Below are 57,033 nucleotides of genomic sequence, written 5' to 3' on the forward strand. Positions count from 1 at the left end.
ACTGTTTGCTGCAATTTTTAGTGCAAAACTGGTTGATTTGGCCATGCTGAAATCGGGGCTGAAATTCACTTTCCCCCCATGCCTCCCCCGAAAAGGGTTTCAGGCGCTAGCGCCCTAAAAGCAGCACATTTTGATGTATAGTACCATTTTTTCAAAATTTGTTATGCTTTATCAAATTTTTCCGCCCTTTTTTATTTACTAATTCTTTTTGCCGCCCCTAGTTTTTGCCGCCCCTGTTTTTGCCGCCCCTTCTTCTTCCGCCGCCCCTTCATTTTGGCCGTCCCCTGCTTTTACCCCGGGGGGCTGGCGCCCCCCCAAAAAAAAATACGCGCATGGATGAGGGAGAGGAGGCTGAGAATTTACAGGAATTTACCTTAGAAAAAATAATCCGAAATACCAGTCGCTCTTAAAACAACGACTGGTATTTGAGACTATTTTGTTATGCACGTTATACCGATTTTCCGATTTTCATTTTGTGATGGCTTTTGCGGAAGGAAGTTCTGCTATTGGGCAGCTCACCGGTAATTCTTCGGCCGTCGTTCTTGATGCATCAGACTTACTTTTGAGATACGCTAACAATGTTATCAAGTATGTATTTTAAACAATTTAATTTTGACCGGTTATGGTGTCATGTCAGTCCCCGCAGTCACATTTGATCAGTAAGCTTACGCACGGTCATGAATGCTGTCGAATTCGACTACCTTGTTATTTAGCCTAGGCCAGGGTCATGTTTTTTATACTGGGCACAACAAAGGGTGGATTTGTTGCATTCTTACTCATCAAGACGTGTTTACATGCATGTAGTGTGTTTATTTGATATTTATTATGAGCTTGTCTAGTTAAGGGGGTACTACTAGTACTACACCCCTGTCCAATTTTGTGCCTATTTAATATTTTTGCATTTTTCTCAAAAATCATAGTGCATTGCTGTGACAAGAAAGATATGTATATTATGGGCAAGGACTACAACTACTGCACTAGAAATTTTATTTCAGCACAGACAACAGTCTGGGAGTTACAGTCAAAAATGAGGGAAGACCAGTATTTGATCAATAAATCAATAACTACTTGCCTTGAGTTGCTGAATTTTCAGTGCAGTAGTTGTAGTCCTTGCCCTATAATATACTACATATCTTACTTGTCACCAATGCGCTATAATTTATGAGAAAAATGCAAAAATAGGCACAATTTGGCCAGGGGTGTAGTACCCCCTGAAGGAACTTAATGGCCATCTGATTATGTGGTCTGCACTTAACAGAAGGAAGGAGGAAGAAAGGAACTGGTGTTCCCAATAGGGTGGTGTTGTTTCGTTTTGAAGTAAAAAATGACTTATTTGTAAGAAGGAAACAACTTTAGTCTGTTTCAATACTATGAAATTTGCATTCATTTTTAAAGCCTGGAAAGTTCTCCTTCATTTGGTACCAAAATATTCTGTGATTTAAAATAAAGAAGTTGCAAGTAATTAAAGGCCCATTCAGTGATTTGTTCATCCGGACGATCGTAAAAATCATCAAAATTCAGATTTTGGGACCTGGATCTGGTTGTCATCGTCATAGATAGTGTGCTAACATAGCCTGTGAGTGGTTCAGCCGAAAGTGGTGTATTTAAGACAAAATACTTCATTTTACATAAATCTTATTTAGATACTGACAGTATCTAAATTAGCTACATGTATTTGAATGGGATTTCAACTTCGTCAGTATAGCCGTTTTCTTTGTTTTTTGCCAAATTTGTCATTTCAAAAATACCAAATGACAATTTGAATGACTTATCCTTCACTTTTAAGCAATTTATAAACAATTTTAATTTTTTTACACTTGCGCTGGGATCTCACTTCTTATTTTTTCGGTTTTGTAGTGTCCCTGGACCTAGACCTAAATGCTAGGATCATTCATGGTTGACCTAAAAAAAACAAAAACAAAAAAAAAAAACAAGATATTTTGTTATTTTTAATATGAAAATTGGTAATTTGTATTCATGTCATAGTCTATTAATGATTTCAAAATGCATTCAAATTCAATACATTTTGAAATCATTAATAGACTATGACATGAAAAATAATCTTAAATGGGACAAAAACATCATGGAAATTACTAAAAAGGCCAACCGCAGGCTGTACATGCTGCGCATGTTAAAAAAGTTCGGTTTTAACCATCAAGGAATTTTACATCTTATTCTGAAGCACTGCAGGATTGTGACCTGGACTCTCTCTGTGACAGGAGGGTGGATCATTGTCTAAGGTTTGCCGAAGGGCTCTCCAATAATCCTAGAACAAATGATTTACTACCCCTGTCAGGGCAGGGTCCATGGTATAACCACATAATGCTAACAAATTGTCCCAGCTTTTTACCAGAACCTCGCTTCCAGGGTAGTCCAGTTCCATATTTTATTAGTTTATTGAATAGTTAGTTTTTTTCACACTACCGCTCAGGGCTGTCCTGCTAACTTAATTCATTCAGCCCCTATATGCCACTATTGATTTTTTATGAAATTTTATCCCTTTTTAATTTTTATTTACATAACTTATTTGATACTGATGTGTGATAAATTGTGTATTGAAATGTGTCATGTGCAATATTGTAATTTTGATTGTTGTATATAATATCATATATTTTGATGTGTTTTAAAATTGTAAGTTTACATGTAATTCAGCCTTAGGGCTGCGATATGAAATAAAATAAACTTTACTACTACTACTATATTACATGAATACAAATTATCAATTTTCATATAAAAAATAACAAAATATCTTGAAATTTTTTTTTTTTTTTTAGGTCAACCATGAATGATCCTGGCATTTAGGTCTAGGTCCAGAGACACTACAAAACCGAAAAAATAAAAAACTTAACTTTTTTTTGCAATTTCGGGTACCCGGTTACCCGCCCGAAAATTGCGGCGGGTACCCGGGTACAAAATTATCCGAAAATGCCAGGCCTAGGGTACACGCTGTGATCTCCGTTCGATCTTCATGAGTGAGCAGCAAAATCACCACGGTGATACGCAATAACTGCAGCGTGGCAAGCTGCGCGTAGTGTCCGACGCATGAACACACAGATCATTTTGTACCCACAAGATGGCGAAAGGCTGATGGCCTCTATTGTGATACGGAATTGGGATACGGATTGCATGTAAAGTCTATGGGAGAAAATGTGCACCCAGTTCATCAAGGCTTATCTATATCAGAACAATGAATGAAACCTTTAAATAATATACGTGTAAAGCTAATCAGTTGTACTCGACTTTTATACCAAATTCAATTGTTTTGTGTTCTTGTTAATGAAGTACTGTAATTAATTAATTAATTAATTTTAATTACCCCATAGACCAACAGCTTTTAGTTCCTGGGACACGGATTGCGTACCATCTTACATTGAAACACTCATAATTTACAAACTATAGACCCTATCACAGCAAAATTATACATTTTCTTAGAGGAAAAAGTCTATTCTTTCCAAAAATGGTATCTATTTCCCTTTACAATCAGGGTACACAGATTGTCTCACTGGGGGTGAAAAATGAAGTGTCTAGTTTTTCCTCAATTTATTTGTTTTTGTGTTGTAGATGGGTCAAATAGGAAATCTGTAAAATTTTTAGGCGTCAAGTGTTCAGAGTTTCAAGTTATGCCAGAAACATGTTTTTGATACACATGTTTCTGTATACCTAATTTTTCGGAGAGGACACATTTTGACGGAAACCTGACGTCCAACTTTCAAACATGTGATACATGGAAACTAAGTGTAAGTGGACTAAGTGTTTATTATGAGTTTGTAGGATATCTATAAGTGTTTTTCAAGAAAATATAATTTTAGTCTTGGGTCAATTTTAACTATGGATTACGAGCTTGTATTCGGAGAGGACATTTTTTGACGGAATTTTCAACATAAATTTGAAGAAATGGAATTAATGAAACAGTCGCAATCTTATGTGGTTCTCAATTTTGAACAATCATGTTTCAAACATTACTTCTGAACTGTCAAAATATGTTTTTATGTTATTGCTGGCAGTGATATATCATTTGCAAAGTTCACAAAGGTCAAATGAGACGGCTATTTTGTCCCAAAATCATACAGAAATGTATATTTTCATCATTTGCTAAGCATTTCAAACAGTTTCTTTGTGGCTGTAGGTGGAACTAATAGGGGCCAATAATTAGGCATGTCAACTTTTAATCATAAGTTAATCTAATATTTGAAACAGGGCACAATATGGTGCTCAGCCCAATCATGATGAACCCATTTCGCTGAACTCAAAATTATACTGATGTTTGTTAAAATGAAGGTTATTAATTATTTTAAACTGTTGTGATTTGGTAGTTCACAGCATCTTACGAATGGTAGTGAGCTTTGGCAAAAACTGCATTGCTCAATTCATAGCAAGCGTAGAAGAATTAAAATATCACAGATATACTTTTATAGGTGCTGCGTTCTTGAGTTACGTTGTAAAGAGGGCTGAAACAACAACACTTTTGTAAAACGTACATAACTCATTAACAACAATAAATTAAGCAAGTTTGCAAAGTATATACGATTTGTAGAATTAACTTTTGCAAAACATCAAGGTGTTAATTTTCAATAATATATTGATCTAGATAATGCCAATCGATTTTTAGGTTGCTTCGACCAACAATATCTCGTCTACCCTTAAAGTATTCAATAGTAAAATGGTCATCAAGAATTAGTGACAATAAAAGTAACTGAATGCAACATTATCTTGCATAATTATAATGGCTTACTTTAATACTGAACAATTCTGATTTTGGAATATACCAGTTTATTGATAGCGAACCCCGAAAATCCGACTATGGACTTTGAATTTCAAGCAGAACTTTGCTCTCTAAAAACACACAGTCAAGCATACTTGTTTATCAGTCCATTAACCACAAGTACTAAGCATGGTATAGTACAAGACGCGCTAGATGTTTGATGAGAGATTAACTTTCGCGTCAACACAAAAGCACCGCAAATACCACAGATAGTTGTGTACGGTGTAGTTAATGGTAATGGCGCGGGCCCGGAAGATTTAAACAATAGCGAGATATGGGCGACCAATCACAAGGCAGATCCATTTAAAGATGCATTACATCATGGCCAATTTTAGTTAGGCCAGAAATTGGCCTAACTCTCTAGTCCCGTGTTAAAAATCAAGGCAAAGTCAGTAGTCCACTTGGGAAGCTAACAAACAGAGGGAGTGCGGTGACTGAAAAGATCAGATATCTATGTGAAAATCTATCAGTTGCATACAAATCAATATAAATCAGAGTTTTATGCTTTTAAAATGTAATGGCCAGAGTATGCAAAATGGGCAAGTGGACTACGGAAAAGTCTAGAGGCGATGCTACTTGTTAACATCATTTTCATGCATACAAGAATTTGCAAAGACTTGCCCCTACTGACATTTAAATGCCATTTTTGGAAAGACTGCACATTTTTCGGGTGGTAACCGGGTACCCGAAATTGCAACAACAACAAAAAAAAAAAAAAAATTTTAAAGTTATTTTTCCCGGTTTTGTAGTGTCCCCGGATCTAGACCTAAATGCTAGTCTGGATTGTTGAGCTTATTTTACATTCTAGTTACATGTACCTCAATCATGAAAATTTGCATCTCCAGTGACAAATAAGGGGTGTTTTGAAGAAATTTATATAGATTTTTGACCACCCTGTATCTACATAATTGGAAGTACTTGACCACCATAAATTCATATATATGACTGGGTGGGCAATTAAGTTAGCTATATTAAACATTTGTCAAATTTTTACATTATCAATGTACGTCGAGGGGTGACACCCCTAACTGAATTATTATTTTCATCCTTATTTTGCTTGTTACACCCTGTATATTTTATGGGTCACCCTGTATTAATGACTCCCATTGTATCGATTCTGAAATCATCTGAATATATGCTCTCAGAATATACATTTGTATACCATACTTTAATTGGGTTCTAATGTAAACTTTTGAAGTAAATAGTACCAAACCTGTAAAAGCATGTGATTCGCTTCCAAAATGCCATAATTCAACAACTCTTGAAATTGAATATTTTAGGAGAACTAGTGGACCTATTTTGAAATTTGACAACATGAAAGGTTAAAAATTTATAGTTTTTGTGTAAAATTGGTCAAACATGGCCGAAAATGCCCCAAAATGCCATCGTCATCCATTTTATTTCCCCAAAATATGACTAAGGTCAAATTTTGGTATAGATTGGACGGGTGGTTTCTGATTTCTGGCTAAGACTCTATGCGCGGGCCATATCTCCCAAAATATGCAGAAAAAAAGCTCAAACTCCATATGGCTTGCCATTCTGAAAACGGAAGTAAACATTGAGCATATCGCTCATTCTACAAAATCCGTGCCAATCCACTAAAAAAATAGAAAAAATAAAAGTTGTTCAAAAAGACCTGCTTTTTGTGTTTTTAAAAGTAAATGTATCACTACTTTCAGATGTAAAAAATTGCCAACACCACTTGCCTATTTTTCTTTCAAGAAGTCATGATGTTTTTAACACTAAAACTCAATGTAATGTGAGCTACGTTACCGACTATAAAATGGGCTGGTTTTACTCAATCCAAGGTCATAAAAAGCAAATTAAAGATCACTTGAGTGAAATGTAAAACAGATTTAACCATTTCATAGAAGTTTTGAAGATGCTTAAATGAGTGTGTAACGTAGCTCACAGTAATGTAGTTCACTGGTTTTTAATGTTTTTAATGTGATTTGCGAACGTTAGAACATTATGTCGGTTAATTCTAATATAAATGGGGTTCGACCACTGGTAGCTTTCACATATTATTAGGAAGTACATGTAATACAAGTGCATCATTGGCGTACGCAGGGGGGGTGTTACGTGTGTGAAACACCCCCCTTGGGTTTGTCCAAAAAATAAAAATGGGGGAGAAAAGGCAAAGAAAGAGAGAGGAAGAGAGGGAGAGAAAGAGAGAGAGAGAGAGGGAGAGAGAGAGAGAGAGAGAGAGAGAGAGGAGGGGAGGAGAGGAGAGGAGGAGATGAGCATGGCATAGGGGACATAATATCAAATTATCCTATAGATGTCTTAACTATACCCCACTCAAATTTTTCTCTCCCCTATACCCGGTATTGACTGACGGGCAACGTACGTAAATATGTCGATTAATTTTAACACCCCTCCCACACACCCCCACATCCCCATTTAATTGTTAATTGACATGGATATAGGGCCTACATGTTAACACCAACACCTCTCCATATCGTCACACCCCTACCCCGCCCACGTACGTACGTCAAGGTTTTAACTGTGCGAATAGAGGTCGTGCCCTCTTTTCTGTTCGAAGCAATGATTTAAATAGTGTAAAAATTATGCACCAAATGGCTTCAATCGGACCTTCATTTTGCAAAATTTTCCAACTTCTGCAGGAGGGAAAACTCTTGTTCACGAAAGGCTTCACGGGCCGTTATTTCACCAATTTTCGGCTTTTTCAATCTAAAATTTTACACACTACGGTGCCAAAATGGTCCGCCAAATCGCCTCAATTAGGTCTTCATTTTGCAAAGTTCCTTCATTCTGAAGGGGGGGCATTCTGTGTAGTGGATAAACAAGTAGCCATTTTGGCTTCTGCTTTCGACATTTACCAATTTGTAACACAATTTATATATAGGCCTACAACTTTAAGTAAGACTTGTTCACGAAAGGCTTCATGAACCGTCATTTCTCAAATTTTCGGCTTTTTCAAATTAAAATTTTACACACTAATAGTGCCAAAATTGTCCACCAAATCGCTTCAATTAGGTCTTCATTTTGCAAAAGTTTCTAAATTCTGAGGGGGGCACATCCACCCTCAGACACCCCCCTGCATCGCACAGGCGCGACGGGATGACGGCTACGCGGTCATCTCTTTATTTTGTTAGTTTTTTATCATCACACCCCCTTAAGAAATTCCTGCGTACGCGCATGAAGTGCATACTATAGAATCCTGGTAACGTAGCTCACCAATCTTAACATGGTCGGTCGAAATTTCAATGTTTACAACATTTCTATGCCAAAAATGCTACAGCATCACGATTTTTACTGTGATTTTAAAAACCTATGAGTGTTTCCTTTCAAAACCGCAAATTACATTGATACCTCTGTTTTACTTCTTTCCAATAACGTGTGTTAAAAAGGGTAACGTAGCTCACAGCGTTTTGGTGGAAAGTGCAATTTATTTTAGAATTACACAAAGACATTTTAATCACTAAAATATAATGTTGATCAAACAATATGATGGTGCGTTATCTAATTAAAAAACAACAAATATGTAAAGAAATCGCATTTATTCAAAGAAAATATTCAGGTTTAGATGTGACACTTGAGCTGTGGAAACGCATTTTTAGCGATTTTTGAGCCTTTGCAAGGGTTAATCAGGCTGAAGAAAGCATTTAAAGTATGGAAAACTATATATGTCCGTGTAGATCTCGTTGAGTTCTACCAGAAAAACAACATATTTGATGCCCTAAATGCTCGACAAAGTTTTTGTGGACCAAAGAATGGAAAAAAGGCTATTGGCACCGGATTTTGTAGAATGAGCGATATGAGTGAGAATCAATTTTCTGCAAAAGCGATCGAGTATCTGAGGTAATTTTGTGAAATTTGCAATTGGGATTCTCAGCAGAGGCTTTACATGAAACTGCCAATAATATGCAAGTTTACCTGAAGGATCGGTAATAATTACTAATTTGTTTTATTTTGTTAGTAGTGCAAGTTGAAGGTAGTGAGTTTGTGGTTTCGTAAATGATTATATGTACAAGTGTGTTTTCAGTAAGTTTTAATTGACAGCCTGGGGTTCATACGATGTATGAAGCACCAAGGCTTGTAATATGCACTAAAATCTTACCATAAGTTTACAACAGTGTTATTATACCATATTTTAAAGAACTGTCTAAAGTCAACATTTTCATATACATGTTTAGTTATCTTCAGCCCTTTTTGGGACTTTTCACTCACAAATGTATGCACTATTTCTCATTTTTCCATTAGTTTCAGGCTTTGTGAGTGGTACTACATTGTAACTACTAAGTGACATATTTCGTATGTATTTAACACCAAATTCATAATTGTTTTTGTTTTGATTTATTTTTAACAGAAATCCTTCAATTCAGAAGTTCCGATCTGTTCGTCTTGGGAACAAAGTGTTTGAGAAGAGAATACTACCTGTGACTGGAGCAATAGAATGCCTATTTGCTATGGGGTTTGTAGAGGTAAGAGAATACTACCTGTGACTGGTGCAATAGAATGCCTATTTGCTATGGGGTTTGTAGAGGTAAGAGAATACTACCTGTGACTGGTGCAATAGAATGCCTATTTGCTATGGGGTTTGTAGAGGTAAGAGAATACTACCTGTGACTGGTGCAATAGAATGCCTATTTGCTATGGGATTTGTAGAGGTAAGAGAATACTACCTGTGACTGGTGCAATAGAATGCCTATTTGCTATGGGGTTTGTAGAGGTAAGAGAATACTACCTGTGACTGGTGCAATAGAATGCCTATTTGCTATGGGGTTTGTAGAGGTAAGAGAATGTACTACCTGTGACTGGAGCAATAGAATGTCTATTTGCTATGGGGTTTGTAGAGGTAAGAGAATACTACCTGTGACTGGTGCAATAGAATGCCTATTTGCTATGGGGTTTGTAGAGGTAAGAGAATACTACCTGTGACTGGTGCAATAGAATGCCTATTTGCTATGGGATTTGTAGAGGTAAGAGAATACTACCTGTGACTGGTGCAATAGAATGCCTATTTGCTATGGGGTTTGTAGAGGTAAGAGAATACTACCTGTGACTGGTGCAATAGAATGCCTATTTGCTATGGGATTTGTAGAGGTAAGAGAATACTACCTGTGACTGGTGCAATAGAATGCCTATTTGCTATGGGATTTGTAGAGGTAAGAGAATACTACCTGTGACTGGTGCAATAGAATGCCTATTTGCTATGGGATTTGTAGAGGTAAGAGAATACTACCTGTGACTGGTGCAATAGAATGCCTATTTGCTATGGGGTTTGTAGAGGTAAGAGAATGTGCAATAGAATGCCTATTTGCTATGGGGTTTGTAGAGGTAAGAGAATACTACCTGTGACTGGTGCAATAGAATGCCTATTTGCTATGGGGTTTGTAGAGGTAAGCCAGAATTGTATTTCAAAATTTTGTGATTTTTGGCACATTTTCCAATAAACACCAAAAATGGAAAATGTTTGTGCTTTTCCTGACCTTTATAAAAGTCATCCCAAAACTTAGGGTAGGTTGGGTTATATATATACACACAAAAAAATCCCTAATGCAGTGACCCCCCATCCCAACCATGTTTTGCAGTTTTGCATATTAGGGATTTTATTTTGTGTGTGTGTTTTGCCAATTTTGAATTGTTTCACTTGTTTTTAAATTTGTGATTCAAACTTTCCTTGACTTACACACAAAAATTTGATCTGTATGCACATAAAGTTAGATCAGGTCTAACTTTGGACCTGATCTAACTATAGAAATTAGTCCTGCGGAGAAGGAACTTATTGGTACTTTCACACTTTATTCCATATTTTTATCCCCCTGGCTTTAGCCATGAGGGGGATATTGCGATAGTGTATTCCTTCTGTGTGTATGGGGGTGGGGTGTATGTGTGTTCCATTTTGGTTAGGTTTTGCCTTCCGCCTATTTTCTCGGAGACTAGGGGTCGCACATTTCTCAAACTTGGTGGGTGTGTGCATCTTGACCCGAGACAGAACCGGTTTGTATTGGTTAGTGGGTCAAGGTCACTGAGGTCATCCAGGGGTCATCTGAGGTCAAATTAGTAAAAACTGTTGTATGGGCATGAAACTTGGTGGGTACAGTCAACATTTAAAGCCAAATTTAAGGTCATTTCGAGGTCACCAGGGGTCATCTGAGGTCAAATTAGTAAAACTGTCGGATGGGCATGAAACTTGGTGGGTACAGTCGACATTTAAAGCCAAATTTTTTTGAAGGTCGTTTTGAGGTCACCAGGGGTCATCTGAGATACAAGTTTACTGACCGCCCAGCCAGGGGGATCGCGTGGTTCGAGAACCGCCTATTTTTGTAGATCCTGTTAAGGGCAAATACATGTAGCTTATTATTAAATGGCTTCAGTTTAATTTTGAATTTAGAAGTTAAGGAGGAAAAGAAAAGATTAAATGGATCCCCAAGTCTAACTTCCATACTTAGAACAGGTCTTAAGTTAAACCTAGTCTAACTTTTTTTTGCATTTTCGTGGTAGCAGCTTGGAACACAAACAACATGAAATTGAAAATAAATTAGTGTGAACATTCCTACTTTTTCGGCTTCTTTTGGCAAAAGTGGATTGATTGTGCTGAAAAAATGCAAGCAAAGCAAGTGAAAAAATGTGTGCACAAAAACAAAACAACACCTTAGTGACCTTATCAACCAACCGACCCTACTTGAAAGGTCTGTCTGTCTGTCTGTCTGCCCATAGAACAGGGTGAGTTTTTCTTTGTCGTCAAAAAGAGTAAGCCCTCCTCCACTTATGGCTGCTTATACTGGATGGAATGGTGCTTTTGATGTGGACCTGCTGGAGCTATGGCTTTCGGTATACCACATTAGTTACATAAAAATGTTTGAATGGATCAGGGCAATGGTCAAAAGAATCTTAGTATAATTGTTTTTGCTCAAACCATTGAATTGTTTCAATATTACAGTGTATTGGTACTAAGGCCAAAAAATTCTTTTAAATAGGTCTAAATTTCATTTCTAAGCTAAATTTGGCCAACAACATTTTTCTGAAGAAGAAAATCATTACTGTAAACTCATAACATTTACAACTGTCCATTCCTGCATCAATGTTTCCAATGAACTTTGTGTTGTATGCCAATTGAATTGCTAATTGAATCCATTTCTATGGTGTATCTTGCGTATTGAAGGTCTGAAGTGAAGTACGGTATCTATCTTTCCACATTACCAACGTTCATTGCCTACAGGCCTATACAGAAGTGAGTCAGGAAAAAAAATTCCAACCTACTCCAAAAATCTCGCTGGAGGGCAAGCAGGCATTTTTTTGGCGTAATGTATACATTTTATTTTTTTAAATATTCTATATCTCCATGGTACTTTTCCACTTACTTCCAATAACCTATCAGAAATATAAGAAATGGGAAAAATTAAAACCAAAATACAAACAAATAAGCATAAATATCTTCAGATCTATATTCCACTGTTTGCACTACCAACTGCTGATACATATCTAATGATCCTACCTACCCTCAGGATGGAGAACACCTCACACTGCCCTCAGGTGCTTCACTGCATGAACTCCGATGGATTCAAAAACAATTAGCTGGTGAAAGACTGAAAGCAATGTCACAAACCATCGGCCATAAACTATCAGTCACAAGTTTACAGGTAAGTTCATGTATGTTTGGTTTATAATTGGCAAAAAATGTGATTCATAACATTGTATATTCCTATAAAAATGGTATGCACACAGTAGTCGGGCGCAGGGCTTACGCTAGTTGTATGTTGTGTAAATGGTGCACTTATGTGAATGTTTACACCAGTGTAAGTTGGTACTTAATTGATGTGCGCAGTAACATAAAATGAATAATTTTTGCCAATTATAAGCCGAACAAACTTTATACCTTGCCATCGTTATACCATAGCTGAAAATGAAATGGCAGTTAAATAGAGGTATCCGTGTTCTATAAGCTGCATATCCTATCGATGACTACTAAACCTTGTTTAGGATTTTCAAAAGAAGTACCTACATGTGCAACCATGACTGTTTCAAAATAGCCCGCCAAAGTCATGCAAGTATTCCGATGTCGTGCATTGAATTGGTTTGAATGAGAAATTACTACGGGAACCAGCGCCTTTTGCTAGAAGTCACATATGAGTAACGTGGATAACCTCTATAGTGCTACATGGAGGTTCATTATTTATGAGAACATGCTGTTGATGAAATTCGTCATTTTAGACAAAAGTATTTTAAAGTTCATTTTTTATCCATCTGGCTTTAATCAAAAAACAAACTAAAATATGTTTGTTTTCAGTAGGCTGTGGACATTTGGGTTTTTTTGAGCAATTATATCGCATTTTTGTTGAAAAATCCAGTAAATTTTCATAAAAAATCAACCGACAGTGCTGCAGAAACTTATAATTTTCATATCAATCCTATTTTATAATTGACTTGACCATCTATATGTGCAATTTTAATATCTTGACCTAAAAATTAAAAAAAAATTAAAAAAATCAGGCTACCTACAAGAAAAAGCCAAATTTTTGTCACCATTTGTCAATTTTCAGTTATTTTAATGACACTTTACTTTTTGCTGTCCACATTTTATCCCTGATAAATCTCTGTAGGGGGCAATTTCCCACCTGGCTCCCCACTGGCCATAACAGGTTTGGCCACTGTATGCAAACATTTATGAAGTGCAGCCTATATTGAACAGACCCCTGATTCAACTGTAGCTACATACTTTCAATATGTGACATCATCTGGTCTATGGAGGTCAAAGGAGGCATTTTTGAAAATTGAGTTACTATAATTATTATCTTATACAATCATTAGGCTATCATATACTGAAAACACCAAAGGTCCAGCAGACTTGGTTCTATAGTTATGAAGTTTTGTGATGTCCATATATTTTATTCTTTTTTACTCCTTATTTTTGCCTTTTAATATCTCAATTAATTTCAAATTTGCAGCCTTTGTCACATATTTAGTGCATTTTAGGGAATTAAAAAATTCTGGTTACATTGTATATTGTATCTTGGATTGATCAATTTGATTAATTTGTTCCATAGGCTTCTGAGATAACATTCTATCAGAAATTGAAGTCATCAGCTGATCATGTCCTCATGTATGAAGACCGACTGCTTCAGCAGCAAGCAAGGGATGTAATACCATTTTTGGAGCTTAACCAGAAGGCTGAAGAGAAGTGTCTAAATCAAGCTCAAGATGATGGTAAGCCATGGTCTATGTAGACTAATGTTAGCAAAAATTGGTCAAATTGAGATTCAAAGGGCAGGTTGCTTATTATTTTGTCTTCAAGGAAGGGAATGCAACCCAAACTGACCCAGTGCCTGTTAGCGTTTCATGGATAATGTACATGTAGACTGCACGGGAGTCCACTATTACATTGTATAGACTAATATTGTGCATGGTATAATTTACAGATCATAATTGAAACTAGCCTCTTTTGCAGTTTACTCTTGCCTATCAATAACTAAGGCACACACAAAACAGGCAGATCCAGGATTTGAAAATGAATTACATAGGGGAGAGGGGGATCGGAATGAGAGGCTATAAATGTTGTGGAAATGGGCTGATATTGCTGCTTCTTTTTGCACTGTATTTACAGATTTGCCAGAGTCTTGCACTTCTTGTCCCTGGAATGAACCTAAATGAATAATATGCAAACTCACATGGTTATGTAGGACAGGGATCTCAATTATGTATGCACATGTGGGAAAATGAGGTCAATAATCTTCAGGACCTGGGAGGACTGGTCACTGAATTAGATGTATTTTTTCACATTATGATAATTTTTAAATTGTATTCTGATTATTTCAGGAGAAAGGCCTCTTGACAAGAGAGATTTTCTCTTGCTAGAACTTCTGAAGTGGTTCAAAACACGCTTCTTTACCTGGACCAACAGCCCCAAGTGTGATTCCTGCAATGGTCGCACAAGTAGTATGGGCATGCTGGAGCCTAGTATTGATGATTTGCGCTGGGGTGCTAGCAGGGTGGAAGGTTATAGATGTACTAACTGCAACAGAGCTATTAAATTTCCAAGGTATGTAAATGTTTTGCTACCAAGGGTACAAGACAACAAAAATCATTTTGTTCTGTGACTGTGAGTAAAAATAAAATATTTAAAGTAAAACAAAATTATGTCCTCATTCTGTCCACATGTAGAAGTGTGTGATTTGATTCATTTATCTTTTGTTGCTTAAAAATTCTATACAGATATAATCACCCAGGTAAATTGCTAGAAACAAGAACAGGACGGTGTGGTGAGTGGGCCAATTGTTTCACCCTCTGTTGCCGAGCTGTGGGATTTGAAGCCAGACATGTGGTAGATTGGACAGGTAAATGGATTTGTCTGCCATCATCAGTAAAAAGACTTTTTTTTCTTGAATACTATCTATAGTGGAATTTGACACTTTTCGTCTCCATTCTCTTCCTCTTAGAGGAAGATGTTTCAATTTCATCACATGCCATATTCAGTTTGGTCGAATCAGAGAAGATGAGAAAAGAGGAGATCGCTCGAACAAATAATCCGATTACCCATAGTTAACCTCCATTCACTTTTCTTTGTTTGGGGGACTTAAAACACCACTTGAAACTTCCTTTGTGGTAATCTGTTCATCTGCCACACGCTCGACAGATTCGGTAGTTCTCTTAGTGGAGAAAATATTCCACACACGGAAGTACATCGTTAAATTCCCAATTTCGCAGTCAAATCATGCTTTTTTTCTTTAAAGAAAAATAATACTAACTAGGGTGACCATGATTTTTAAACGAGTGAAAAAGCAACATATATGTCGCAACTCCCATTAAAAAATCAAAAGTTTTGTTAAGTTATGGAAAGTCAAGCATAATTAATTTTCCAGTAAAATTAATATAAGGTCAAAGGAAAAGAAATTTAAATGATAAGCATTTGAATATTTATGCAGTTTACGGAAACTTAAAACTAGTGTAATCAGTAATTCAAACTCGTGTCAGTTTCTCCATATACTCCCGTTTTGTGTCCCAACGTGTCCAAAAATGCTATTTGGATCCAAAATGAGGGTCTTTTTCACAGGGATCTCGGGTCAACCTTAGCAGTCGGTCATGCCAAACAATACAGAAATTATATTTCGCGAACAACTGACGTAACAAATTGATATCCGGGCATGCGCTGTTTAGAGCTAGACAGTCGTGACTCGCAAAGCCACTTATCGTATTAGTTGATCAATCGGATTAGATCATTATTTCCATCAATAGGCGGATGCACACATTATTTATTTGATGTGGGCAGCGAGCAACCTCCTCTTTTATCATCTTCTCTGGTCGAATGAATTAACTCCTACTCCCCACCTATTGAGTTGTGTGGCAACGTTCAGTTCCTTTTGAAAAATGTGCATTTGGAGGTCTCACAAACACATCACAAGAAATATTTTGTCATAACATTGTCAAATAAAACTTTGTACCAATAAAACTAACTTAGAAATAATTATATGACTGTTTACTAAGTGTTGTGTGAAAATGAAAGTTGTCCATAACTTCATGGCTGAATGAGCTCAAATTGAGGACAAAAACTGCCCTTTCCAAAAGTAACAAAGTAGGCCTATGCTTGTTAACTGCAAGGTGTATTGGGACAAGGAATGGGACGGACCATCTTACAACATACTGTGCTGAACTCTGCACCAAGGGGATTTGCATGGCTGAATGCTCAAGAATCGATCACATCAGAGTAAATCAGGGTTTTCCATAAGTAACAAACCATGAATCAACTGTTGTGACAAGCGTAGGCCTACTTTGTGACTTTTGAAAAGGGCAGTTTTCTTCAATTTGAGCTCCTTCAGCCCTGAAGTCACGGACATCTTTCATTTTCACACAACACTTAGTAAATAGTCATATAATTATTTTAAAGTTAGTTTTATTGGTACAAAACAAAACCTTACACTGTTATGACGACATGTTGAGAGGGGGACTTATTTCTTGTGCTGTGCTTATAATACTTAGTGGATCGATACAGTGTATATGTACATTGTACAACACATTTTGGTCTACAAAATCAAAGCAAAACCAGTTTTAGTCTTCACAGTCAATTGAGGGCTTGCCACAAGTACCAAAATGGCAATTTTAATGGAGTACGTAAGAGTGGTGAGAGACATTCAGAGATATTTTTAGCACTATTGTTGACATACTGTTGAAAATTGGTATGGACAGGTCTTGTAAACCTGAGGTCATGGGTTCGATTCCCAGGTGGGATCACTTTTTCTGCTTTTCTCCTTTATTATTTGTGATGGCAAACCTGGTGCAAAATTTTGTTTATTTGTTATTATTATTACCCGACATGTGGATATAGATTTACAATCTATATAATAATACGCTATTCTCTGTAGATCTGTCTGTCTGTCTGTGACTGCTAATGTGAGGCCGCTGTAGGTCGTACGGGGCTCAAACTCGGTGGGTGGGTGTAGTTCTGTCCTGGCAAGAAGAAGCTTATGTTTGTTAAGTCATCCGACCCCATGTCCCCCTCCCAGGGGTCATCTGAGGTCAAATTACTAAAAACTGTTGTGTGAGGCAGTCATAGGTCGTACGGGGCCCAAGCTTGGTGGGTAGGTGTAGTTCTGTCCTGGCAAGAAGAAGTTTATGTTCGTTAAGTCATCTGACCCCCAGGCCCCCTCCCAGGGGTCATCTGAGGTCAAATTACTAACAACTGTCGTATGGGCATGAAACTTGGTAGGTACAGTCAACATTTAGAGCCAAAATTTTGGAAGGTCATTTTGGGGTCATCCGAGGTCACCAGGGGTCATCTGAGGTCAAATTATTAAAAACTGTTGTATGGCCATGAAACTTGGTGGGTACAGACAACATTTAGAGCCAAAATTTTTAAAGGTCATTTTGGGGTCATCCGAGGTCACCAACGGGTCATCGGAGGTCAAATTAGTAAAAACTTTCATATAGGCATGAAACTAACAACATTTAGAGCCACATTTTTGGAAGGTCATTTTGGGGTCCTCCGAGGTCACCCACAGGTCATCTGAGGTCAAATCAGTAAAAACTGTTGTATGGGCATGAAACTTGATGGTACAGTCAACATTTAGCCAAACATTTGGAAGGTCATTTTGGGGTCACCTGGGGTCATCTGAGGTCAAATTAGTAAAACTGTCATATGGGCATGAAACTTGGTGGGTACAGAAGCATTCAGTCAGGTAATCGCACCCAGCCGAGAACCGCCAAATATAGTATTTTAATATTAAAAAAGAGGCAGAGGTAAGCAATAACATCATCTTATATGGTATTGTTATCAAATAGATTGTGCTTTTTAGCCTCTGTACATGTATATTTCTACCTAGTAAGTCAGGGACCAAGTAAATGGTGAAGAGCTGAATAGACATGTATGAACTTGCCTATAATAGAGTACTAAATTGCACTTGTTATGTTGACACCAATCACTGTCAGTGTATTTGATTGATATTTGATCAATTGTAAATCCAAGTTATGTTGACAATCCATTACGATAAATTAATATCTTTGAGTACGGCTTCTATGTATCTGTCATCATGCCATCATGATAACAGCCTTAAAGTTTGTCATTGCACTATTAATAGAGGGCAGTATTTTTATCAAATCATACCTTGGCAGGTAGCACCTGCTATGATTATACAATATAGATTAAGAAATAAAGCAATTAAATGGGGACATACATAATTCAATTCCAGGTAGAAAGTAATAAATGCAGTCCTTTATAGTTTTTGTTGGTTGGTTTGTTTCCTTCTCATTATATTTATGATAACAATAAGTGGGTTTTTAGCGGGTTCGCGTTGGACAAGTTTAGAACTGTCAAGCTTTCGTCAGGAGTAGCTCTGACTTCTTCAGGACAAATTACCTAAGAATGAGACATGTAGACTGCCCCTTCCCTACTGATGGCTCTGAAAAGAGCCGTTCACTGAAGACTGCCCCTTGTCAACAGAGAACAAGCAAATCTCGCCTATCTGCTAATTTGAAAGGTTTTGGTGGCCCTCTGAAATGAGCCGTTCATTGAAGACTGCTCTTTGTCTACAGAAACAAGCAGACCTCGCCTATCTGCTGATTTTAAAGGTTTGGTGGCTCTGAAAAGAGCTGTTCACTGAAGACTGCCCCTTGTCTACAGAGAACAAGCAGACCTCGCCTGTCTGCTAAATTTAAAGGTTTGGTGGCTCTGAAAAGATTTTTCGTATAATTTCTCCCTTCCAGCCGGTGATATCTTTTGGCTCGGCTAACATCAATCAGGCCGGAATTAGCGCAGTAGAAAACTGAAAGCGAGGACGATTGTGTAAACTGAAATTGAGGACGATCATGTAGCCTGGCTCTGCTATTTCCAGCGGATTGGAGTTAGCTTGGTCATCAATGGTGGGAAGGGGTCAATTATAAGAAAACTGTACTTATTCAACTTATTGCATACTATCTGCAGATCATGTGTGGACAGAAGTGTTTTCCCAATCCCAGCAGCGTTGGGTACATTGTGATTCTTGTGAAAATGTCTGCGACAAACCAATGCTGTATGAGAAAGGCTGGGGAAAGAAACTGTCTTATATGTTTGCATTCTCATGTGAAGAGGTAAGCAACATTTGTTGTGTTGATTGTGGGATTGGGTTGTGCTGTCCTGCTATCTAGACTACTTTGTAGTCCCTTTTTGATCAGTGTTTTGTGAAAGGGCACAGCTGGGTGAAATGTATTTCAGCACCAATAAAGGGTACATAGAATTTAACACCAGAACACGCTACTAACTTGCTGGGCAAAAGCTACAGGGAAAAGTGCTTTTTTTGCTGAAAGTTTAAAACTGGAATCGAGTTACAACAGGCATTGTTGCATGTAAAACGCTTTTGATACTAAAACCACAAATGGTAGTTTTCAAACACACAGGTGTCTCATTATGAAATTATAACAAAGGTGTACTGAGGTAGTATATTCAGTCTGAGGATCACACCTGTAAATGCTTGCTTATTGACTCACTATACAAAAAGGCTGCTTCTAATATGTCATTTTCTTGACTTGAGAGATTCTCTGCACTTCAAAACGTACACCTAAAATAAGATAGCTGGTGTTACGAATGCCCAAGGACGGGCCCAATAAGATCTAGATCACTGCATTATTTCTTATTTCCAGGGGTCCATTTCACTAAACTTTACAAAGCTTCGTAAGTCTCAAAATCATTTGTAACTTACGACGAGTCATAAGTTCCATTTCACTAAACATTCTTATGAACGGTACCCTTCGTAAGTAATAGGGATTTATCTGGGTGTTTAATTACCAGGCTCTATTTCTTTTAATATAGAGTCTGGTCCACAGGATTTTGGTGTGAGCTAGGAGCCAAAATGCTACGACCATTGGGTATTGTTTCCTTGGTGCCTGCCTGCTTATTTCCAGTCTTTTCTATGCCCAATGATTTGTAATTGTTGTATTCATTCAGGGACCATGTATGAAGGGACTCAAAACGGATTATTGATAGCTTTTGTCAAGCTATTGTTATTGGACTATCTTTTACGACCTTCGATACCATGCGAGTTGCGCCGAGGGCGCGATATTTGATTTCTTATTATTTACTCATGTTGCCCTATAAAATACCAAAAACACATCAAAATATTCCACTATTTTCTAAAGTTATGTCAAATTGTGTAAAATGTCTATCCTTTGTCGAAAATAATTTCTGTGTAGCGTTGAGAATCATTTACATAGGATTTTGGAGACAAAATGTGATAATTTTGTGGAGATACAGAATGCTAGATCAAACAAATTTACATTTTTTCTTGAATGTGTACACCGTACGCTGTCTGTTCTTACTGATTTGAATACTGAAATAATTCTTAAAATAATGTTCTTTGATGAATTATGTTTGCATTTCTAGAGTATATCATTATAGGCAAACGTGTAGGCTCATTTCGCAATGTACAAGACAAGTCATGCGCTGTATGGTAACTGCTTGGTTTCGTACCAGGGTCTATCGATCAACGTATTATACATGCTTGCTCAACTGAGGATAATTTGTAAACCAGCAACTCGCATGGTACAATGGGTGGAAGCCGTTTCTAGTCCCTTCATACACGGTCCCTGATTCATTCAACCTTTCATATTGATGTCATAAAAAATTTGAAATAAATTATGTGCAACCACTTATTCTTATCGTCCTATTTACCATTCCAAAAGCATAATAAACCACAGTGTCTTTATTGTCTCAGGTTAGTTCATATGTACACACTAGATGAAAGTAAATATAAGAGAGTGTTGTAGAGTGCTCAGTAATTGAGCTGTAGACATTAATACAAACACTCGGCAGTCATCTTAGTATGGCCCGGTGACGTGCCTCGTGTTTACAAGAAAGTTGATTTATTGCAGGGTTGGTTGATTTTAAATCAATTTAAATCAATTATTTTGAATTGTAATAATTATGGTCAATTCAATGTTGTTTTGGTCTTTAATTATGATTTTAAATAACTTTAAGAACCCTTTGTAGGTCTTTTACCAGTGAAGAATTTTTTCAATGGAAATTGCCTTGATTTAACTCTAATTTTCACATGATTTATTCAAGATTTTTATATCAACAATATTTTGCATTTGAGTGACAATTTGTTTAATTTTTATTTAATAATTTGAATTGCCAACTCTTAGGCAATTTGTTGAGCAATTTTGGTTGACCTTTGTGGATGTTAATTTTAATCTGTAGCAGCAGTAATAACACCTGTCACCAACAAAAACATACACTACAGTCTGTCCACTTAGAAGTACAAACCATTATCTGTGGCATCGGGGGTCGATGCTTTGCGTCACACGCGATTGCGACGTGACGCGTAAAGAGCGTGGTGCGCTCGGCAAGTACGAATCGCGCAGTAGTTGGCGCGCCAAAGAAGCATTGCACTGAAATAATTATTCTCATACCTCCCGTTTCCGAGGTCTATTTACTTTGTACTTCTATGTGGACAGACTATAGTGCGTGTATTGGTTTAAGAGCTTGTATTTATCTTTTGGTAGTCTTACATACTTCTGATTACCAATAATTATCTGTTTGCTTTTGACAGGTTGTTGATGTAAGCTGGCGCTATACCGCCAAACCCCAGGATGTGTTGAGTAGACGTACAGAGTGTAGAGAAGACTGGCTCATTGACAGTATTAGCAAATTAAATCAACAGGTATTACATGCATAAAGGATTCTATTATCCACACTCCTCTCCTGGACTTCACAACTTAATAACAGTAATTTCAAATTTTCAAAGAAAATCAGCATTATCTGTATATAAAAGCTATCCTTAATATGCTTGGTAATGCTTTGATCTTACCCCACATAAGCAATAATATACCTGACCATTGCACAATTTCACGTCATACTTTGGTTGTAAGTATTGGGATTGAAGGAATTTGGCTTACCAATATAAAAATATAGGGAATTATGGACAATTTTGCTATCTCAATATTTAGAGTGACATTTGGCTTGAGTTAGACTGGGAGACTCTGGACTCTACATTGTACATGTATATACCACTGTGTCTAATGCTGTGGGAATTTACGAGAAATAATGAAGATTACCAGGTTCCTAAATCTAAAACGAATTTCGCTCATAAAACCTTAAAAACAGCAGGCCCAATTAAGTGGAATTCACTTGAGAAACATATAAAGAATATGAAGACGATCAAGCATTTCAAAAGCAAAGTGAAAGATAATATTATTCTTAATTACATTTAGTATTTTATCTAATTTCCTTGTACGGCTTAAAGTAATTTAATTGTGTATCGTATTATCTGTAATATAGTTAATGTAGTATTGAATTTATCACGGTAATTTTTTTTTGCATATTCTTGATCACAAAACAGGCTTTTTTTGGTTTTGTTAGGGTAAATGAGGAGGGGGGTGGGTTGTGTATTGACATTTTGCGGTATATTTTGTTGTGGTTGTTATTTTGAAACTTTTTGTTGTTGTTAGGACAAGGGGTTCTTAAAACAGGCCATCCGGCCTTCCGAGAACCTCCTCATTCAATGTATGTGTTTAATTGTTGTGCTGTTATATTTTATATTTGAATGAAATAAAGATGAATGAATGAATGAATGAATATATTAGATTGTCAAGCTTTCAGACCAAATCAGTGCACCTCCAGCATATGTTGGCAAAGATCTAAAATAGAATGACAATTCACCTCTTGCATGAGCCATGTAAGTTTATGTATGCTTGACATTCATAATCATCACAATATTTCACATGTAGATCCCAAACATGCATGAATCCAGGCTAGCTGGATGCTTAGTGAAACAATCACCTCCATGAGCAGCATGCAACATGGCAAACATCCCAGCCTAACATCTTTGTAATGGACTAGTGCCATCCAAATGAAACATAATTCTGGACCTAAATTATGTGCCAGGGTTTAAAAAAAAATTTTTTAGGAAAGACATTCTGATAATTCCTATTTCATTTACAGAGACAACAATCTTTGGCATCAACAAGACGAGCTATTCTGGAAGAAAGAGCTTCCAGAGAGTTGGTTGAATTCCTGTCATCCAAGGCAGTCAAGGATGGGGAGGGTCAAGGTAGAGTGTCTGGATCAGTGGCATGGCGAGTAGCAAGGGGTGAAACCAGACGTGATCAGGCTACTAATGGAAATGTGGAGGTAAGGACAAAGGTGTGTGGCAGTATCTCATGCAGGGTGTTAACACTTGCATCCAAGCGAAGAGGATCCACAATCTCTTTTCATGTAAAAAAGCAGGTGGTGTGCGGCATGAATTTACTTAATTCAGGAATTTTTCTTTGTCTGCTGTGTGATTGAATGGGATTATTTTGAAATTTTGAAATGCTTAAGATATCACAAACAAGTAGGCCAATGTTAATAAAAAATATTTATACAAGCTAAAACCATTGGGGTTTGATAATAAACCCCATAAAACTAACCTTCAAATTAATTTAATACAGTACAAATTTGATTATTATTGGGTGAGAGTCGCTGTGACGGTTTAAATTTGCTGTGTTGGTTAGGCTCCGATCACTCAGTGTGCAAATTGAACGGTGCGTACCAGTGATCACGGTAGCTGCGAAATTCACTTCTGTGTTCCGAGTGTATGGAAAGTGGCTGAGCGGTTTTGCCGTCTCTCTCTATCATGCTGTTCGCCGCCTGCAAAAAAGTCATAAAATACAGTTTTGCTCTCTATTCCTCATTGAGCTCCATTAAATAGTACCATCCTTAAGAACTTCTTTCTCAATTCTATCAACATTAAGGGATGTGGTATGATAGTTTGGACAGTATTTATTGTGGCACATTAGAGCACATCAGACATATCGAATTGCATTTTGAATACGACGAATGTCCCTCTCATATCAAATAATTTTGATTTTTTGAAATTCGCAATGTAATACACATTCTATGGCAAATGATTAAAAATTGATATTTTTGATATTTAACAGTACTCGAAGTAAACTTTATAAATCTGATGATTTATACTTAAAAGTGTATGTAGGTGGAATGAAAAGCAGACGATCAATTGAAAATTTTGACCTTTCGTATTGAAGATATGGATTTTTTTCCCAAAACACAAAACATTAAAATTTACTTCAAGGACTGTTATATATCAAAAATGTGAAAAATATCAAATTTTTAATAATTTGTCATTAAATTTGTATTATATTGTGAATTTCAAAAAATGAAAATTATTTGATATCAGAAAGACATTCTTCGTTTTCAGAATGCAATTCATTATGTCTGATGTCTGATGTGCTCTCATGTCCCACAAAAAATACTGTCGAAACGCTCAAAACGCTCATTTCAGATACCTTAACTGTGTGTAATTTCAATAATGATGTCTTAATTCTTTTTCCAATTGTCCATAGAATTACACTTACAAGTTGACAAGCAATGAGAAAGCAGCCAAGCTTTTCCACTTGAGATACACACCTGCTAGGAATGTATATATACGTGTATCAGATGATAACAAAGAAATGCAAGAATGGGACAGTGCAGTTCACACCAGTACTAATATACAAAGAAAGGAGGAGTTTGACTGGGAAATGGTATGTCAACTCTTGCTCACAATTCACATGACAGTTTTCTGGTTCTGGAAAGAAACACTGAATCTTTGATAATTGTATTTGCCAAGAAGGTCAAGGTTTCCCCATTGAAATAATAATAGCGAAGTTCATTCAAGACTATGAAAACTGTGACCTGATCTGGCTGAGGACAAAGGCAGATATTATATCACGTCTTTTAGAAAAAATTGTCAGTTTTAGATTTGATCTAAATTCCATCACAATGTGACATACCATGATCAAGTTATAATATGAAATGTAGATAAAAATAAATGAAACCCCACTTCAAAAACATTGACCATATTTTCCTTGTTTTGCTTGGTCAGTCACTGACAGGTCAAAGTGTGGAAACAGGATTCTTGTAATTTTCTAAGCATTGTTTTATCCAGTACTATAATAAAAATGAATGATGGGCACTGTAATGGTATTTCTAGGGGTGGTGAGATGCAAGCAGGTTAGAGAGAAAGTCTGAAGCTTATAGGGGTTTTAATATAGAGCTAATACAAATCATTATAAGGACTGCAGCTGTACTGATGAGTACCAAATTACTATATTTCTTAATATTAACTGTAGCTGTGGAATGCCTTGGGCTGGCACAGGAAGCAACCATGGCAAAACCAGCTCACACTGTAAAAAAGTTGATAAAATGTCATTCTTTTATTAGTCAATACAAAATGAGTGGAAATGTGGACAGTTGATAGTTTTCTGCTATAGACCTTTTCAAATTGAAGTTTTCCGAAGTTTGTTATGGATGACCCTGTTTATAATTCCGGGTCATGTCTAAACACAAATCTGTGTGAAAGACACGATCTAGCGTTGAGTATGGCTTGTGCAAGAGATTGATATTTGTATTGTGAAGACCACACAAAGACCAAATCAAATGTGCCGCAAAGGTCTATTGGTCAGAATGTGGTTATGATCAATCACTTCATCCATGAGTAGACTTTAATTGTTAAAGTGAGGATTATTTTGCTTTATTTCATCTTACAGGTGTATCTAGCAAGACAGGAAGGCTCTCCCACAGCATCTATCTCATGGAAAATGGATTTTGATGATTCTGGTCTGGTAATAGATCAAGTGACCATCAAAGCCTGTAGTCAAACATTCCAAACCGGACATATAGAGTGGACAGTGTGTGGAGGCGATGATGTATGTGTCCAGCTGAGTGGCGGTAAGTAGTGCTAGTAGTTTATGAGTGGGTGAACTGAAGGAAAAATAGATATATATATCAATCATTGAATGATTTGCAATAAACCAGGTTTGCATAACATACAATCAACATGTATATATTTGTGGCCTACAGGCCCAATCTGACCCACCAGTGTTGTACATAGCGATTAAATCGGGTGCAAATACAACCAAATTTTTACCAAAGCGATCATGTTTACACATGCTCTCGCCATTTGCGACTTACAAATTTGTAACTATTTTCCAAGCAGCCTCCATACATACAATTGTGTTTCAATACAATTCAGTCCATTTCGAAACTCTCGCCTACAAAGACACCCCTACACAGAGAGACAGCTATTGTACAAAAATTATGTTTTGATGAATCCAAGTGTGTGAAAATATTGGATCAACACATAATAATGATAAAATTGATGTTTCGCCCAATATTTATTGTCTCGCTATGAGGTGTAAAATATTGGACTCGACTACATCTCGTCCAATATTTTAAAACTCATAGCTTGACCAATAAATATGGGCTCAATCGATCCAATTTTATATCAATATTAACTGTGCCGACAAAGAGTGCACATCAGGGCTAGCGCTGGGGCAAAATTTACGGGGTCTGTTGGACCCCTTCACCCTCCAATTTCCACAAAAGTATTCATGGTATTGGATTGTAACTGGACAGTGGGCACCTGACATGCCTCAGAATTTTGATTGGCATTAAAAAAAAATTGATTCGCATTTTGTTTTCAGTCAACCAACAATTAAGTTCATTTTTATTTCATTCCAACTTCCATTTTTATTCATTGCATACGTGTGTACGGGGCCAGGTTGCAACAAATTTTGTTTTTTAGCTTGCCCGATTGGGCAGGTGATAGTCAAAACTGGTTCCCGAAATTGCCAGAAAATTACCCATATTACCGGCAACAATTGTCGACAAAGTCACATCAAGGCAAGTATGCATGCCGAAATCGGCAGTTTCATTCTTACGCAGTTCGTATACTTTTTTCAGTTAAGTTAATACATAAGTGAGTATTCATGAAAAGCACTATAAAAATAAACATTTTATTCACTAACTGTTTTTTTCTTGTGGAAAATAATGCACATTTTATGTGAAATTTTGTCAGTAATGTTGCTGCAAGATTTACATATTTTCGCAAGCACTGTGTCTCAATCTCGATGTACATAATCCTCCATACACGGCCAGCTGACGTCATTGACATCATAAATTACTCGTAATATATGCACGAAACAGGTTCTATTATTGGCTGAACTAGAGTATAATATGAATACATCACGTAATGTCATGTTCATTAGCATGATGTCTGCCAGTCTGGTATTGGATATCAGTTTGTCTCAATCTCGATGTACATAATCCTCCATACACGGCCAGCTGACGTCATTGACATCATAAATTACTCATAATATATGCACGAAACAGGTTCTATAATTGGCTGAACTAGAGTATAATATGAATACATCACGTAACATCATGTTCATTAGCATAATGTCTGCCAGTCTGATATTGGATATCAGTTCGTAGCATCAACAAATTTGAGTACCGATTCAAGAGGTTTTCTACTGACATTGAAATTTATTGTGTCCGGTCAGACGCAGTAGGTTTATGAATTTCAAAATGAATACGTCCTGGTGCAAACCCTGGTGCACATGTACCTACAACTCTTGTAAATCCAGGAAATCAAAATCAGCCCCAACATCTTAATTAATGTGTATGGTATCTTTGACTCCTCACACACATCAGCCTGCAGCCAAACAATGCCCTTGTCCTCCTCTTACTACTACATACATGTAGTAGAGTAAAGGTACCACATGACCCCAAAAAAATTGCAACAGAAGGTTTTTTGGTATTTTCTTGCAGTATAAGGTCTAATAAATAACATATCAAAAGTTTAGAAAAATTGAACTTGGGCGAAGGGTCCAAATGTGACGTAATCAAAATGGCCGCCAAAAATTGTAAGGAGAAACTTAAGGCGTTAGATTTTCTAGAATAGCCAATATCCTTTGCACCAATATTCCCATTCAAATTTATATAGAGGTAGGCATACAAACCAAATTGGCAGCAAGAGTGAATTTCAAAATGGCCGCCATTTTGGTATATGTTGCCTTATTGAGTTTAATTATGCACGTATTGTAACTTGATATATAAAGTGACAGAACTTTTAAAATAACCAACATCATTTGCACCCACAGCACCATTAATAGTATGCTTTCAAGTAGGCATATGCACCGACTAGCTTTTCTCTACCTGGGGTGTTGAGCCGTAAATTGAAGAAGATGCACCAATTGGGCAGCCATATTTACATTTCAAAATGGCTGTCAGCTATAAAAATCAATAGTATATTCTTGAAGTAACACACAATTCATCTTGCTATACCACGATGCGATGCCTTTGTTTGAAGTAGTAACATCAACCACATTGTATTAATTATACATGTATGTTGGAATTAGTTGTCATCATCATCATCATCATCATCATCATCATCTGAGAATAATTCTTGATCCATATTCTCACATTGGCCTATATGTGCAATTGAGTCTATTCTTTCTGCAGCTACATTTCACTGTGATGCATCCTGCAGAACAATTGCATCGAATCATCTTCAGCAATGATTCTGGTGCTGGACTTCTTTTCATCATAACAAATTTGTCACCTTGAACAATCCATCTCCATTATTGGATTCATACCATCCCTTTTACCCATCCAATGCATGACTTGTAGATAAGTTCTTCTGGAGTAAAACTTTGCCACTGTGGGTGGAAGTCTTTCAGGTTTAACAAAGCTCTTTGCTGTGCAAACCTCTTTGGAAAGAAACCTGTAGCGTAAGGACTCCAAAGACTCTGATTGCTGACCATTAAACAGGGATACATTGCTCTGCAGCCTTCACTTTCTACATATTCTTGATCAATACTGTGAGTGCAAAATGCCTTGTGACAAACTTGTAATACAGGATCACCATTGATGATTTTGTGTAATACAGACTTCATACCTACGCCAATATTCCTGAAGTAGTGTTGCAACCTGAAAACGCCTGGGCAAACAACAAATCCGAACAAATGTCATCACTGAGTAAGCGTTTCTTGCCAGCAAATTGCCAGCATCTAATATGTCTACCTTATTTGCAACCCGACTCTTGCGGCGCTGATGCGTGTTATCCTTTGTGGTTGGTCCACCAGTGTATCCATCAAAGACAACTGTGGTCTGGCCATAGTGATCAAATGTGAAAGATGCATAATTATCGGCAAGGGTGCTTCCTTCTGCCCACTTCAAGCGATGTAGAAGAGAACCTTCATCAAGAACATAGTGATCAGTCCTTGGAACTGTCTCAGGAGCATGGCTTGTAGTAGTGGTGCTTTATCTGGCTTATGTAAAACATACGTATACTTTGCTTCAAACAAAGATGGTGGATATGGTGATAGTTCATGATAAACTTCCTTATCTAAGCACAGATCTCCAGATTGTGATACAACCAGGAACCTTTGAAACAACAGAGCTGGAGCAATGGTTTGGTCATCAGTGACCTGGACCTTACATTTTGACTCTAGCCTTCCATTTGTAGCTATATGAAAGGACAGCCCGTCCATTCCATTTGTTTGACTGTATCTTTACCTACTTTGAACAGGTTTTGCACATTAACATCCTCATCAGCATTTATCCCTTGCATCTGCTTGGACTGTCAAGGTCACTGATGTTCAAACCATTGCATCACTATTACAAGCCATACAGAATCGTGTGACTTATCAGAGGCTGATGGCCCTGAGACAATTCCAAGGACTGCTCATTATGTTCCTCTTCTGATAATCATGCATCTTTCACAAGAGTCAGGTTGCAAATAAGGTAGACATATCAGATGCTAGCAGAAAGAAGCCTTCAACTCAAATGATCTGAGCAAACCGATTCTCATTAAACTAATTGGGGACCGTATGCAACAGAAAGGATACCATGTGATCCACGTCGATGAAGATGCACATGTTGATACAGTGAAAGCAGCAGTCGCAATGACATCATTAATAGTCAACAACCCTAATTGTAGAAGACACATCTGTTGGTATTACTTCTTCATTATATGCAGAAAAGGACGGTAAGGACCTGTACTTTCTGTCTACAATGACAAACCATATGTGTATGATATCAAGATTCCGAAGCGCTTACTCAGTTATGGAATTTGTTCGGATTTGTTGTTTGCCCATGCGTTTTCAGGTTGCGACACTACTTCAAGAATATTTGGGGTAGGCAAGTCTATATTCAACAAAATCATCATTGGTGATCCTGTATTACAAGTTTGTTCCAAGGCATTTTGCACTCAATATGGATCAAGAATATGTATTAAGTAAAGGCTGCAAAGCAATGGTGTCTCTGTTTAATGGTCAGCAATCAGACGCTTTGGAATCCTTACTCTACATGTTTCTTTCCAAAACAGTTTGCACAGCAAAGAGCTTTGTTGAACCTGAAAGACTTCCACCCACACCCTCTGCTGCAAAGCTTCACTTCATGAGAATGTATCTACAGGGCATGCATTGGATGTGTAAAAGTGATGGTATGAATCCAAGTGACTGGGGATGGATTTTTCAAGGTGACAAATTTGTTCCACTCATGATTAAAAGAAGTCCAGCACCAGAATCATTGATGAAGATGATTCGATGATCAATTGTTCTGCAGGATGCATCACAGTGAAATGTAGCTACAGAAAGAATGGACTCAATTGCTCTGGAGCATGTGGACACATATAGGCCAATGTGAGAACTATTCTCAGATGATGATGATGATGATGATGATGACAACAAACAGACATGTATAATACAATGTGGTTGATATATACTACTGCAAACAAAGGCATCGCATCGTGGTATAGCAAGATGAATTTTGTGTACTTCCAAGAATATACTAAAAGCAACATATCAATATGGTGATTATAGCTGACAGCCATGCTATATGGCTGCCAAATTGGTACATAGCTACTTAAAAGTGGTACTATGGGTGCATAGGATGTTGGTTATTTTAGAATTTCTGTCGGTTTAAGTTTCAAGTTGCAATAAGTGCATAGTTTAAGTCAATAAGCCAACATACCAAAATGGCGGCCATTTTGAAATTCACTCTTGCTGCCAATTTGATTCAGTATGCCTATATAAATTTTAATGGAATATGGGTACAAAGGATATTGGCTATTTTAGAAAAGCCAACGCTTTAAGTTTCGCTTTACAATTACGTGCATGATTTGATTTTAAATGTCAAAGTACCAAAACGGCGGCCATTTTGAAATGCATAATGGCTGTCAAATTGATCCATCTGAATACCACAATATAAAGATTTATTACTACATCCAGTAATGTACATCTGAACAAGATTGTCACCAGTGGAACCCACAATATCGAGTGAAAAATGGATGAAATCAGTAGATTAATGGGTATTTTTCCAGCTTTTGGTGCCATTTTGATTTCGTCACAGTTGTACCCCTCGCCCAAGTTCAATTTTTCTAAACTTTTGATATGTTATTTATTAGACCTCATACTGCAAGAAAATACCAAAAAACCTTCTGTTGCAATTTTTTTGGGGTCATGTGGTAGCTATGTCATATTTTGATCCTACTAATGCTACTACTGCTGCTTCTACTACAAATCGGACTGCTCATTTTAGGAGATTCCATCCGCAAGCACCCAGATGATGATGGTGGTGGTGGTGGTGGTGGTGGTGGTGATGATGATGATGATGATGATGATGATGATGATGATGATGATGATGATGATGATGATGATGATGATGATGATGATGATGATGATGATGATGATGATGATGATGATGATGATGATGATGATGGTGGTGGTGGTGGTGGTGGTGGTGGTGGTGGTGGTGGTGGTGGTGGTGGTGGTGGTGGTGCTGGTGGTGTGGTGGTAATTACAAAAGAAAACTAGCTAAAAAGTACATATTAAAGCAATCACAATCTACAGTAAACACAAGAGATAATCAGTTGCAGCCCATTGGCTTCTTGAAGTACTTACAAATTTAATGATTAACATAAAAACAACAGTTTAGAAGTCCAACATTAAAATTTCTGTGAAAAAACAAGAGAGTGGCGTATACAAGCATGCAGCACTGACGAGGGCGCTTGTAAAAAAAGGAGTGTTAAGTGTTAACCTTCTGTCTGAAGTGTTAACCTTCTTCAGACTGATACATCCACCCCTAGTGTCAACCTTCTTCAGGCCGATACATCAACCCTAGTGTTTACCTTCTTCAGGCTATTACTTCCACCCTAGTGTTTACCTTCTTCAGGCTGATACATCCACCCCTAGTGTTAACCTTCTTCAGGCTGATACATTCACCCCTAGTGTTAACCTTCTTCAGACTGATACATCCATCCTAGTGTTTACCTTCTTCAGACTGATATATCCACCTCTAATGTTAACTTTCAGACTGATACATCCACCTAGTGTTTACTTTCTTCAGGCTGATACATCCACCCTAGTGTTTACCTTCTTCACTTCAGGCTGATACATCCATCCTAGTGTTTACCTTCTTCAGACTGATACATCCACCCCTAGTGTTAACGTTCTTCAGACTGATACATCCACCCTAATGTTTACCTTCTTCAGGCTGATACATCCACCCTAGTGTTTACCTTCTTCAGGCTGATACATCCATCCTAGTGTTTACCTTCTTCAGACTGATATATCCACCTCTAATGTTAACTTTCAGACTGATACATCCACCCTAGTGTTTACCTTCTTCAGGCTGATACATCCACCCTAGTGTTTACATTCTTCAGGCTGATACATCCACCCTTAGTGTTTACCTTCTTCAGGCTGATACATCCACCCTAGTGTTTACCTTCTTCAGGCTAATACATCCACCCTAGTGTTTACCTTCTTCAGGCTGATACATCCACCCTAGTGTTTACCTTCTTCAGGCTGATACATCCATCCTAGTGTTTACCTTCTTCAGACTGATATATCCACCTCTAATGTGAACTTTCAGACTGATACATCCACCCCTAGTGTTAACCTTCTTCAGGCTGATACATCCACCCTAGTGTTTACCTTCTTCAGGCTGATACATCCATCCTAGTGTTTACCTTCTTCAGACTGATATATACACCTCTAATGTTAACTTTCAGACTGATACATCCACCCTAGTGTTTACCTTCTTCAGGCTGATACATCCACCCTAGTGTTTACCTTCTTCAGGCTAATACATCCACCCTAGTGTTTACCTTCTTCAGGCTGATACATCCATACTAGTGTTTACCTTCTTCAGACTGATATATCCACCTCTAATGTGAACTTTCAGACTGATACATCCACCCTAGTGTTTACCTTCTTCAGGCTGATACATCCACCCTAGTGTTTACCTTCTTCACTTCAGGCTGATACATCCACCCCTAGTGTTAACCTTCTTCAGGCTGATACATCCACCCTAGTGTTTACCTTCTTCAGGCTGATACATCCATCCTAGTGTTTACCTTCTTCAGACTGATATATCCACCTCTAATGTTAACTTTCAGACTGATACATCCACCCTAGTGTTTACCTTCTTCAGGCTGATACATCCACCCTAGTGTTTACATTCTTCAGGCTGATACATCCACCCCTAGTGTTAACCTTCTTCAGGCTGATACATCCAGGGGTAGCGCTAGATCTAAACACTCGAGTGTCCGCAGGGACCCCCGAACTTGCAAAAAATTAAAAAGTAGGGGGTCCGGAGTAGACTTTGGTGAGTCCCAGTTGCACAAATGCAGCATAAATAATATGTCTGCAATAGCGCTAGATTGAAAAACTGGGGGTCTGCAGGGACCCCTTAACTTGCAGAAAATTTAAAAACAGGGGGTCCCAACTCTATTTTGGTGGGTCCGGGACCCCAAAAAGCAACTTAGCGCTACCCTTGGATACATCCACCCTAGTGTTTACCTTCTTCAGGCTAATACATCCACCCTAGTGTTTACCTTCTTCAGGCTGATACATCCATCCTAGTGTTTACCTTCTTCAGGCTGATACATCCACCCCTAGTGTTTACCTTCTTCAGGCTGATACATCCACCCTAGTGTTTACCTTCTTCAGGCTAATACATCCACCCTAGTGTTTACCTTCTTCAGGCTGATACATCCATCCTAGTGTTTACCTTCTTCAGGCTGATATATCCACCCCTAGTGTTTACCTTCTTCAGGCTGATATATCCACCCTAGTGTTTACCTTCTTCAGGCTGATACATCCACCCTAGTGTTTACATTCTTCAGGCTGATACATCCACCCCTAGTGTTAACCTTCTTCAGGCTGATACATCCACCCTAGTGTTTACCTTCTTCAGGCTAATACATCTACCCTAGTGTTTACCTTCTTCAGGCTGATACATCCGCCCCTAGTGTTAACCTTCTTCAGGCTGATACATTCACACCTAGTGTTAACCTTCTTCAGACTGATACATCCATCCTAGTGTTTACCTTCTTCAGACTGATATATCCACCGTAGTGTTTACCTTCTTCAGGCTGATACATTCACCCTAGTGTTAACTTTCGTCAGGCTGATACATCCACTCTAGTGTTTACCTTCTTCAGGCTGATACATTCACACCTAGTGTTAACCTTCTTCAGACTGATACATCCATCCTAGTGTTTACCTTCTTCAGACTGATATATCCACCCTAGTGTTGACCTTCTTCAGGCTGATACATTCACCCTAGTGTTAACTTTCGTCAGGCTGATACATCCACTCTAGTGTTTACCTTCTTCAGACTGATACATCCACCCCTAGTGTTAACCTTCTACAGACTGATACATTCACCCTAGTGTTTACCTTCTTCAGGCTGATACATCCACCCAAGTGTTTACCTTCTTGAGACTAATACATCCACCCTAGTGTTAACCTTCTTCAGGCTGATACATCCACCCTAGTGTTCACCTTCTTCAGACTGATACATCCACCCTAGTGTTAACCTTCTTCATGCTGATACATCTACCCCTTGTGCGTACCTTCTTCAGCCTGATATATCCACCATAGTGTTTAATTTTTCAGCCTGATACATCCACCCCTAATATTATATTTACCTTCAGGCTGATACATCCACCCTTAGGGTTAAGCTTCTTCAGACTGATATATGGACCCATAGGGTTAGCCTTCTTCAGGTTGATATAGCCATCCTTGTGTTAACCTTCTTCAGATTGATCCATCTAGTGTGTATCTTCTTCAGGCTGATATATCCCCCCTAGCAAGCTTGTGTTTACCCCCTAATATTAACCTTCTTCAGGCTGATATAACCACCCTGTAGTGTTTACATTCTTTAGGCTGATTTATGCACCCTATTGCTTACATTCTTCAAGCTGATATACCCATCCCTACTGTTTTTGGCCATACCAAGTAGGAAGGAAATTTTACGGTGATCTAGAATGATACTTAAAGTCAAATTGAGTCATCAGTATGACGTTAAGGCCAATAGTGAGATTCACAAAACACAGAAATACAAACAAAAATAAAAGACATTGGGATTTTCTGTAATCATAAATTTTCCATTCATTCATTCAATCATTCATTCATTCATTCATTTAGTCATTCATGCATTCATTCCATTCATTTCATGAGTTTGTGTTTATTCAATCAGGTAATCAGGCATTCATTCACTCAAATGTTCACTTATCTGTTTCCTTCCTTCCTTCCTTCCTTCCTTCTTTTATTCATTCATTCATTCATTCATTCATTTATATTTCTATGTCCGTGTAAGTGTTAACATTTATAAATGTGAGTGACCAACTTGACCAGTAGGATTCTATATTTTTACAAAAGTGCAAGATGACAAAATATATGCATGCCAAAATATGTGAGCACAAGCCCCTGTCAGGCAAATTAATCATTAATGTGAAAATACCTAGGTAGGAATAATATGTGGCATTGCACTCAGGCGTAGAATTAAAGGTGTGAATTGCAATATCTTCATTTCCTGGTGGAAGCAATTTAACATCAGTGTTTGTGACATGAGTCATATATCAAAGCAGTACAGTTGACTTATATGTGGGCCAGTGGTAAGGTTGGCGTGATAGATGTAGGAGGTATGCAAACGATGTGTGGGTTCAAGTAGGAATGGACAGAGAGGGGGTACTCAATATGCTCAAGCCTTGTACAAGTGCCTCAAGGACTTTCAAACTTTGGGTCTTCTGTTGAGATGTTATGTGACAAAATAGGGTATTTTATTATGTGACAGTCCCGCAAAAGAGAGGATCTTTCAGTGACATGCTAAAAAGTAGTTGGCTTTTTCTGTGACTCTTAGATAAAAGTGGGGTTTTCATTAATATAACATTAATGTTTTATTGCATGCAAATAAAAATCAAATTTGTTTCACACAAAAATTGGGTCATGTAATTGGATGGGAAGTTGTAAAAACATGGTTTGTTTATAACAAATTCTAAAAACATGGATATTTGAGTGATCTAGCAGACTCAAAGTAGGGTATGTGTCATTCAGATGGCACTGGGCATGTTCTGTACTACTTATGCCCTTAAAATTCACTTAGGTCACTTTTACAGCTCATAATGAGGCAAATATCTTATTATCCATATTATTCATTATTTTGGCAATTTCCGTTTACTCCCTTCCGAAATGATTTGCGGCCCGTTTTCACTTCGAAGAACACTAGAATATTTTTTAAAAAGTACAATTTTACCAAATAATTAATTTTTTCGGATTCTTGGTTCACAAATGCAGGCGGCTGATGGGAAACAGGAAATTGAGTTTCAAGAGCCTTATGTGCCTTGGATACTACTAGTATTGAGCAAAGTCCTAAGAGGTTTGTTATTCTTTCAAATAATTTCAAATATCTCAAATGCATCTTGAAAGTGGAATCTGAGGAAGCTGAAAATAACTACAAAGAAACTGAATCCCAAGATCTGAAAAATTAAGATATTTTTTATCCCCCCCCCCTGGCCCTGAGCTTGGTATACCACAGTTAAGTCTAATTCAAAGTTTGTTCATAATTTCTTCGGAATACCGATTTGGAATGCCTAATTTCAATATGTTAATAAGAAAAATAAAATATGACCTTTCCCCTGATACCAAAAAATGAGAGACAAGGCTGTCAATCGGGTCACCCACCTTTAATTGTCAATTATTGAAAATTAATACATGTACTGAATATTGGTTGAATAAAGATGCCTATTTAGATTGGCTGAGTTGAGTATAGAAGATTTTAGAGTTGTCATAATGAAAAAGGATATGGACTAGACATTCATTCATTCATTTATTCATTCATTTATTCATTCATTCATTCATTCATTCATTCATTCATTTACTCCATTATTCATCTTTTCTATTTCCATATTTATGAAAGTTGAATTCTTTTCAGGGGAGATTTAAGTGCATGAATATGGTACAGCACTAACCACTCATGTTTACTCATCATAACATATCAAATTTGTTGTTATTTCTTGCAGGTGCAGAAGCAGAAAGAGTGAGCGCCCTCAATGGTAGCAAGAGTATAAATCTGAAGGCATCTCTTAGCGGTGGACAAGGCGATGTAGCTTGGCAACACACTCAACTGTTTAGAATGGGCCTCAATGATCATAACACTTATCCATTTGAAATTGTCGTACACCTTCGGGAGCAGTGATTTGTCAGACCCCATGAGACATAGAAAGGCTTAGCACTTTTACAACGTTGATGGGTTTTTCCCTTCATCCTTTCTGAGTGTACTGATATGGCATTGTGAATAATAACATTTACTTGACAACTGTATGCATTATGAATTACAATGAAGATATTAGGGAAGTGTAATTTTGTTGCAAGGAATGGGCTAAAATTGCTAATATTTCCTTTTCCGTGTCTGGGGTGTATATGTTAGTGTATAGTTTATGGGTGGGTGTATCCGAGGGAGAGGGAATGTTTCAATTGTGGGTGGGAAATTGATTTCAATTATCAAATTGTTGCATAATAATTATGAATTTTTTTAGACAAGGTTCAATGACTGCTGGATGATCATGTATCAGTGTCACAAGTCTACTTGTCAGTGTGCTCTTAATAGTATATCTGTTAGTGAAGAGAAAATTGAAAGAATTCAATCAGTGGCGGCGGAAGCATTAAATTAAAGGATCAGGGAACAAGCATATTTTGTCCCTGTTTTATTGGGACTCTTTTGTGCGTAAAATTTTAATTTCAGACCATTTTAGGCCCAAATGACTGTAAGCAACATTTTGCAATTTGACCCTTTTTTATGGACCCAAAACAAGATATTTTTCATACTGAAAAGGCAAATGTATAGGGCAATTATTGCTTTATTTTACAAGCCCGGTCTACATGCCATTGCAAAAATTTACAGGGGACATGTCCCCTGCTTCCGCCGCCTATGAATTCAGTGAACAGTAGACAACCTATAATTATAGTGTTGATAGAAATCAGGGGTATGAGAATTTGGATTAAAATCTAAATTCAAACTTTTATTTTGATTTTCAGCTCTTTTTCTGCATTTGCTTTGAACAAAAGTATACCATATTTCAACTTTTCATAATGTTTCAGACTCTTTTATCTGTGGTCACTCAAGTAATAAATGCAAACATCTCAAGGAGCTAAAAAATAGTTTCAGTTAAGCTAAAACAAGGTGTACATATGTGGGCATGGTGTAAGGGCCTTGCTTAATCATGATGAGGTAAAGAAGTGCATGAGATAAGTGTATGAGATTAGTGTTACGTCTGGATGTTAACATTATTTACAGAATAAACAGAGTGCTGTATAGTCTTCTATACCAGATCCAGAAGGCCGTTGCAAACGTAACAGATTATTGCTGACAACTGTGGCTCCAAAATATTCCACCTACCATTAAACAACTCAGGGACTTATCGCTAAGAAACGCACACCCAAGACATAACCCCAATATACCTTCACAGTTGGGATTGGTTCCCTGAGTTTCTTACATAGGGACAAGAAGTAGGAAGTTCTTTGTTCAGCAGAATTTAAAAGCTAACTGAGTTTCATCACAGTGGCAAACTAACAACACTGCTAGGGCACAGACTCGTACCATCGCGCCCTGAAATGCTTCAAATTTCATGAAATTCAATATATTTGTTACTACAATGCTACAAGGGAAATTCACCCTAAGGCATCATGTGGTTATTGGCAGTAAGTACCACCTTCACCCCATGCTGCAAAATCCTGACCACATACCTGATTCATTACTATTTCACTGAATACAGGTTGGCTTGGTTTGGATGCGTAGTGTATGGGTAATATGAGCTGGTGATTGATGATTGTTTTCATATATCGTCATGTGAATGCATGAATAATGTTCTAACAAACCAAAACCTTTCCACAAATAGTTACGGACTATTAGAAAACGGAGAAATTTTATCTTGATGTTACTGTCTTAAATCTTATGATAGCTATAAATGACTTTACCCAAGTTGGAAAGCCCTCTACAGATTATCAACCTAAAGATAAAACCTAATTACATTTTCTTTAAGTTATAGACCTAAAATTGTTGATATTAATGAGTCCTTTGCCTTACTTTTTTCTTAATTTCGTCTTTAAAGATATAATGAAAATGAATCTGAAACATTTCTGTACAAAAGTGACCCTTCATGCACAGTTAAAAGACAAAGGTAGATAGTAAAAATGTTAATCTTATCTTAATCCCCAGAGTGTTTACTATCTTATCCAGGTGATATGTGATGATAATATAGCACATATCATCAATTGTTACATTTCCTATCGTGTATAGCATAGGGAATTTATCAGTCATTCTGATTAATAGTACCGGGACAAAATTACCCGCAGCTTGGACCGTATTTCTGATAATATAGACCATTGACATTTCTTCAAATTAATCTTGTATTTTGAATCAACATCGGCAAAACCACACAGTGATGAATCATTTGACAGAAATGACACAAGTCCATGTATTTTTTAAAGTGTTATGAAACATAATTGTGCAGTATTGATCAGTATGATAAAGTATTCTGCAGTTCTGCATATTATAGTTTTGTGTTGCTGTTTGTAATTTATTTTCTCCAGGTTAACTGTAATTTTCAAAAAAGTAGCATAATTATTGTAATATATACATGTACAGGAAGCTACAGGAGATTTCTTATAGAAGGCACTAGACTTTAATGCAAGACTGCAAGTTAGAGACCTGCAGTGTTGGTATTCTGTTCTTGTAGGGACAATTGAACTAGCTTGAAATTTCTCCTGGACAAAGAACTTACCTGAACTGTTAATGTCCTAAAACTCTAAGAGCTCATTTTTATGTGAGCTGATTAGCATACTGTACCTGTATAGAACCATGCAGTATCTCTGAATGATGCTAACTGGTTTGTATGGAGTTTGTGGGAGCCAATGTAATTGTTATTGTACTCAAGCAAAATAATTTCTGTGAATCTATACGTCGACCAGTAACAAATAGTGAGGCAGGATAATGACCTATATCATCAAAATGGGGACAAAGTTGACAAAAACACCAAATTGGGCGTGTGGGCTTCCTAATATTGTAGTGATCAATTTTTTTTTAATAGGCTGCAAAATGACCCACCTTCTGAAAACCATAGAACAGAGAGGTCAAAGGTTATTCAGATGCACAAAAATAAAAGTGCTTAGATTGTGTTAAAAACCACACCAATGTTTTCCTTGGGACATAAGGAGTCAGTCAATGTATAGTTTGACTTAACTGTACATGTGATGTACTGTTTTCGAGTTATAGGCGAAAAGATCAAATGTCAAATTTTAGTTTGTACAGGATTTGAAACATGCTCCAATTTTGATTTACACTTGAAATCAAATACAATCAATCAATCAATCAATCAATCAATCTTTATTTCATTCAAAATACAACAATACAATAACAGCAAAACAACACATTTGAATGAGGAGATGCTCAGAAGGCCAAAAAGGCCTGAACAAGCACCCCTTAACCTTAGCCTAAGTTTCTTAATTTGTCTAATAAAATACAATTACATACATACAAACCCCCCCCCCCCCGACCCTCATACATACATCTATGTTACTATGCTTGTAGTAGTTCAAGTGCAAAGAATGAAAATCCTGACTCATACATGCAAAGTATTCCAACCTTTGATATAGAGGGTATGCAATACGACGTCACTCATGACAGAGTCATCCTCATTTAAATAAAATTATGTCCTCCATAAGGTGCCACGGGGCAAATCGCATGATAATACATTAAAACAGGTGATAGGTATGAATGGATGTGGAATCGATCTAGAGACCTGTCCCTCTGTCATCTTAAGCAATTTTAGAACTGTCCTCCAACATGGCTGCCATCTCAATTGTTATACCGTTCCGGTTGGTTTATTGCATACACTCTATTATGTACAGGTTACTAGGCAAGAATCAATATTAGATATAATATGATTTCAACCCATAGTCAATTTTATAGAGGCATGTGTCATAATTTGCACAATTTTCAGAGTGATTTGTTTGGCTATTATTCAAGAACTCCATAAATACAAGCATTTTTCTATCACATTTCATTGGATAAATAATCAATATTGATATGGATTCCTTCAAGTTGTAAGAAACTTGTAATAACAATTTTACCAAAGAAAGGGTGTCACCTTAAGTTTGACAAGTAAGCAACTCTAGATCATATTTCTTGAAAGAAGATTCATTTTAAGCTACATATCATCAGTGGCAACACATATTGGCATAGAGTGATTTTTCAAAATCTGCCGTTTCACATAGTGGCGTAAAGGTTTGATCTAGCTATATCCTATAATAGTTGTTCCTATTAAACAATTGAAAATACAGTTTAATAGTTTGCACCTTAAACCTCAATTTCAAATGGAATGGGGCTACTGAGAGAGATAACAGTGGAGGAGTATCGACTCTGTTATTAGTAACATATCCTTCAAACATGTTTTTCTCTGAACATTTTGTTGTTCACGTACGCCACTGTGTATTGCGACCGACGATATGATCATTGTTTAAATAAAATAATTGTAATACATTCCAGATCTTAACTGTTACGCATGTTACAAATTACAAAAAATCATTTCGTAATGTGTGTGTTGCACATGGCTGGCATTTTTAAAAAGAGCAGCTTTTATGTTTCATTCTTTCTTAAGGTGACACACAGGGTTCATTTTGTATTTGAATTTTTTTGTCTTGTGTTTTTAACTAATAGAGGTTAGGAGGCTGTCATTTTCTTTGGAATGGAGGAGTCATGAATATACTGGGGGTCATGGAATTTTTATGCCAAAAATAGGGGTGTCATAATATTTTTCACTAAAAATAGGGGGGGTTAAAAATTATTAAGGGCTAGTGACGTATGCATTCTTTTAACTTGCGATCTTAAGTTATATAATGCAAAATTTTTGTGCACTCCGTGCATGTTCCTTACACTTACAATTAAAATTTTGGCATACTTTACATCTTTTCTTTACACTTACAATCAAAGCTGTTGCACGCTTTGTACCTTAGTTCGAACAATGGACTGAGTCTGTGTGGGGCGAAGGGGGGGGGTCATACAAATTTTCAGCCAGAGGTTGGAGTCATAACAAATTTAGCCCATGATGGGGGGGGGGGGGGGTGTCATAAAAGAATTAATTCCAGTCACCGACATATTGATGACCCCTCTTCTGAAGAAAATGACATCCCCCTTAGGGTCAAAAAGGTTAGTTGCAATATATGGTCAGTATTATTGAGATAGAAGAATGATCCTGTGTAATTTCTGTAATTAAGGTCTGTATTATCAGTCTTTATGTCATAAATTGACTTCAAAGAAAAGGCAAATATATACGTAGTCTGTTAAACGAGCGTTATGGCCCAATAAGATGCCACAAGGACCAATTTTTAAGTGGCTCAAATCTTGTTTTGACTACATGTTTACCACTGGGCATGAGGATTCAGAAAAGAATAGTTTGACCTATCTGCAGCATACCACACTCATTTACACAGGGAAATGTCAAGTTCTTCATTGCAGGAATAACTTGATAGGAAGCCTTAATTACAAAAATTGCATTATATTTTCTGCTTGTCTAAGGGGTCAAAAATGTATCATTTTGTCAATATGTTTTGTGTACAATATTATGAATTCTATCAAACATGCAATCACTTTCTACTTTCTATTTAACATTTTTGTTTATTTAAAAGGTGAAAATGTGCTGAAAACTCCCATCGTCAAAATTTATATTCCAGAGATATTATATGTTTAGGATGCTGAAAATAATGAAAATACACAAGTATTTGACAACTTCTGTTGGTCGTAACTCAAAATGGAGTTTAATAACAAAGAACTTGCTGTGTTTGATTGCATCACATAGTGACAAAGAGCTTGTAGTGTTTGATGGCATCACATAGTGACAAAGAGCTTGTAGTGTTTGATGGCATCACATAGTGACAAAGAGCTTGTAGTGTTTGATGGCATCACATAGTGACAAAGAGCTTGTAGTGTTTGATGGCATCACATAGTGACAAAGAGCTTGTAGTGTTTGATGGCATCACATAGTGACAAAGAGCTTGTAGTGTTTGATGGCATCACATAGTGACAAAGAGCTTGTAGTGTTTGATGGCATCACATAGTGACAAAGAGCTTGTAGTGTTTGATGGCATCACATACAAAGAGCTTGTAGTGTTTGATGGCATCACATAGTGACAAAGAGCTTGTAGTGTTTGATGGCATCACATACAATTATGTGTCATGAAGGACCCATTTGTTAGTTGTGAGTGTAATAGTGAAGTAGTAGTGTGGAATTATGTTTAGAAATTTACTAAATCAAATGAATTATTATAATTTTATGATATTGTATATATTTGAAATAAGTAACTAACTATGTATATATTTTGTATTTGACAATACAATTAGGTGATTTATTTGCATTGTATTAAGGGCTCGGTCACCGATCTTTGCATAGTATTTTCACGCCAAATTGCATTCTGAGTATGTAGAATGTCCTTCTGATATCAAATAATTGTAGATTTGTGATATAATACACCTTTTTGACATTTAACAGTCCTCAATGGGTAAACTAGGTTTTATAAATCTAATGCTACGTACTTAAAGTGTATGTAACTTTGATGAAAGCTGACCATCATATGAAAATGTTGAACTGTTGTATTGAGGATGTACATGAAATTAACCAAAAGACCTAATATTTTTAGGTCTTTTGGGAATCTTCATGTATTTTCATTCCAGCTACATGCACTTTAAGTACATATCATTATATTTCTAAAGATAAATTCGAGGACTGTTAAATGTCAATTTTAATAATTTGCCATAAAATTTGTATTATATCGCAAATTTTAAAATATCTAAATTATTTGATATCAGAAAAACATTCCTCTTATTCAGAATGCAATTCGGTGTTTCTGATGTGCTCACAGGTCCCACAAAAACACTGTGCAAAGGTGGGTTACAGAGTCCTTAACTTAATAGAATGCATCAAACAACACAGAAAATGACTTGAAGTGTGATAGGTATTGGCAATAAGCGGTTGGCACAGTTGTTTAAACCTGATGCGAAAGGTAAAGGCTCCAGGTTCAATTCCAGGTATAGAGTCCTCTGTCTGGTTTAATATCATTCAGTATTTTGATACTTCTACCAATGTGCCTGGTGCGTTATATTCAACTGACCATTCACTGCCATCAATTTTTGTCATTATACCTTTAATTAATAAAAAAATTAAAAAGAATATTTAAATTGAGAGACCAAACAAATATCACGACTTGGCAACATTGAACCCCGGTCACTTGACCAGCGTTATTATATGTCAGTTTGTCTGAGCTACATACAAAGTAATATTTTTAAATGACTTTTTAATGATTTAAAAATGACAATTTCTTGGGTTTTCTATTTCTGATCCTTGCATTTTGCTTGTGTCTTGTATTGGTCACCTCTTTCTTCATATATTTTAATATATATTTAAGTTAACATATAACAATTATATGACATAATTATATTGCTGCTTTGTGCTATAGAGTTAAACAATATTATTTGTAATGCATTCAATTATGTATAATAATTATTCCCACCATTAAATACGGATAATGAAATATCATTAATGTTACAATTTATTTGTTGTATAAATTTATGTTCCTGTGGTGAATATCGAAAATAAAATACAAGAAAATAACATTATTATTTTCATACATTCTTAGTTGGAAACAATCAGAGCAAATGTTAGAACAATGCGAGCCCTGCATTGATTTTGTTTCATACACTCCTAGATAGTGAGAACCAATCAGAGCAAACGGTGGTAAAATATGATTTGTGCAAATACTCACAAGGCTTTCGGACGTGTTCATTTTTCTTGCGGGTCGATCCATTTATATCTGCTTGCATTTTCCAACATTTTTAGTGACAATTTTGTTATAAAATAGCAAAAATCACGGGATTTGTTTTTCGTGTATGAAATAGGTTAATAAATGCCTATCGCTTGTTTCTTGAGAAATTGCTTGAATTGCTCACCTCACCATAGCTGTACCTGGAATAATAAAAAAGCAAGATAAGAACTAATTCTGATATAAAAAATATTTAAAAAAATAGACTGGGAGCCCAGAAGATTTATTCAGCTCAGAAGGGACAAAATGTTTGATGGCCTGGTTATGTTAGTATAGGCCCAAGATTCAATGTACCTGGGGGCCAAAAATGGATTTATTCAGCTCATGAGAGGCATGGACAAAACTGGTTGGATATCACTCCCAGGAGGATACTTTTCATGCCTATAGCAATGACAGCAATTTTGGCCTGTACTGGGGCCCAGACAGTAGCCCCAAAGGGGCCCGTCCATATGGTGTTATTCAGCTGAAGAGGGACATGGATGAATCTTTTTGCATTAGATCTATTGGGGTTTACAAAAATACCAATGACGGCAACTTTTTCCTTTACGGGGCCCCACAACTGATAAATTCAGCAGAAGAGACACATAGATGAATATTATTGCATTGGAACTATTACCCATTGGGTTTACAAAAATACCAATAACAGCAACTTTTTCCTGTACGGGGGCCCAGACAGTGGCCTCAAAGGGCCGGTTTCTTGAAGCATGGCTAGTCGTCAGGCTTCATAAGCCATCAGGCTTAAGCCCGATTAGTCCTAGATTCCAGTACTTACAAATTCACATCATACATCACCTAAAAAGACCAAAGGGTCCGATGTCCCACAACTGATTTATTCAGCTGAAGAGAGACATGGGTGAATCTTTTCGCATTAGAACTATATATTACACATTGGGGTTTATAAAAATACCAATGACAGCAACTTTTTCATGTACGAGGGCCCAGACAGTAGCCTCAAAGGGCCCGATGCTCCATAACTGGTTATTCAGCTGAAGAGACACGTGGATGGATCTTTTTGAATTGGAACTATTTCACATTGGGGTACACACAAATCTTTTCGCATTAGAACTATATATTACACATTGGGGTTTATACAAATACCAATGACAGCAACTTTTCCTGTATGGGGCCCAGACAGTAGCCTCAAAGGGTCCGATGTCCCACAATGAATTTATTCAGCTGAAGAGAGACATGGAATTGGATGAATCTTTTTGCATTGGAACAATTACCCATTGGGGTTTACAAAAAAAACCAATGACAGCAACTTTTACAGTAGCCTCACAGGGTCCGATGCCCCATAACTAGTTATTCAGTTGAAGAGACAAATGGGTGAATCTTCTTGAATTGGAACTAAACTCCTCAACAAAAATTTGGAAAGTTTTTTCAAGCATCTGTATCTCAAATTATTTGTGATGCATACAGTAACAGTAACCAGGTCGTGTTGCATATCAATGGATAGCTACAATACTCCCCTTTACAACGACACACCAATTTGTAACAATAACATTTTTCACGGCTGAGTACACGCCTTGAGAAGGTAGTGGGGCCTCAAACAGAATTTGCCAAATTGACCATTATTCTGTGCAGCAAGCGGCAACCCCATATCTTCACAATCTGGGACCTAATGCAATCCTCCAAGATGACACCGCTCGCCCCACAGAGCCACGGCAGTCAACGAATACCTACAGAATATGGGAATAGAGCCAAAATGGCCTGCCATCAGGCAGACCCGGGGGCCAGACCTCAACCCAATTGAACACTTGTGGGACTAGCTTGATCGTGCTGTACGTGCCAGATAAGCCCATTTGCAACCACATTGAATGACCTGCGACGAATCCTTGTTGAAGAATGGAATGCCATGCCACAGTAACATGTAACCAGGTCGGTGAGCAGCATGAGGAGAAGGTACCTGACTATTGTGGCTGCCTGTGGTTTTTCCACCAGTTATTGAGGTGAGTGGCTAGCGTTGTTTGAGCACAGAATTTGGCCAATTCTGTTTGAGACCCCACTACATTCACAAGTCGTGTACTCAGCCGTGAAAAATGTTATTGTTTCAAATGGGGTGTCATTGCAAAGGGGAGTATTGTAGCTATCCATTGATATGCAACACGATATGAATATGTCACAAATAATTTGAGATACAGATGCTTGGAAAAACTTTCCAAACTTTTGTTGAGGAGTTTATTACTCATTGGGGATTACAAAAATACAAATGACAGCAACTTTTTCCTGTATGGGGACCAGACAGTAGCCTCAACGGGCCCGATATCCAATAACTGGTTATTCATCTGAAGAAACACATGAGTGATTCTTTTTGCATTGCAACTATTACCCATTAGCATGATTAGGGTTTACACAAATACAAATGACAGCAACTCTTTCCTGTACGGGGGCCCAGACAGTAGCCTCAAGGGTCCGATGCCCAAAACTGGTTATTCAGCTGAAGAGACACATAGATGAATCCTTTTGAATTGGAATTATTACCCATTGGGATTACAAAAATACAAATGACAGCAACTTTTTCCTGTACGGGGGCCCAGACAGTAGCCCAGACAGAACGGGCCCGATGTCCAGTAACTGGTTATTCAGCCAAAGAGACACATGGGTGAATCTTTTTGAATTGGAACGATTGCATATTGGAGTTAACAAAACTACCAATGATATCAACTCTTTCCTATACGGGGGCCCACGACAGTAGCCTCAAAGGGCCCGATGTCTCATAACTGGTCATTCAACCAACTGTAATGAGCCTGTTAAAAATCACAGATTATAGGAATAATGCAGTGGGGATCCCCCTGAAGGAAGAAAGTGTTAATTTTGGAATGCACTCTTTTTCCAATCAAAATTGGCATAACATGTGTAATAAAGTCGCATTGTGCCAAATGAGGATTTAAAATATGCTACGAAGAAGCTATATATTGCTGATATTGATATTGATGAAGTAGCTATCTCCTGCCGATAATTGGTATTGATGAAGTAGCAAGCTTTACTACTGCTGATATCGGTATTGAAGAAGTAATTACATGTACCTACTTCTCATATGGTATTGATGAAGTAGCTATCTACTGCTGATATTGGTATTAATGAAGTAGCTGTCTACTGCTGGCATTGGTATTGATTAAGTAGTTATCTATAGTTGATACTGGAATTTATGAAGTAGCTAGCTACCTATCTGTTGTTGATATCAATATCGATGAAGTAACTATCTGATGCTGGCTGAATAACCAGTTATGTACATCAGGCCCATTGAGGCTACTGCCTTGGCCTCCGTACAGGAAAGAGTTGCTGTCATTTGTATTTTTGTACATTATGTAATAGTTCCAATGCAAAAGGATTCATCCATGTGTTTCTTCAGCTGAAACCAGTTATGGGACATCGGACCCTTTGAGGCTACTGTCCTGGCCCCGTACAGGAAAAAGTTGCTGTTATTGGTATTTTGTACACCCTAATATGTAATAAAAAAAGATCCATCCACGTGTCTCTTCAGATGAATAATCAGTTATTAGATATCGGAGCCGTTTAGGCTACTGTCTGGGCCAAGTTGCTGTCATTTGTATTTTTTGTAATCCCAATGGGTAATAGTTCCAATTAAAAAAGATTCATCTATGTGTCTCTTCAGCAGAATAACCAGATATGGGGCATCGGACCCTGTGAGGCTACTGTCTGGGACCCCGTACATGTAAAAGTTACTGTCATTGGTTTTTTTGTAAACCTCAATGGGTAATTGTTCTAATGCAAAAAGATTCATCCATGTCTTTCTTCAGCTGAATAAATTAGTTGTGTGACATCGGGCCCTTTGAGGCTATGCTGACGCAACCTCTCTGGATAGTATATACAACCACAGAGCCCGAAAGTAGTGCTAATACTTAAGCAGATCATACTCCGACGTGAAATCACAGTGAAGAAAGACGAAACGGCGCAACGTATGGCGGCTAAAACCGTGCAGGAAAATGGTGCGTTTGGCGCAACGGAAAAACGAAAGCGTATAAATTGTACTTTATTATTGTGTTAATGATATTATAGTGGATTAAAGGCTAAACGTTTCTGTGACATGCATCCCTAGCGTATCCCAACTAATCGTCCGCCTTGTATTGCTGTAGGACATCCGGCTATTAAATCTTGCTCTGTTGTTCTTACTTGTCATAACATTACATCATCAACATCAAAAGAAAGGTTTTAAAAACAATACTTTTTAGGATGCCTCCCACATTTTTGTTTGTTCGACAGCAACGTGCGATGAATTGGCAATGGTTTATTTTGTTATAATATATATCCGTGGCGGGCGTGTTATGTTTCGCCGGATTTTCACTTCTGCTTGGCTCACGTGTTTCCCACTTCAGTTTTCGTCACGTCTTTCCGATTCTAAACGTTTTAATTCTCTTCCAATTAGCATGCAAGCAACAATCTATTGTCTATTATTGGTGTTTTCATTGGTTCTTGAGGTTTCCTGCCGGTCACTCCTGGTCCATCTAAAGGATTTATAGGTTGTCATGACTGTATGGGAGAGAAATGGGTTAAAATGGAATGATCAGAATAATATCACCAGTTTATCTACCCTACTTATGGTTTCATATAAATGCAGCACAGGTGCATATTTGTGTCATGGATTTTGATAATAATATTTGAATTTGGTTTAAAATTATTAAGATGGTAAAACCTTTAGTGTTGCCAGGTCCTAAAAAGATATAAAAAACATCCCATGTAAGGTTTTAATTTTTTGTTGGAAAGTACAAAGATGGGTCTTTGCAAGAATATAACTATTATTTTTGTATCTTCTTGAATAACGGAGCTATGATCTTTTCTTTATTGGGTAAATTTCAGAAATTTCAGTCTGAAATGAGCCAAAATTGCCTAAAATACATTACAGGGCGTTACCATGGCAACGGGTATCATATGTGCGATGCGAGCAAAATGGATTTTTACAATCTACACCCAAAGCCCTTCCAACCTATGAGATAAAAAAAATCTTGGCCTTTGCAAACTATATGATTTTTAGTTGGGGTGACTCTTAATAACATAAGGTTTCAAAAATGTTTTCTGAATGTTGTAAAGACGTTTGATACCGACAAGCGACATTTTCTGTAAACGTTTCTCATTTGCTGGGACCATACAGCCTTTTATCATCCGAACCGCTTGCATTTACTCTATTGAATTCCGTCATTGTTTATTATTTTACCTATACACCCGGATGTAATACCCACTTTACAGTACGACTGCCCAACAGAGCTCCAAGTGCCTCCTTTCTAATGGTGTTTGTTTAGCTCATTTTTGTCGCACCGAGAAACTTAACATCTTCGAGGCTGATTTATTTTATGGGGATCAATGTATGCATTTGGTATAATTTTGTCTCCAACTATTATTTTCTTATCATTTATCTACGCAAACGTGATAATTATTGTTTTCTTCTGAAAAAGTAATGATTTTTTTCATGATAACCCCGCTTTCGTATTACATAGAGAATCAAGACGCCTTGTGCTGATGTCAGAATCAGTTTCTGCTGAGGCTAATACGGTCGATGCTGTTCGTACTAAGTATCTAAAGGGAGGAATTAAAATACCACGAGTGGGACAGTCAGAACAATAGGCGTAATTATTTAAACACATTAAATTGTCAAAAAGACAACGTAATTATAAGGTGTGCGTCTATACACACGACATATGGCTAAACGTTCCCCTCCAAAGGACGTAAAATTGGTTTTCCCAATATTATGATGGAGTACCTCAAGCCCCTGTATTAGGACCATTGCTGTTTATCATATTCATCGATGACATCTCAGCATAAATAACCAACCAATCCACAATGCATGTTGACAACGCCACCATCACGTGAGTCAAATCCATGGAAGAGAGAATTTTCAGTCAATCAAGATGTAGAAGAGATTGAGGCATATGCTGTAAAATGTAAACATTTACAATATCAGAAATGATATCCGGGAATACTGATTGTACTACCACCTGTCTTTGTCATTTTAGTAACTGTACTATACTTATACAAGAAATTCCCTTGATTAGTGCAATGCCAAAGAAGTAACTAACGTTAGAACATGATAAAATGTTTGTAATTATGTTGCAAGAGTGGACATCCCGGATTGGTAGTTACTATGAAAGCGAAAAAACAACACGTCAGCAGTTCTGACCCGATTTATACTGTGAAAAGTGTAGTTTAGTGCTTTCAAAGTAGATCACTTGGAAGTGGAACCAGCTTTGATGTGTAGCGACTGTACTAAATTTGAGCTGCTGAGTGAAGGAAGACTGTGCATTACGCCAAAGTGCGCATCTTCCTGATCCTATAAGAAAGAATTGGTCTTCTTTTAAGGGGTACTACACCCCTGCCCAATTTTGTGCCTATTTTTGCATTTTTTCTCAAAAGTTATAGCGCATTTGTGACAAGTAAGATATATATATTATAGGGGCAAAGACTACAACTACTGCACTGGAAATTTTATTTCAGCACAGACAACAGTTGTGGAGTTACAGTCAAAAATGAGGGAAAACCAATATTTGATCAATAAATCAATAACTAATTGCCTTGAGTTGCTGAATTTTCAGTGCAGTAGTTGTAGTCCTTGCCCCTATAATATACATATCTTACTTGTCACCAATCATGATGCAGTCATGTCTACAGTAGAATTCACCACGACCTTTGCAGGACTTAAACCCCATTAAAAGCTATTAAACCAAGATAACACTCATTGAAAACAGCTCAACTGATTAAATCAGATCTTCTCTGGTTGTGCACACGTGTCTGTTTTACCTGTGCGGTATCGCAATGAGCTGGTATTATAGTTTCAGTTGGGTAACCGATTATAAAGGAAACGCAAGGTAACAATGGTATGTGGGCCTTTGTTCACGAAATTAGACAATGGTCTGCTTATTGTTAACCAGCATTCTTGAAAATGAGCAACATACTGATTGTTGACTTAACACGGTTTGGAAATAATTTCTTCATATTTTTTGGTGTTATCTGTCGTTTATATATCCTTCCTAAAACACAAAAGTGCGAATACTTCCAAAGACCTAAATTAGCTAAAAATTTAGGACATGTTACAAAACTATATTTTCTAGAATTTCAGTGAATATTCTAAATGTAGCTTGTACCGTTTTTTTTGTGGCATCCTTCAGAAGTGAGCGGTCCGTTACCAATATCTTCGGTCAAATCTCCATTCAATTAACACGGGGAGTGGCTAGCTATGAGCTAGCTATGCCTTGCCCTCAGGCTCATATTTTACCAAAGCGCGAATATTTCTGAACATCTATCCTAGCTGTAATTTTAGGTCATGTTAGAGAAATATATTTGCTAGAAGTTTGGAGAATACTTTAAATATTGGCCGGTTATTTTTCACACAGTGATGTTAACTAGGCAAATGCCTATACTTCTAACATACACTATTTGTAAAAGTCGCGCGTCAATGGTGAGAGCACTGTGTATTGTGTATAGGAAAACGGACAGTAACTGCAGTATGTGCACTATAATTTTGAGAAAAATGCAAAAATAGGCACAAAATTGGCCAGGGGTGTAGTAGGCCTACCCCCTTGGGGAGCTGGACTCTATGCCTGAGGAAAATAGTCATTGGTGAAAGTAACATCGTTTGAATTGTCAGAATTTGCCGCAAGGAGTTATAATATGGTTTGCAGTTCTCAAGTCTGCAGTGGACTTCACCGGACATAAATTTGGAGTAGGGTATTACTTATAAATCAGCAACAAGATTACAAGAACTATACTGCCAGATAAGTAGTAAAGATTGGATCACATTAAGGGCGTACTACACCCATGTATTGGTTTGATTGGTCTAAAAAAATATTTTTCCATTTATAGCTAGTCGATATATGCACGGATCATGTGAAATAAAAAAGATTATGAAAACACATCGTGAAAGTGTAATTTTTTACTTTTTTGTCTTAAAGTTGACAGGTTGTTAAGGACGCTTATTTTTGTAGCGATCCACGTAGTCTTCTTCACAACCGGTTTCTGCCGTTACTCACACGTATTAGACTCGCTCCCAGTCCTATAATACGTCTATGTCAATCTTCATAGTGATGGGCGATACCAGCTTTTGTTACCGATTGTCGATCCAGAGCAGTCAGGGAGTGGGGCCGAATTTTTAGAAAAAATAAAATAAAATGAAAAAAAGAATGGCCGCGGAGCGCGCTTGCGCGACGCAGGGGGTTGTCTGAGGGGGGATGTTCCCCCCTCAGAAGTAAGAAACTTGTGCAAAATGAAGATCTAATTGAAGCGATTTGGTGGACAATTTTAGCAATTGTTTTAAACATAAATCGGCGAAAGCCCCCGTTTCTCTTCTCTTCGGGCCAGTCGGCGCTCCCCCTGAATCCGCGCCTGAAATGAGTCGGGATGTGCTTGTTCAGGGGATGCGGGGTACGTGTGGCTGTAGGCCTACCACATTAACGAACTAAACTTACTCTTCGTGGGATTACGAATCGTAAACACAACACAGGTGATAATAAAACCAGTATAGCAAACATCACTTTAATCAACTAGATGCAACAAGTTTACAACTTTCTTTTTAATTAAAGCCTTAAGGGATCCAAAATGAGCGTTTATTGCGTTTCGACAGTATTTTTTGTGGGACATGAGAGCACCTCAGACCTATCGAATTGCATTCTGAATACGAAGCATGTCTTTCTGATATCAAATAATTTTCATTTTTTTTAAATCACAATATAATACAAATTTTATGACAAATTATAAAAATTTGATATTTTTCAAATTTTGATATATAACAGTCCTCGAAGTAAATTATATAAATCTAATGATATATTCTTAAAGTGTATGTAGCAGGGAGGAAAAGCCGACGGTCAATTGAAAATTTTGACCTTTCATATTGAAGATATGGATTTTTTCCCCAAAAGACCTAATTTTTTTTGGTGTTTTGGGAAAAAAAATCCATATCTTCAATACGAAAGGTCAAAATTTTCAATTGATCGTCGGCTTTTCATCCCACCTACATACACTTTAAGTATAAATCATCAGATTTATAAAGTTTACTTCAAGTACTGTTAAATATCAAAAATATCAATTTTAATGATTTGCCATAAAATGTGTATTAAATTGCGAATTTCAAAAATCAAAATTATTTGATATCAGAATGACATTCTTCATATTCAGAATGCAATTCGACATGTCTGATGTGCTCTAATGTCCCAAAAATAAATACTGTCCAAACGTTCATACCCCAGCCCTTAATGTACGATCGTTTTAAATTTTTAGATTTTTCTTTTTTTCTTCCAAAATGATAAAATAATTAAAAGGCCCATTCAGTGATTTGCTCATCCAGACGATCGTAAAAATCATCAAAATTCAGATTTCGGTACCTTTGTCATTGTCATAGATGTGCTAAACATAGCCTATGCGAGTGGTTCAGCCGAAACACATTTTACACGAATCTGTAATTTAGATACTGATAGTATCTAAATTAGCTACTGTGTATTTGAATGGGGCTTCAACCAGTGGCGTAGCTGGGATTTTTTTTTTCCAGGGGGGGGCAACCTGTATGGGGCGGGGCCCAAATCCACCAAACAAAAATTTAGCTGCCCTTCCTCAACAGCCCGAAAAGGTTGACCCAATTTTTTCCGGTGGTTTGAGAAAGTGAAGAGAGAGAGAGAGAGAGAAAAAGAGATTATAGGTGCTAGCGCCCTAAAAGCAACACATTTTGATATTATATAGTACCATTCTCCCCCCCCCCCACTCCTCTCCTTTTTTTTCTCTCTCTCTCTCTCTCCTTTTCCTTGAGCTAGGGGCGAGGGCCCAAATAGCGCCAGGGCGGGGCCCAAACAGGCAATTTTGGCAGCTACGCCACTGGCTTCAACTTCGTCAGTATACTGCTGTTTTTTTTCTTTTTTTTTCCAAATTTGTCATTTCAAAAAAACCAAATGACAATTTGAATGACTTATCCTTCAAACAATTTTAATTTTTTACACTTGCGCTGGGATCACTGAATGGGTCTTTAATATGCAATCATTATGAAAGTTCCCAATACATTTGGAGGCGAAAAACATTGGAAATTTGCAAAAAACAACATCATAAACTTCACCTCTATCACTCGAAATATCTCGCACATATCACGCATGGTATGCCGCTGAGTATATCCATAGACAATCCAGGGACAATCCATTGGAATTAAATCACTATACCACACAATTTATTCGCTACCTGAAGTCCCGGGGGGCACTTCAATATGAAATGGATTATAGGTGTAGGGCTGGCACTTTCGCACTAAGGGGCATTCGGTGAGAGCAAAATTTAAAAAATATGGGGTCATTGGGTGAGAACATGACCTTATTTTTATATGGAATATTTGGGTGAGAGCCGAAACAGCGCTGCAAAAACCTCGATAATCGAATTTCTAGTTCTAAATGGCTTCAAATTTCATTGTTGTTTTTTCAAAATAAGTAACAAAATCAGTGATAAATGAAAGTTGCTGTTCAAATTGAACTTGTAAGGGTCTTTGGGTGACAGATCAAATGGAAAAATCAGGTGGTGGTCGCATTGCATTCTCTAAATTCAGTAAATTTTCATCTTCAACCGTGTAATTGAATGGGATTATTTTGAAATTTTAAAACGATTGAAATATCACAAACAAATAGGCCTATGTTAATAAATAATATAAATACAAGCTAAACCGTTGGGGTTCGATAATGAACCCCACAAAACTAACCAAGTAGCGGTATATGGAAAATGCCATACGGCCGGGCGGTTTCACAAGTTGCCGGCTCGATCATGCCATTCGCCGCCTGGGGAAAATAGGGGTCTTCGGGTGACAGAGCATGTGTTTGTAAAAAATATGGGGTCTTTGGGTGACAGCGATGCTGAAAAAGGGGTCTTATCCAGCCCTACAGGCGCGTCACCTCCAAAGTTGCCGAGTGCCCCCCCCCCCACGGCGTGAAGTCGAGAATGAAAGATTAGAATATTTGCTTATAATTATTTGTTTTAAATTTTCGAATATTTTTGTTTTCAATACGTTTCATAATAATACATTTTATTTTTTCTATATTATTCAAAAGTAGCCTACCGGTATCGTATGGCCGATACCAATTAATCGTATCGACCCACAGTACCGATCGGCGGTATCGCCCAACCCCAAAATACAAAATTATAATGGCGACCTCCACAAACTCGGAAATATCATCTGGCAGGAATTGTTCAAGTGAAATATACAGGATTGTCTTCTCTGATGTAAGTAAAAATGGTGGCATATTAATTATGCTCCAACATACATTGTGAACGTTCTCACTTTAGTTGATTTTGTGCAACAAGTTGCGACAAATTAACATTTTTGTGCCAAACACATGTACTTGTGATAGCGTTTACATTGTATTCAGTGTTTGTCTTTTACTGAGATGGCGACCCTAAAAATCGCCTAGAACTAAAAAACAAGCATTATCTTATCATTAAGATTTTACTGTTTCAAACCTGAAACAGATGTGCTGGCTAGCGAACACAAATTTTGCATATCATTGTCAACTGGAAGGGAAAAAAAAGTTTATTTTCTTTAATAATGATAAGTGATGCCAAGCATGTGTTTTCAAAGCTGTGCATAATTAATGCATTTCCAAAAAATACATATTTTGGTACTTTTAGGGTCTGACATTAATGCTTAATTTGTGCGTGTGACTGGTTTCACGGTAGCAATTCTGAAATTTTAGATATACTCCAATTTGTAAAAGTGCCCCATGTACCGCTTTTGGGCATGTCCTTTAAAAGCATGTAAGCTACATCGATACCGATGCCACCAATAGAACGAGAAGATTTGCCCTTCATTTTGCATACCACTTTGACCAATTTTTTTTTCTCATTTCTTCACAAAATGCAAAAAACCCGCAAAAAAATGCGATGGGTGTAGTACCCCC

The 57,033-nt window shown here is 37.2% G+C and overlaps 1 protein-coding gene across 2 annotated transcripts; it reads left to right on the plus strand.

Moving 5' to 3' along the window:
• Positions 1-460: 460 nt before the first annotated feature.
• On the plus strand, positions 461-40,798 carry LOC140155858 (peptide-N(4)-(N-acetyl-beta-glucosaminyl)asparagine amidase-like). Of its 2 annotated transcripts, none has more exons than XM_072178850.1 (12): positions 461-588; positions 9,096-9,210; positions 12,238-12,372; positions 13,777-13,936; positions 14,546-14,768; positions 14,942-15,063; positions 19,140-19,285; positions 21,742-21,852; positions 23,133-23,321; positions 24,533-24,712; positions 25,718-25,898; positions 37,324-40,798. In XM_072178850.1, the coding sequence occupies exons 1-12, from the start codon at positions 479-481 to the stop codon at positions 37,497-37,499; spliced, it is 1,848 nt and encodes a 615-aa protein (XP_072034951.1). In that variant the 5' UTR covers positions 461-478; the 3' UTR covers positions 37,500-40,798. The 2 variants fall into 2 exon arrangements, with proteins under 2 accessions (XP_072034951.1, XP_072034952.1); XM_072178851.1 differs by lacking the exons at positions 461-588; positions 9,096-9,210 and adding exons at positions 9,961-10,018; positions 10,067-10,128.
• The last annotated feature ends 16,235 nt before the right edge of the window (positions 40,799-57,033 follow it).

This window comes from Amphiura filiformis, chromosome 6, assembly GCF_039555335.1.
Source record: "Amphiura filiformis chromosome 6, Afil_fr2py, whole genome shotgun sequence".
Lineage (NCBI taxonomy): Eukaryota > Metazoa > Echinodermata > Ophiuroidea > Amphilepidida > Amphiuridae > Amphiura > Amphiura filiformis.

Excerpts from the sequence above, each read along its gene's own strand:
- LOC140155858 (XM_072178850.1), top strand. The coding sequence starts at position 479 with ATGGCTTTTGCGGAAGGAAGTTCTGCTATTGGGCAGCTCACCGGTAAT. Across the intron at positions 589-9,095 it reads TACGCTAACAATGTTATCAA|AAATCCTTCAATTCAGAAGT; the intron begins GTATGTATTTTA and ends TATTTTTAACAG. Across the intron at positions 12,373-13,776 it reads TATCAGTCACAAGTTTACAG|GCTTCTGAGATAACATTCTA; the intron begins GTAAGTTCATGT and ends TTTGTTCCATAG.